The sequence below is a fragment of the Meles meles genome, chromosome 8 (genome assembly GCF_922984935.1).
Source record: "Meles meles chromosome 8, mMelMel3.1 paternal haplotype, whole genome shotgun sequence".
NCBI lineage: Eukaryota > Metazoa > Chordata > Mammalia > Carnivora > Mustelidae > Meles > Meles meles.
The window spans coordinates 4,130,528-4,198,034 of NC_060073.1; the positions used below are offsets into that span (position 1 = coordinate 4,130,528).

The window sequence follows — 67,507 nt, forward strand, 5'->3', positions numbered from 1 at the left end:
TCCCATGTGTAAAGGGAACTTGGTAAGTCAACAGGGAAAAGAAACCCTTTGATAAAAGGCAATACTTCTTCATGATTTAAAAAAAATAAACTCAACGCAAGAGAACCTCTTCACTTGACAAAGGGCATCTAGGACAACTTGGGGGATGTCACAGCGAGGCTGGCAGAGTTGGCGGGATGGGAGCCAGAAAAGCGGGGGACGGGCCAAGCCTTCTACTCATGTTTCTTATAAACAGAACCCGGGGGAAACCCCTGAAGCAGGACAGTCAGGGTGTGGGGCCCCAAGAAGTCCCTTGGGGCTCCAGCAACACAGAACCTCCAGCTGGTCCATATTCTTTCCACAGGATGGATGAGCCTATGCATTACCCAGCATTCACCAAAAGCTCCTTCCCGGAAAGCACACCGGACATCGCTCCCAAGGTGCTGAGCATCCTGGCCACGATCGTCTGCGTGTGCGGCATGATGGGCAATGGCCTGGTGGTCTGGCTGCTGAGCTGCCCAGGGCAGAGGACCCCGTTCTGCACGTACATCCTCCACCTGGCCGTGGCTGACTTCCTCTTCCTCCTCTGCACGGCAGTCACCCTCCATCTCGACCCCACCCTGCTGGCCTATGAGGTGATGGAGAGAGCGAGGTCCTTCACCTACACCACCAGCCTGACCCTCCTGACGGCCATCAGCACGCAGCGCTGCCTGTCTGTCCTCTTCCCCATCTGGTACAAGTGTCACCGGCCCCAGCACCTGTCAGCCGTGGTGTGTGCCCTGCTCTGGGTGCTGTCCCTCGTGATGAATGTGCTGGTCTCAGTCTTCTGCGGGAAGTTCTGGTTCAGCCTAAGGCAGTGTCACATGGTGGACTCCGTCTTCAGTTTCCTCATCATGGGGATCTTCACCCCAGTGATGACCCTGTCCAGCGTGACCCTCTTCGTGCAGGTGCGGAGGAGCTCGCGGCAGTGGGGGCGGCCGCAGCCCACGCGGCTGTACATGGTCATCCTGGCCTCCGTCACGATGTTCCTCATCTGCGCCCTGCCTCTCGGCATCAGCTGGTACTTCCTCTATTGGCTGGACCTGCCCCAGGACCGGAAGACTCTTTTCCACCACACGGCATGCCTCTCCTCGGCCCTGAGCAGCGGTGCCAATCCTGTCATCTACTTCGTGGTGGGCAGACAGGGACGCTGGTGCTTGTGCGAGCCCCTGGGGGCCACACTCCGCAGGGTGCTGAGGGAGGAGCCTGAAGGGGAGGGGAGGGAGACACCCTCCACCGGCACCAACGAGCTGGGGGCCTGAGAGCCTGGGCGCCCCGTGGATCTGCATGCCTTCCCTGCCCAGTGTCTGTCTGGCCTGCAGTTAACAGCCCCAAAGACTTGCCCCGCACCCTGCTGGGGTCTCTTTCTTCCATGCCAAAGCCCCCCATGCATCGATGTGGTCTGGCTCTCACAATGGGACTCAGCTGGGAAGACAAAATGCAATTTGCCCTGGGAGTCAGAGGGCTCTCCTTCACTGAGGCCTGGCCTGTGGAACCTGATTGCCCTCCCAGGCTCTGCGGGCGGGTCGCCTGCTTCCATTTGAATGGAGAAGCACATTCTCCCAGCCTTCTGCTCCCCTCCAAGGACATCTTTGTGCAGAGGCAGGGTGTGGTTCCTGTGACTTTGCCGCCTGATGCTGGTCCTTGGGCACGTGCTGGTGGCATCAGCTGACCGCCAGGGGGATGCCCATGGTCTGCCTTCCACCAGGTGTCCCGCTGACCCCTTCCATGACTGCAGTCCTTGGCCAGCCAACCGTGTCCATGACTGACCAAACTCACTGGCCATAAGCCAGGAGACAGCCTCATCCTCCACCTGGCCCAGGACAGCGCTTGACCCCTGGCCTTTGCCTTCGGGTCGCTGTGCAGCACCACACCTGACAACTACGGCAGGTCTGCTTGCTTTGCTCCGGGAGGCTGCCCTGGAACCAGGAGAGCCCCTGCTGGCCCCGTGGAGATGCACAACGGACCTTGACGGGACTGTGCCCAGGAGGCAGGGGCCAAAAAACTGGATAGGGGTCTTCCCAGAGTTGCTACTGGTCCTAAAAATGTGTAGGATGTTAGTGACATTACAGTGGGTTGTGACGGGTGCCGGGTGGCTCAGTCAGCTAAGCGTCTGCTTTCAGCTCAGGTCATGATCCCAGGGTCCTGGGATCGAGACCCATGTCAGGCTCCCTGCTCAGCGGGGAGTCTGCTCCTCCCTCTGCCTCAGCCCTTCCTCCCTGTCCATTGCTCACGCTCTCTTTCTTGCTCTCTCAATTAAATAAATAAAATCTTTGGAAAAAAAGAATGGGTTGTAAAGCTAAGTAATATCCTTAAACTATTTATAATACAACACAATTTTTGATCAACCATGCCAAAAAAAAAGATTGTATTAACCCTCCGTTCCCTTTATGGAAAATATTCAAAACTGTTACATATGAAAAAATGTCAAAGAGCGCGCAGCAAGAATGATAGAAAACATATTGCAGATGTTTTCCTGTATTTTGCATTATTTGGGGTATTTGTCACTTCTAAAAATCTACAGTTTGCTGTGATTTCTTGTCCTGTTCTAAATAAATGCTCGTTGTTGTATCTAACTTTGTATTTATGATTTTGTTTTCTTTTTCTTAAGGAGCATCCCTCTCTTGTTGATAAGCTTTGGTCCCCACAGAGTCTGTCCTTGGATGGAGGACAGAGGAATTACCAAACCCCAGGATGGTCAGCAGGACCCAAGGGGGTGACCACTGAGCTACTGTCATGGACATCCATGCATAGGAGGATCCCCAGGACCACAGGGCAGGGGGCTGCTTCCGATGGCCCGGGATACCTCATGTGAACTCAAAACTCTAATGTCTTGTTTTGAGGTTAGGACTGAAATTCAGGGACTCTCTGTGACACTGTGGAAAGAAATCTGTGGGTATTGAGTGTGTCTTCAGCACACAACCCACACCCTCCATGGCTGGTGCCAGCCACTAGTCTCCAGCTTGTTCACGGATCTGTGATATATTTTTTTTCTCCCTTCTATAGGGCAAACTCCCTGTGAGGAGGGCCTGGCTATTTTCAGCCTCATCCAAGGCTAATGGCAAAGACTGACATCTGTCAAAAAAAAATTTGACTTTCAGAATGAAAAACAAATCTGTGCACGAGCTGCCGCTTTGCTTTATCTATTTTGAGACTATGTTATTAGGAGCATACAAATTTAGGAGTGCTATATCATCCTGGGGAGTTGGAGCTTTGGTAACAAATTATGAAGTTACTGTCATTGGTCCTAGTCATGATAAGCCTTACAACCTGTCTTGTCTGATATTAACTTGGCTGCACCAGCTTTCTTTTGGACGGCACGTGCGTCTTCTTGCCTTCTTTGACCTTCAACCTTTTGGTATTCTTATCTGTTAGATCTATCACTTGTCAACAGTTGAGAATTGGGTTGAGTCGCACCTTTGGACATTAAACCCAACACTACGGTGAGCAGGCCTGCGGTCCTCCATCCCTCCCAGCTGTCAGTCCTGAAGAGCTGTACAGGTGAGCAGGTAGAAAAGCTCAGTCCTCACTAAGCTGTTTTAGTGATTAAGAAAAGGATGGGCTCTGGCTTTAATCCTGGCTCCATCACTACTGTCCTGGGTGCCTCTGGGCCCACCCTGCACCCTCTTTGAGCTGTCTTCTCATCTGTATATAGGGACAATCACCTCCCTCCTCTACCAATCTTCTATGTGGAAAGGACACACAGGTCCCACATCCATCCATCCATCACTGGGCACTGAGAAGCACTATCCCAAAGGTGGAACCCTGGGACTTTCCAGCAAGGGGCCCATGGTGGGTTAGAGATATATGGGCACAGCCCAGCCCTGTCTGAGCTTTCCCAGGCCACTCTATCCTATCCCAGGACCACCAGGGTCCATTAAAAGATGTCAGACCAAGGGGACTTGCAGGCTCCCAAAGGATGAACTCTCCTCTCAAAAAAGGCCGTGACTTATTTGGCTCTTGCGTCTCCTATGTTGCATTTTCTGTGGCAGGGCTGTACTCCGTCCTGCACTGGGGCATTCCGCTTCAAACTTGGAAAGCCCAGGGCCTACTCAGGGAGAGTAAACAGAGGGCAGTCAGGCTGGCCAGGGGCACTAGGATGACAAGATGACAGGGACAGGCAGGTTGACAGTACACAACCTCCCTTCCAGTCCACTCTGCTGCCAAGATCCCTCCCCCCAGAGGCTCCTCTCACCTCCCTTTTGTCAAAGGGAACATTTGCCTTTTCCAGACCTGGCTCCCTACAGTCTGTTTGGGGCAGAGGCAGGAGCATGCAGGAGAAGGAAACGCAGAGAGTAAAAAGAGAAATGGCCTGTCACCTCACTAAGCCTTCCTCCGTCCCCAGACTCCTCTCCCTTCTCAAGCATCCACGAGGGAGTCGGGAAGAGGGGAGAGAGCCCCGAGACCCTGCAGAAGGTGTAGAGAAGCATCTCCAGCCCCACGAGAGAGGCACGCAGGGTGCCGTGGCACAGTAACCGCCCTGCAGAGCGCTCAGCCCTCCGAGAGTGACCTGAAGCTGCCTGTCCTCTGGCCAGGCTGCTCATCCTGCACAAACAGAACCTGATCACCAGGACAGCGATACGAATCAGGACCCTGGGCACGCCGGCCCCTGCCATAGGGCACAGTCCTGGCTCCACCCAGACAAGCCCAAGCCCAGCCCCGGCTCCAGCAGGCCCCTCCATTTAAGCGATGCCCCAGGCGTCCCGGCCCCCACTCACACGTTCCGGCTCTGCCCACTGCAGGCCCCTCCCAGGCCGCGCCCGAGCCCCACCCCCAGTCCAGCTCGGCCCCGCAGGCTCCACAAGAACGCCCCGCCCACGCTCCCGCTGGGCCCCGCCCCCCACCCTCTGCCTCCTGAAAAGGATCCCCCCAGCAAGGGTGGGAGTGTCTTGCCTGGCTGAAGAGGAGCAGGCCTGCCTGGAGAAGGGGCAAGTACCAGGGAGCCCTGGAAGCTCCAGAGCCTCCTGCGAGGGCCCGTCCCGGGCACTCTGCCTCCAGCAGCCGCATCCCTACCCTGGAGTCCCCGCCCCCTGAGCTTGGATCGCAGGGGGGCCTGAGACAGCCTCCCCTTACCCAGCCTGGTCAGGGGAGGCCGTGTGCTAAGTAAAGGCCCCCTGCATGAAGACCACAGCCACCCCCTTCTCCATCCCCAGCTGCAACACTGACCCAGGACTTCCCATTCCAGGGGATTTCTCTAGGGAAAGAATTCACTGAATCAACCTTACAGGTTTGCAGTGAAGATGAAATGAGATGAAGCAGAGGAAGGACCGCATAAGGCCAGGCACACGATGCGGACTCGACACGTGATTATTAGCCAGTCACGACTTGCAGGCGGGCAGCCCTCGCTCCGGGCCAGGTGCCGCTCTTGACACTATACAGCCGTGAACTCTGCAGTCCCCCGCAGCACTGGGAGGGGCTTCTAACAGCACCTCCTTTTACAGCCGAGGCAGCTTAGGTGCTTAGGGCCGAGTGGCTCGTCGGAGAACCAGGAGGCAGCAGAAGTAGGCTCCGAGGCTAGGTATTCCGCTCTAGAGTCCCTGAGCTCAGCCCACGTGCTATCCTGCCTCTGGAGGGTGGGCGCCGGCGTGGGACAGTGCGTCGCCGTAGTCCACACCCTTCGGCAAAGGCCCAAATTCACACTGGTAAACACCAAGCAGATGACAAATGCTTAGTATTCTCCAAAGGAAAACAAACCAACCTCAGGTTTGAATCCGGCGACAAGACCAAGAACAGGAATGTGGCGCCGTTCTTAAAAGGAGACAAAAGTGAAAGCATATCCTGGTCAGAGCAGAGACACCCCCCCCCACCCCAGCTCCCTGGGCAGAAGGTGGGAGGGTCTTCACCGGGTGTGTTAGGATTCCTATGGCGGATGCGACAAATGACCACAAGCTTAGTGGCTTCAGACAACACAAACTTATAATCTTACGGTTTAGGAGCCCTGAAATCGAAAACAGATCAGCAGGGCCGAGTTCTTCCTGGGCGCTGTAGAAGGGAATCTGTTTCCTTGCCTTTGCCAGGTTCTGGAGGCCATCGCCCTCCTCCATCGTCAAAGCCAGTCAGCCATGACCTTCACACGGTTCGTTCTGCTCCACCCCATCACCTTTCTCTCACAGGCCTGCCTCCCTCTTTTAAGGATTTATTAAGTCCGCCCAGACAATCCAGAATCACCTCCCCATCTCAAGATCCTCAATTATATCAGCAAAGTCCCTTCACCATGAAGGTCACTCACATATACACAGGCCTCTGAGATGAGGACACAAACATCCTTGGGGACCATTCGTCTGTCTACCATCCTGCAAAATGGCCTATCCAAGAGATGAGACCTATACACTGTGTGTGTAGTGCTTTCTTACAGAAACCAGTGGTCCCTTCTCTATAAACTGATAGTGAAGCCAGTGATCAACTCACCCTGCCCCCCACCCACAGAAGTGTCCATCAGCTCTTGGTACCGTACTCTTAAATAAAAATAGAGTCGAAGATCTCCAGGGAAAGTTTAAATGTGAAAGACAAGATGCGAAAACAAAATGGAGAAAGAAACTCCAAGGAAACAGACCATGCAGGATGCTGAAGGAAGCAGCAGAAAATACTGCCTTCCAGCGTCAGGCTGAAAACGATCCTCAGCCTACAATCCAACCATCAACCCACGTCTGAGACTAGATAAAGAAAAGTCTTCAAAAAAAAAACAACAACAAAACTCTACCATTCCTTCACTCTCTGAAAGCCACTAATAGCAAAAAGCAAGAAAGAGGGGTTTTCAGTTTTATGAGAGTGTTTGAGGCTGTGCATAGAAAGTGCATAAAGGGGCGCCTGGGTGGCTCAGTGCGTTAAAGCCTCTGCCTTCAGCTCGGGTCATGATCCCAGGGTCTTGGAATCGAGCCCCACATCAGGCTCTCTGCTCAGCAGGGAGCCTGCTTCCTCCTCTCTCTCTCTCTCTCTCTGTCTGCCTCTCTGCCTACTTGTGATCTCTGTCAAATAAATAAAATAAAATCTTTTAAAAAGTGCATAAAATTTAAGCAAATGAGAAAAACAAGGCAATCAATAACTAGTAAAAACAAAGAGTTGTCCAAGAAAGGAAATGTAATCAGCATTTATCATATTTATTTCCTCCAACCTGCTTTGTCCTCCTGCATGGGCCCATCCAGTCCCATGGCCTATTAGCATTACAGAGTTGTGATACCCCCTCCCCCATTGTACCCCATCACCCACCTGCCTATTGAGCTTCCAACTTTCATAGCAACCCGGCTTAACAATCTCTCCTTGGGTGTCTAATACGCTCCCCAAACTTCACACATCACCAGAAAAGTCCTCACAGTCCTGTGTAAATCCCAGCTCCAAAACTCCGTTCATCTCCCAGTTGGCTCTGTCTCAGGAATTAATCCCCATCCACCCAGCCGCCTCAGCCAAAAACTGCGGAGGTGTCTTAACCCCGCTCTTCAGCCCCTCATCTCCCGCAGTCTCTCAGCAATCCTGTCGGTTCCAACCCCCAAAATATCCTGCATCCGCCCAATTCTCTCCATCAAACCTGCAATCTCTCTGTCCCTGCAGGCTGTTTTCTACAATCCTGGGGGTCTGCCACGGACCTCATACAGGGTGGCTCTAAGCAAAATCCAAGCTCCCTTCCATGGTCTCTGAGGTCCCACCCACTTGGACCCTCCAATCACTCTGTCCCACTCACACTCCTGCTGACTCCTCCACTGTGCCCATCGGGTTCCTGTGTCCACCGGCTGGACGGAGAACTACTTGACCTGCATCTCTATACAAGTTTAAGGTGTACAGCTTTAAGATTTGACTTACACACACGCGGAAATGATTACCCCGCTCGGTTCGGCTAGCATCGCGGTCAGTCCTGTCCATGCTCTTTGCCTGGCTTCCCCTTCTCAACGTCAGATCTCGGTCCCAGTACCCGCTCCGCGGTGTCACCTCTTCGGAGAGGACTTTCCCCTGGCCACTCTCTGAGATACTCTGACTTCACTGTCCCTCTCCCCACCCCACCCAGCATCACTTCCAGAACATTCCAGTCCCAAGGCCATCAGGAACCCTGATGCTTTGTTCACTCCACGCCCCACTGTACCCCAGGGTCGGACAGCACCTGCTAACTCACAATAGATTTTGAAGAAATAAAGAATCAAAAAAAAAAAAATTGTAAATGATCTTACTCAGGAGTGAGGAAACCTTTTTCCGTCCAGGACTGATAGGAAACATTGCAGTGTTTGAGGACGACGCAGTCCCCACACAGCCACCTGGCACCGCCATTTCGGTCCAAAGCAGCCACAGGTAAACAAACGGGCTGCACTGGAATCAAACTTTGCCAACAGACGCTGAAATTCGCATTTAATACCATTACTGTAGGTCTCCTTTTCACTCTTGTCTTCCCAACCATTTAAAAAAGTTAATCCCATGCTTAGCTTGGGGGCCAAACAAAAAAGGTGGTGGTGGGCCAGATTTTGGCCATTGGGCTCTACGTGCTGACTCATCTAAATAAGAAACACCAGGTGGAGTGGTTTACAAAATTATGGGGAGCCCCACGATGCAACACCAGGAGGCTATTTAAAATGACAGGTGTGGGGGCGCCTGGGTGGCTCAGCGGGTTAAAGCCTCTGCCTTCGGCTCAGGTCATGATCCCAGGGTCCTGGGATCGAGCCCCACATCGGGCTCTCTGCTCAGCAGGGAGCCTGCTTCCTCCTCTCTCTCTGCCTGCCTCTCTGCCTACTTGTGATCGCTCTCTCTCTCTCTCTCTCTCTGTCAAATAAATTAATAAAATCTTTTGTTAAAAAAGGAAAATAAAATGACAGTTGTGACAAATACAAACAATATGGGAAATGTTTGTGTCTCATTCGGTGAGAAATAGCGGAGCTCGCACGGGTCTGGACCGTTGGATGGCAACCAGGTTAATCTGCAAAACGTTAAAATAGCTGTGCTCAGTTAGTAGACCATGAGCAGTTTCTATCACGATTCCTTCACTTCTTTTTTTTTTTTCAAGGAGAACCAATATAACAAGGCACTGCTCCGGTCGCAAAAATAAGATTTCGGAGGCTGGGGGAAGCAGTGTAGCTGGTGATTAAAATCCTAACTTTGGGCTGGAAACGGATTTGAACCCAGCTCTGGTCCTAAAGCCTCCCGGGACCCTGACGTGGCTATGCCTCCGCTTCCCAACTGAGTGGATGACTAGGAATGGATCAAGGAAGTGGGGTCTGGCCATACGATGAAATCGTGTTCAGCCGTGAAGAGGAATGAAATCCTGAGCCGTGGGTGAGCCTTGAGATGACTCTGCTAAGTGAAAACAGCCAGACACAGAAGACCACGGGGCGTACGAGTCCGTATACGAGAAATGTCCAGATTGGGCAAATGCGTAGAGACAGAAGGCAGGCCTGCGGGGCCTGGGGGCACAAGGAGAGGTGACTGCTAACGGATTCGGGGCTTCCTTGTAGGATGGTGAGAATGTTCTGGAGCTACAGATAAGAGCTGTACATCCTTACAAAGCCCACCAGACCGCACACCTTGTAGCGGTTAGTTTTAGGTTTTGTGAATTTTACCTCCACAGAAAAAGCAGTGTCCAGGGAGCAGGCCTGGGGGTGGGGGCTGCCGAGAGCCAGGCCAGGTGTCCTAACCAGCCCCTCCCACAGACACACACACGCTCTGCCACCCAATAAACACGCACCGGCACCCCCGGGAGGCAGACCCTGGGTCAGCGAGGGGAAGAGCTCAGAGCTGTCCAGCCGGCTGGGGACCCTCTCCCAGAAGAGGACAAGGAGCTCCCAGGAAGCTCCACCGCCACCGAGACGCTGCGTCCTTCCCTGCCTGTCTGTCCCCGGCCCCGGGCCGCCCACAGTGAGCCCCAGAGGGACTCCTGAAGAACAGACTGCCGGCAGGTGCCCCGCGGCCCGACAGGACAGGAAAATCCAGAATTCCTCATACGCATACATCCCTGAGTCCGCAGAACCTCTGGGCAGCACGTGGGGATTAAAAGCGAAAGAAATAGGTTATTATTAACACGGGGGCGGCCCTTCCTCAACCACTCACGGGTCGCCTGGGCCAGAAACATGAAGATCTTCCCCACCCTTCACACCCACCGTGGGTCGGCCAGCGAGCTCTGATGACCAAAGCCGCGAACGTTCTGCAGTTGGGCCTCGCCGCCCTGCCCAGCACCCTGGCACACTCTTGCTGCCCTCATGCGATCCCCGCCCACCCCGGGCACCCACTCTTCATGGCCTCCCCACAGCCATCCTCCTACAACACAACTGGGGCCTGACTCCTCCTCCCCACCACCTGCCTTCCCCTCCTCCCACCCGTGTGAGACCCACAGCCACAGTCAATGGACCACACGGGGCCCCAGATGGTGCATGTGGACCCCAGACCCAGCAGGAATCCCGCCCGCCCTTGCCTGTGACCCATTCCACCGACGGCCGCAAAGCCGGCCAACGGGAGTCATTCCGTTCCAGCGACAAAGCCAGTACTCAGCACCGGGGGGAACCGAAGGAAGACAAGTACAAACAAGATAGTAAGAATCCCACCAAATCCCAAACGTGACAGACATTCACAATCTGGCCTTACGCCTTGTCACCTTCTTTTGTGCGTAGACGGGTGTTCCGAAAAAGCTGGCGACTGAATACAGAGTTTTACGTCCTACCGTTACCAGTAAACATTCCCGCTCGTGACTGTGTGTTGATAAAATGATTCTACCGGTTCACTTTACACAGTGTCTGCGAGAAGACGACTTTTCACGTCACAGAGGAGCTTCGGGGTACAGAGGACGGACTGAACCCCCACGTCGATGGAGGTTCGCGAAACAGACACCCACCACGTGCTCCCTGAAGGCTCGGGGATGGGGTCCCCGGGGGCCGGGGAGGCGGGGTGCGGTGGTGTGAAGAGGAGGGAGGACAGAAGTGGTCGGTGAGGCCCGTGTGCACGCCTGGAGTCCGGTCCCTCCCTGGGCACGAGCGCGTGACTACCGGGTATCTGGGGACAGTCCTCGTGCCGACGGGAGACAGAAGGAACATGGGACAAAACCGAGGCAGGAAGCAGCAGACCTCAAACAACACACCAACACCCCCAACACCAAAGAGAGGGCGCGACACAGAGGGACACAAGGAAATAGTTCTTCGACCGTAAAAACGTGGGCAAATGTCTGTTTACAACCTAATTAGAAGGGGCACCTGGGTGGCTCAGCCGGTTAAGCACCTGCCTACAGTTCAGGTCATGATCCCGGGTATTGGGATCGAGCCCCGAGTCGGGGGGGGGGGTCCCTGCTCAGTGGGGGGCCTGCTTCTCCCTCTGCCTCTCCCCATCCTCCCTCCCCCCAACCCTGCTTGTGGTCTCACTCTCTCTCTCAAATAAATAAAATCTTTTAAAAAAAAATTAAAAAGAGGAGAGGAATCAGCACAACGGTTGCAGAAAATGTTCCCGGACAGAAGCACGAAGAGACACCACCCTAGCTCCCGCCGGGGGGACCCGAGTGGCGCACCCGACAAGGGACACCTGGAAAGCTCCATGAGGTGGACGCTCCCACCCCAGCGTGCAGGTCACAGAAAGAGCCACGTGGGCACCGCGCGCAGACCCCTGCACGCAGGTCTCAGCCCACAGGGCTTCCCTGCACCACGTCTGTTCACTCTGATGGCCCTGCACACCTTCTAGTCCGTTCGTTTCACTCTTGGTCACCGCCTTGCCCACCGCCCAGCACGTGGACTTCACGGCCGGCCCCTGGAAAGACGAAAACCGAGCACGAATCTGGCGGTGCAGGCTGACACGTGCAGGCGGTTCCCATCAAGCTCCGCGTTCCGTCCGCCCGACTCTGGAGACCCGGCCTGCGTCCAGGATGGCCGCTCTGCCTGCCCGGCTGAGAATCAAGGCAGGAGGTTGGAAGGTCAGGGGATCCGCTGGGATCTGGTCAGGAACGAGGGAAGCCACAGCAGGCGCCTCGAACCAATCTAATCTGGGACACTGAGACTCACAGAGAGAATCACCACGGGAAGCAGCCACCCACCTTCAGCATGGGGAGGATGGGTGGGGACAGAGAGGGTGTCCAGAACTCAGGAGCTCACAGGACGGGCCCCACAGAACTCCAGAGGGACCGTGCGGCCTCTGAGGTCGGGCGAGAGGCTGCTTTGGGAAGCACCAGGAGAGGCCCTGGCAGGAGGTGGCTGCCACCGCTGGGGAGACACCAGGAAGGACAGGGAAGTGCAGGGTTGCAGTCCCCCCTCCCAGCTCCCAGTCCCCTCCAGAGCGTCAGCCCAGAGTCAGAGAGCAGAGGAGAAAGGGGGATCGGGAGCAGCAGCGTGTGGTGGGAACACCAGCGGCCCTGGGGTGATGGCGCTGCTGGGGTCCAGGGACAGGCAAGCACGTTTTGAAACCTGAGCGAAGAGGAGCGGCAGGCAGATCGGGGTGCAGGGCAGAGAGTTACATCGTGACCACAAGCCTCTGGGGGCCTGGAGGACGAGCCGCAGATCTGGAAGGTGTGTGACTGTCCCGGGGCAGCTGTGACAAATGACCACAAATGAGATGGCTGAAAGCAACAGAAAATTACTCGCTCGTGGTTTCTGGAAATCTGAAACAAAGGTGTGGGTGCGCTCCTTCCAAAGCTCTGCGGTGGGGGGCGGGGTCCTCCCTGCCTTTTCCAGCTTCCAGGGGCCCCAGGCGCTCCCTGGCCTCTGCCTTTGACCTCACACGGGCATCTCCTCCTCTCGTGTGTCTGTCCCCTGTGTGTCTCTCAGAAGGACACCTGTCATTGGATTCAGAGCCCACCGGCCCCCAGAACGAGCCCATCTCAAGATCCTTAACTACGTCTGCAGACCCTTTCTCCAAAGAAGGTCACCCACACAGGCTCTGGGTGTGAGGATGCAGACATCTCTCCTGGGGATCACGATTCAGCCCACGGCCGAGCGGCACAGCAGGCCACTCGGGTTCGGACGAGAGTCCGAGATGCCTCTTAGATACCTACGTGGGATGTGAGTAGGTGGTCACTCAGGGTCGGGGGAGGACAGCCCAGCAGACCACAGCCGGGGCCTTCAGTGAGCGCCGGGCACTTAGAGCCCAAGGTTGTGCGGAGGGGCTCAGGCCTGGTTTGCGGGATATGAGCCTGGGACCGGACTCCAGGAGAAGGAAGGACACAGAGTGGACTCAGGACAAGTCAGGAGAAGACATGGTCTTGGCTGGAGACCAGTGTCATCAGCGTGACCCCACGGCGGCTCTGCTTATCCCACAGGAGGCAAAGGGCTGGCCTCGGAAGTCTGCCCTGTCCGAGTTCCTGAGCCCCAGAACCCAGGAGCACGGGAAATGATTGTTCATACCACAGTTTTGGGTAAGCGTATCATGCAGCCATGGTAACGGGAACAGCCTTTCTCCTCTGATGAGTCAGGAAATCCTGCCCCAGCTTCGAGCTCCGGAGTGGGACCTGGGCTCTGAGCCCGCCTGAGAATCAGCCCTGTCTGTCCCTGTCACCCACAGGGAAGCACCTGGCAGGCCCACGGTGTCCACACCGCTGCCTGCCCTGCTGTTTCTGGAACGTGGAGATGTTTATCTTCTTTGGAATGTGGCTCCATGTTTTTAAAATTTTTCCATTTTGTGTGTCGCTGCTGAGTCTGAGTCAGGTCAGATGGGGGCGGAGGGGGGCCGTACCTCCCAGCATAAATTTGCCATGTCACCTTGACCTCCTACGAGGCAAGCTGCCCTCCATGCTGGGGGCTGGGGACACCCCCGTGGGGTGAGCCTCCTGCTGCCTCACCGCTCAGGAATGAAGACCACGAGAGTGTGACCATTGTCCCGAGCAGGCCGTGGCGGACGGCTGCCTGGCCTGGAAGACAGCTGCACGTGGGCTCGGTGGAAGGGAGAGGAAGGGTCATTCCCGGCTCTCGGGGCCCTCCCCGCTCAATGACCCGCGGGCCACCCACAGGAATGTGTTTTCCCGTACATTCGGAGACCTAGTTAGCGGGCTGGAGGGGCTTTGCTACGGCTCCGCCCCGAAGATCTCAGTGAGGAGGGCATAGAGGATGACAGGAGCCACGAGCTCTCTCCACTCTGTCCTCTCGGCTCGAGGGCCCAGTGTAAGGGACACCGGGACGCTCCTTCATCTGCTACGGAGGATGGAGCAGAAACTCCCTGCACGGGGTGGGCTGTGCAATCGTCCTCCCGCACCCCCTCCCAGCCCACAGCCAGGGCCACCAGCAGCCCCCGCAGCAGCGCTGAGCAAGCTGGAAGTCGGCATCCCTTCCTCCGAGTGGCCGCAGCCTGAGCGCATGACTCGATGGAGAACGGCAGCCCCAACTCGGCCCCAAGCCCCCCCTGCACGGCCAGACGCAGGGAAGGTGCGCGCTCGGGGCGAGGGCGAACACACGTGAGTTCCCACCGAGGATGGTCTGGGCACTGTGCCCAGTGGGGAACAAGGGGCACGAGAAACCCTTTGGGGTCTGTTTCTCGAAGTCCTAGAATCCCTGTCTCATTTGACAATAAGAACCCAAGCGCGGCTGTCCCACAGAAGGAGAGTCACTTCCGATTCGGAGCAGACCCCAAAACGACGGTTTCCAAATATGCCCGACCACAAAGCCTGTCAGTCACATGTACTTAAACACCATGACCGAGTGGGATTTATCCAGGAGTTCGAGGTTGGTTTAACATTCAAAAATCAATTAATGCGGGTACCTGGGTGGCTCAGTGGGTTCAGCCTCTGCCTTCGGCTCAGGTCATGATTCCAGGGTCCTGGGATTGAGCCCCGCATCAGGCTCTCTGCTCAGCAGGGAGTCTGCTTCTCCCAATAAATAAAAAAATAAATAAAATCTTTTAAAGAAAATCAATTAATGTCCTAGAGGCCATATTAACAGAATAAAGGACAAATCCCACATGGCCGTCTCAAAGGGCACAAAAAGCCTTTGATGAAGTCCTAAGTCTTATGCATGATTTAAAAAATAAAAAGTCTAATAAAACCTGTATAAACAAGTAAATGGGGGCGCCTGGGTGGCTCAGTCGTTAGGCGTCTGTCTTCGGCTCAGGTCATGGTCTCAGGGTCCTGGGATCGAGCCCCGCCTGGGGACTGATCAGCGGGGAGCCTGCTTCTCCCGCTCCCTCTGCCCTCCGACTTGTGCCATCTCAAAAAACTTAATTAAAAAAGTTTTTTTAAAGATTTTATTTATTTGACAGACAGAGATCACAAGTAGGCAGAGAGGCAGGCAGAGAGAGGGGGGAAGCATGCCCCCTGCTGAGCAGAGAGCCCGATGCGGGGTTCAATTCCAGGACCCTGAGACCATGACCTGAGCTGAAGGCAGACGCTTAACCCACTGAGCCACCCAGGCGCCCCTAAAAACGTCTTACAAAAACAAGAGAATAGGGGCACCTGGGTGGCTCAGTGGTTTAAGCCGCTACCTTCGGTTCAGGTCATGATCTCAGGGTCCTGGGATCGAGTCCCGCATCGGGCTCTCTGCTTAGCATGGAGCCTGCTTCCCTCTCACTCTCTCTGCCTGCCTCTCTGCCTACTTGTGATCTCTCTCTGTCAAATAAATAAATAAAATCTTTAAAAAAAAAAAAAAAACAAGAGAATAACTAAATGAATACATGAAGTGTCTGCAAAGCCAGGACGGCAGGGAACGTGCCGGCCTCACCGGCCTCATCCCCGCAGCCCCGTACGAGGGAGTGGGTGGGGCGGCGGCCGGCAGAGCCATCTGCGTCCCCCGCCGCCCACGGAGCCGCAGGCTTGCAGGGGTGGATTTATGATCTGGCCGCAGCACACCGGCCGTGAGGGCAGGGCTGAGAGCTGAGCGGCCAGGCAGCCACACGCAGGACAAGGGAGCAAAACAATCCTCACGCTGGACACGGTGTCCCGGCAGTCACGGATCCGCCCGCCCAGATGAGCCGTCTGCCTTCTCGTCCCCATTTTCCTCCAAGCGGAGAAGTTTCCAGACCAAATAAGGCTGCAGCTTTGCCATGCTCACAGCACACACCACAGCTCCCCTTAAGTGCCAGGTTATAACTCGGGCCTCAAACGTCCCAGAGCAGCACAGTGCCCTCCGGTCCCTCGGGTAACGGTCCAAACAACCCGGGTAAACACAGAGTGGGGCTGGCCCCGTTCTTGGCCCACCAGCAGGGGGTGAGGGTGAGCCCTGTTTTCCCCAAGGAAGCCAGGTGTGCCCACGCAGAGCGGACCGGCTCCTGGGGCCCCGGGCGCGCTCCCCAGGGCCCCAAGTGGGCAAGGCTATGGGTCAAACCCTCCCGAGGCACCTGCCCCTCCTGACGTCTGCAGCTTTGCGGACATTCCTGAGCATGGATGTGCCAGGCACGGTTTGGGGGGCCCTGGGACCTTAAAGCCTTTCACCTGCACAGCAACTGGGGGGGGGCAGGTCCTGTTTTTCACCCACTTTACAGATGGGGAAACAGAGGCAGGAGCCACACAGCCCATATGGGGTGAATCTTGAATGAACCCCCGGACTGACCCGGTCCACGCTGGGGCTCCATCCTGTGCCATGTTGCCCCCTCACCCCGAGAGGAGAGACAGGGCTCCCTGCTCAGCGCAGTGCTGGGCGGCTCCTCCAGAAGGGCTGTGGCCCGCAGGTTACCAGCAAGACCACTCTCACTGCCTGGGAAGATGTTTGGCTTGGCACTTTTTTTTTTTCCTTTTTTTGGGCTACCCTGTCCAGGCCAAATGTAGAACATTCTTCAAGCAACCAGCTACAAACATCATCCTAACAAGGTCTCCCTGGGATGAGAAACGGAAACTTTTTGTGTTGCAACGGTCAACTCTGACATTTTAACAATGCGTCAAAACCAGCCTGAATGGAGGTCGGCGGGGGAGGGCGAAGGCTCCGTGCAAGGGGCAGGTGGGCGTGGCGGCCACAGCAAACCCCGTGCCCGGCACTGCCACGGAACCTAACCCGGACCTAGGGCTTAGGACACACAACGCTGCCCACGGATCCTTCTGTGGATGTCTTGGCCCGGCTAGCGGTGAAGGCTGTTGTCAACCCCCTCACCGATGAGTGCAGGAGCTCAGGGAGGCGGGCACTTGCGGAAACCCACCCAGGGCCTTCTGATTCCCGAGGCCTCCTACCACCCAGCCCATGCTGTATTGCCTTCCTTCCCCTACTTCAGGCTCTTCCTGGGAAGAGCACGTGGCTAAAGGTGCAGGACCGCGTCCTCTCTAATGAACAGAGGTGTCCTGATTCGATACTGCCTCCGTGCTGGGACCGAGTATGCCCAGTGAGATGTACAGACAAAGGCAGGACTGGACCGGCAAAGATCGTGCTAGCTGCAAGTAACAGAAACCTAAGGCAGACCTTCTTCAGCTAAAAAGAGACACTAGCTCAGGACACTGGGAAGAATGGGGTGGAGGTCAGGTGTGGCTGGATCCAGGTGCTCACACCATGTGATTGTGTTATTTTCCTACCCGTTTACCTGTTTCTATGTTGGCCTCCTTCCCGCCTACACACGGGCTTCCTCTTTGCCAGCCACTCTCAGGAAAAAGAGCCAACATCTTTATTTCAGCATCCGCATGTGGACCCCAGGCTAGAACCCTGATGGGCCCTGTTTGGACTCTGGCCGGTCCCTGAACCAGGCCTTGCTGTGGCCAGAGGATCAGAGCTTATTACCACAAAGACAGGGAGAAAAAGCAAGCATCCTCAGCATGCGAGACAGGTGCCACTGTGTCCCTCGAGGACAGTGAAACACTGCTCTGTGTGCATAGATCTCACTTCCTCGAAATCTCATTTGTTTCTCACCAGCCACCGGCTGCTGGGGGCAGCGAGAACTCCAGCTAGCCATCTGCAACGCTCCACGTGGCTCCTGCAGGTGGCGGCACCCTGTGCTGACACAAATCACCCAGAGGACTTGTTTGGCCCTCACGCACACACACCCCACACACACACACACACACACACACACACACTCTGCTGTGGGTTCCCCCCCCTCCTGCACAATTCCGTCCTCACACACACACACCACACACACACATACTCTGCTGTGGGTTCCCCACTGCTTCCCCCTCCTGCACAATTCTGTCCTAAAGCCAGCTGACAGGAGCAAGGAAGGTGTCCACATAAGGAGGAGGTGGGGGGGCCACGGTCCACCCTGGGCAGGGAGAGAGTGTGTCCGCCCTAGGCAGGGGAACGGGCTGGCCCTTTTAGAGGGTGGCCCAGCACCTGCGAAAGCAGACAGTCCGAGTGTATGGCCCTGGGGCCAAAGACAGTCAGTAAACGAGCTGAATAAAGGGCACTTGGGGACCAGTGGCAGGACAAGACAGAGAAGGCTCCTAAGAACAACACAGACATCTTTTTTCTTTTTTAAGGATTTTTGTCAGAGAAACAGAGAGAGAGAGAGAAACCACTCATGAACAAGTGATGAGGGGAGGCAGAGAGAGAAGCAGGCTCCCCGCTGAGCAGGAGCCCGATGCGGGGCTCGATCCCAGGACCCCAGATCATGACCTGAGCTGAAGGCAGACACCTCACTGACTGAGCCACCCAGGCGCCCAGAACAACACAGACATCTTGAACGCTTGGTCAGGGAGGCTGAGGTCACAGGGACACGAATGGCATTTTGGGTCAGCAGATGCAAGTTCTGTGAGACCGGGTCTGGTGAGGGCAGGTGGGTCAGCCCTGGGCCCTGAGCCCCCAGGAAGGCACGGTCTCTGCCACCTGCCTTTCCTCCCTGGGGCGGCAGCCTCTCTCCTGCCATCTCGCCGCGGAGGCTGGCCTGGTTCAGACCAGTTACAACTCCAGCCTTCCCAACTTCAAACTTCGGTTCTGATCAAAATGCCAAGGATTTTTTCTCTCCCCTTTGTCATCCGGGAACGGGGACAAGGCCCCCACAGGAGCCCGGCATGGCCACCTCTGTGCTCCGGGTGCTGCCAGCGCCTTCCAGATGCCGAGCACTCGGAGCAAATGTGGGCTGGCCCTGAGCTCCGGGCCACTCCGGGAAAGGCACAAGGAGCGGAAAGGGGAAAGCACGTTCACCATAGACACATGACACGCACTGCGGGCGGTGTGCATAGATCTTTATTTTACTCTGAAATAATTTATGTCCCACTTAAACAAATAAAACTCTGAGACAAAGACATCACATCCGTCTGAGGCCGTCCTCCCTGGAGCAGCTGGTGAACACTGGGAGCACCTGTGGGAGGGCTCCTGCTTCGTGTCGGCCGCACGGCCACTCTGCGGAAGCTCTTTCCCGCGACCGCCACCCGCGGAGGGCTCACCCGGGCCACATGCCTCAGTGGGACCTCCAGACCTCGCAGGAGCAGGAGCAGTCTGAGCTGTGTCCGCTGGCCTGCACGAACAGGACAGGCCCCCAGAGCCGGCAGGGAACAGGACACAGACGGAAACGGGCCTCAGCGAAGTCAGCTACGTGGGGACGGCGGGAGAGGTGCCCGGTGTTCTCAGACGCATGATCTGACTTTTCAGGTGCGCTCCCTCCTTCTGGCGGCCTGAAAGCTGGCCAGCCCCGGACGGTGGGAATTTCCTTGTATGAAGATTGAGGGGGTATCAGTCCAGGGCTGGGGGACCCTCATGGCAGCACCCCAAGGTTCAGATGGTGGGATTTCTGTTCTGACTGGGAAGATACCGGGAAATGGTCCAGGCAAGAGAAGGGGAACGGGGGCACACCCGGGCCAAAACACACCAATCTCAGAGAGAGGGCCACCCGGCAATGACCACATGCCCTGGGCACCCTCCTCTGAGAGCTGTCGCGGGGAAGAGCTCATCTCCAGGGTCCAGAACCCCACGCTTCCTCCCAGACAGCATGCCCCACCTGGCTCCGGTACAGACAGGTAGGTCAGGTTGCACACTGTCACGGAGCAGCTATAGGGAAGAGAAAGCAGCCCTGCTTGCCCTCGCAGATGTTTTCAAAGACAGCGGCTCTGGGGCTGCCCGCGAAGAGCCTGCCCGTCACTGTTCCTTCTCCTTCCGTTTACTCTTCCTCTGGCCGCTCAGTTCATCCAGCTTCTTGTCCAGCCTCCTCTGCAGCTGGGCCCTCTTGGCGGGGTCCAGGGACCTGTCCTTGGTCCCACTGCCGGCGTAGAGGACTCCCTCCCGGCTGATCCTCTGCCGGGCGTGGGCACGAGCCCTCTCCCCACAGCCATGGATCTGGGGGGGGACACAGCAGTCAGCGCCGAGCCAAGTGGGAACGAAGGCCCTGCTATGTCGCCCATCGCAGGGTCCGGGGACCGTTAAGTCCCAGCACGAGGTCTCGGAGGGGCTCCCTCCTCTTCCTGCAGCCGGGCCCCTCCCCATCAGGCTGCCAGGGTGGGGGGCATGAGGGAGCACCCTCCACCCGCCCTCAGCTCAGCCCGAACCATCCTCTGAGCACACGCGGACGCACGGCCAGATCCGCACAAGCTCCCGACGGGGATGACGTGCACACAGGGCCCCCGGCAGCGGTGTTGCAACAGCAGACGCCAGCGCACCGTCGGTGCGTCCCTGCAGCCACGCTGCCCTTCCGTGAGCTCCAGCCCAAGTGCGACTGCTGTCCTCTCCAGGCCAAAGGCCGCACTCTTTAGTCTGTCCCCGGCGCCAGGCCTGAGGCAGGAGCCCCGGAACATGCCCGACCCCAGGAAGGGCCCCCGTTTCTGGGAAACTCTCACGTAGCTCCTCCTTTTGAAAGGAGAGGAAGGAAGACGAGGAAACCGTCCAAGCACATCCAGCGCCAGGCACGACAGCCCGCACGCAGGCCACGGAGCCTTCTAGAAAGCCCGTGCTTCCCCGCTGCACAGACCGAGGGTGTTCCCTTGGGAACTGCCGGGTGGGACCCAGTTTGGACCTCGCTCGTCGGCGCCCCCAGCCCTATGTCCGGCTAAGACCCCTGTGGCCCGCCACCCACGCAGCATCTGTCCCCCTCCCTCCCTCCCTCATGGGGTGTCCCCACCCCGCCCCTCCTGGGCAGCCCTGGGCCCATAGGCTGCCTACCACGGCTGTCCCAGAGACGGTCGCGTGGCGCCATGCCCTCCACGTGGCCCAGGACCCCACACGCAGTGTCCCCGCTCCTCGCCGCACCTCGGTCAGGGGGCAAGACCGAGGCACGGCGCGCACAGAACGTGTGGGGAGAGCGGCCCCGGGCTGAGGCAGAGTTCACTCGCCCAACGTCACAGAGGAAGCAGGCGACAGCTGGTGCTCGCGGCCCAGTCCCTGCCACCCAGCCCCGCGCCCTTTCCGCACAGCCTCATCCCACAGAACATCTCAGAGCAGGGGGACCCGTGGCCCTGCCCGCAGCCAGCATCTCGTCAGAGGGGACAGGGTGCCAGCGCTCCCCTCAACCCTGCCACCAGCCGCGCAGGGAGCGCGCGCTCTCCGGTCGGGCGCGGGAGCTGCCCAGGGCTGCCGCCTCTCACCGCCCTGCACAGAGACCCACACAGGCTGTGCCAGAAACGCGAGCTGGTCGCCCAAACTCGCACTGACAATCTCTAAACGTTCTAGATCAATGGATTCCTAACGCAGCACGCGCTCTGTCAACAGGCACAAATGCCCTGCACGCGTGCGTGCGTGCGCGTGAGAGCAAAGTGTGCGCGGACGGGCACGTGGAGGGGAAGGGGGGAGACCCTGCCCCAGGGGGACGCCCCGTCTAGGTTCCAAGGCCGCAGAGCTCCCTGTGGGTAGGCAGCTGCACCCCCTGACCCAGAGAGGGACCCCCTGGGCCCCCCGGCCCCCCGCACAGCTCATCTGGGACAGCGCCAGCCCAGGTGCCACATGCCCTCCCCACACCCGCCCCTCACCAGCCTCCAAGAGCCCCAGCGCCACCTCCCATCGGCCCGAAGCAGAAACCCAATGGCCCCTCTGGGTCCTCCTTCCTGTGCCGTCGTGACCCACCACCCATTCAGGGCCCAAGCCCACCGGCCCACGCTCTCCACGACCCACCCCCGGATGTCCCAGCCTCGCCCCAAGCCTCCGGGTGCTGCAGCCAGCGCTCCGGCAACACGGCGGGCCTCCAGTACCCCCGCGGCTCCCAGAACCAGGGCTCAGCTGCTCGGGGCAGAGGCTTCTCGGCCTCCACTCCGTCCCCCTGCCTCCCGCTCTGCTCGCGGCTGGAAAGGGCACCTCTCCCCGGGGCCTTGACCCGCGTCCTCCCCAGCCCAGCCCAGCCCAGCCCAGCCCCGCCCCCGCGGCCGGCACGTGGCACCAGGTGTGCTCTCACACCAGGTGCCCGCGGGTCCTCGCCCCTCGGGGCAGAGATGAAGCCTGCTCTGGCCCCAGCTCCCCAGGCCTGGCAGGGGCCAGTCCCATGCAAACAAGCTCAAGAAATGAATGAAAGAGCAGCCAGGCCGCCAGCCCATTCCGGACCCGAAGCCAGACACCCCACCTCCCCTAGCCTAAGCCACTGACGGACCCCAAAGACCCTGGAACAAAGTCCTCTCTGTCCAGAATTCCCACCAACTTTCTCGCAGTTTGGCAAGTGTGACATTTTACTTTCTCATACCCTGATGCGTTCAAAACAAAGCACAGGTCTACACCCATTCAGAAAAATGCAGCGCTCACCCCCGTCTCCCAGCTGTGCGTGGGGCACGTCTGCCCAGAGCCCTGGAGTCACAGCCGCCCGTCCCGCCGCCCGCCCCGCTGCCGTACCTCGGGCAGGTGGTGGCTGAGGCAGAACCGGCGGCCGCAGTGCGGACAGAGCTGGCCCAGGGTCGCCACGCTGGCCGCGCACTTCGCGAGGCCACAGGTGTTATCAGCCTTGATGGCAGCTGCGACCAGGGCCTCGAAGTCCTCCTTGCCGGGCAAATCTATGGCCGTGTTTCCTGGGGAAGAAAAGGGTCACTCAAGCAGGGAAGAACATGGGCGTCGGCCCCACGGCTGCCCCGAGCTGCCGCACGCAGCTCCCGCTCTCCGTTCACCGCCATCGGGCCGACGGCCTCGGTCAAGCCTGGTGTCCGTCCAGCCCAGAGCGGCCCTCCTTCTGGGCTAAGAACCGGCCCCTGCCAGGAGGCGCGGGCAGCACGCGGACTTCCTAGAAGGGGCTGGCGTGGAAAGTGCCCCAAAAGCCCATGCTCTTTAATCAAGAGAACTTCTAAGCACGAGGACGCTTCTCACAACGGGAACCGCACCAGGGAGCCCACAGCGTGTTTGGGTGAGTCCCGGCGTGCTCGCGGGTCCCAGCGGTAGGGGACCTCGGCGTTCCTGACCAAGTACACGGAAACCTTTGAAGTGAGTAGAAAATGCTCACAAGTGGAAAACAAACCCGAGACCGCATGTAAGTGTAGCTCCGTGAAACAGACACACGTAACCCAAACACGCGGGTGTGGACGGCCAGGGAATACCAGGAAGGCATCCACCAGGCGGCCGTCGCCAGTGACTGGGGGCACAGCACAGACGAGACGCTTCCCTGAGCGAATGCTTCATTCTCGGCTGGTACGCAGATCAGGACGGTCGGCCGCGGAGGGGACCTAGGGGAAACCGGGACCTCAGCGCCCCCAGCACCTCAGCCAGCCGTGGCCACACCAGTCCCTCCATACGGGTACAACTCTGCCACGGTCCCCAGCAAATGGAGAGGCGCCCACCTCCCCCAGACGGGCTGCGGAGTCCGGCTCTACCCCCCTCACAAGTGCCAAGCAGCCGGGCAGCAGAGAGCAGGGACGAGACAGACATGCTGAGGCCCAGGAGCAGCGGCAGGAAGCTTGGAGAAGGGCTGACGAGGTGCCCACTGCTCACCAGCATCTTCAGGAAACAGAGAAGACGCAGGGACCAGGCACAGAGTGTTCAGACCCCAAGCCAGAATGAGACCTCAGTGTTGCGACTGTTTCTCCCATGGGACCGAGCACCTGTCACTCCCCCGACCGCCCCGAGCAGCAGGCAGTCCCCGATGCGCTCAGCGGCACCCTTCCCGGGGGGGCCGCCGCCATGGCCCTAGGGGCCCGCTCAGACTGGCCTCTGCTTCTCAGCTGCGACGACCTTGGCAGAGCCTGGGGACCAACTGGACAGGGTCACGTTCTGCGCCTGAGGGGCAAGGTGAATTCTGAAGATGGCGGCCTGGAGAAACCCTTCAAGACTAAGCACAACTACCATCGCCTAAATGGGGCGGAGTCTCCCCAGGATACTGTCCTCCAGTGAGCACACCATACACCTCGCAGAGCGCAGACCAGGACCCCCATCACGTGTCCCAGCACCGGCCCTTCACGGCACGAACCATCTTCTCAGCGCAGCTTAGAGAAGCACTTAACGGGCGCCTCAGTGGCTCAGTCCTTAAGCGTGTGCCTTCAGCTCAGGTCAGGGTCCCAGGGTCCTGGGATCGAGGCCCACAACACGCTCCCTGCTCAGAGGGAAGCCTGCTTCTCCCTCTCTCAATCCCCCTGCTTGTGTTCCCTGTCTCTCTGTGTCTGCCAAATAAATAAACAAAATCTTTTTAAAAAAGAAAGAAAAGCAAAGCACTTAACGTTTCTTTCCTCTGTGCAACATTTCTTTCCTCCGTCCACAGAACGGATCGGCTACAGCCTCAAGCCCAAGGCTGCTTTCCAAGACCAAGAGTCACGCGTGCACAGCTTTGCTCATAGGAACTCCATGAAAGAAAGAAGAGCAGCTTCACGGTCGTGCTCGGAGCAGCTGGAGTAAAAGGCCACCCAGAGGCCTCAGAGCACCCCGGTCTTCCGAGCCCAGTGCCCGTGGATGCGCGACCACAGTGAGGCACAGAGGCAGCGGAGCAGAGCCCCAGGGGACACGCCAGCGTGCAGCCACCACAGTGCATGCGGGGCCGGGATGCAGACCAGCAGACTTGTGAGCCCGACCGGGTCCGGCAGAACAAAGCTGTCACCCGGCTCAGATTCTGACTGCCTGAAAGCTCCTGTCCACTGTCCTCGTCTCCTCCTCCAGGCTCTTCCCCTGAAGTGTGCGCACCCCGAGGCCCTCCTGCATTTCCGTGTACTTGGTCAGGAACACCGAGGTGCCCTACCGCTGGGACCCGCGAGCATGCCCGATTCACCCGAACACGAGTGTCAGCTCCCTGGTGCGGTTCCCGTCACGAGGAGCGTCCTCATGTTTAGATGTTTTCTTGATTAACGAGGAGACCAGGCCCTGCCTGAGGATCTGGGGACACGATGGTCACCGTAACCAATCACTGCCCCCAGAGAGCTCACATCAAACCAGTTAAAAACAAGTAACAAGATACAGAATCAGGGCCTTAGCACCCAGGGGAAGTCCTAAACCTTTCCGAGGGTGACGGGCGGGCTTCAAGTGGGGCAAACACCACAGTGAAGGGGACGCCAGGCTGGCACCATCCCCATCAGGTGAAACCACTCACCCTTTGCTTCTTTCTTCTTCTTCTTCTCTGGTAACGTGCGCAGCCCAGAGCGCGAGGCCTGCTGCCCATCCTTGGCGGCCCCGTCCTTGGCGGCCCCGTCCTTGGCAGGCCACTCCTGCTTGCTCTTTGCTCTCTGCAGCCTTTCCAAGTGCAGGGCCTTCAGATTCAGGGGGTCCTGGCCGCTCTGCCCCCCAGCAGGGGGCTCGGTCTGGGTGGGGCCAGGGGCCGTAGCACGCGCAGGGGTGTGGCTGCCGGCCCCTGCTGGAGGCGGTGGGGCTGGCGGGGCTCTCTTGCTCACGGTGATGAACCTCTTCTTCCCTTCCCCAGAGCTGTCGTGCCTCAGCCCGTGCTCTTCAGCTATCTGGTGGACCCACATCCTGTCGTGGGAGTTCAGAGAAGCAGGAAACTCCAGCTGACTTTTCTCACTCGCCACAAACTCGGCGATCTTGGCCCGGAAGTGCTCTGCACGGTCTCCGGTCGCCGCTCCCTCTGGGCTGCCTCCATTGAGGCTGGGCTGAGAAGGGACCTCAGGGCCCGAGGGTTTCCCACCTGGCCTCTTCCGCTCCAGCCCCGCGGCTGCTCTGGTCTCCCGGGTCCCCTCCCGCGGCCGGCCTCCAGGAGGCTTCCTGGCTGACACTACGGAGCCACGGGGCTTCGCCCCAGCTTGGCTGTGGCCCTGGGAACTCTCGTAGGAGTAGTTTTCAGGGACGATGTCGTCAAGATACTCAAAGGCCGTGCGCACCTCCCCGTGCTCCGTGAAGTGCCCCAGCAGGGTCTTCAGGAAGGCGTGGTTGCTGACCGTGCGAGAATCACACACGACCGCCACGTGGCGCCGAGCGCGGGTGACCGCAACGTTGATCCGCCGGTCCTCAGCGAGGAAGCCCACGTCGCCTAGGAGCAAGCCAGGGTGAGTGGCAGAGCGGACCCAAGACTAAGGAGCGGGAAGTGGACTCCTGCACCCGAGCAGCACAGGTCACCGAGGGGATCACCCAACACCCCTCCTCCACCGAGCACCGGCCCACCCCCACCTGGCAGCCTGCCCAGGTACCCTACTGCCCACCCAGGGCTCCCCAAGTCTGGCTCCCACCGCACGTGGCCTGGACGTGGCGGATACCAAACCGCTGTTTGTGTCCAAGCACGAACTCCTCCCTCAGCCCAGCTGGGGGGGTGACTGCAGCCGGCAGCAGGGACAGCACGAGGGGCTCCAGGACCTTAACTCCCCCAGCCTCCCCCACTCTTCCCGCCGTCCTCGGCTCTCTGCCGATGGTGCCTTACAAAGCCCAGACAAGCCGTTTCTGGGTGAACACCGAACGGAAGAGCCGCCAACTGCAGCGGCACAGAAGCCGGGCCCTGAGGCTAATGGCACCCTGAGGCCAAAACCCGAGCTCTGCGTTGCAGAGGCCTCCCTGCCCCAGGCACGGTGTCCAGGCGGCCCCGAGAGGGCACCCGCACACCCACGCTGCTGGCCTCACGCTCTGCTCCCTCTGCCGGGAGCACCAGGCCCCACTCCCACAGCGCCCCAGGGACCACGCCCACCTCCTGCAGCCCTGGCCCCCCGCGGGCTCTGGATGGGCCCCGCTGCCCCCCACTCCCTGCCTGCTCTCTCGCTGGGCCTAGCACGGCCCCCAGCGGAACCCCAGTCCGCCCTCTGTGCCACCCGAGGGACTCTGCTGAGCCCCACATACCTTTCCTATTGGATCTGACGAAGGACAGGACCACAGCCTCCTTCTCTCGGCCTTGGAAACCATCAACAGACTTAATTTCAAGCTCGGGGTACCTATGGGCAAGGCTCTGCCTGAGCAGGTCCACCTGGAACACAAGGAAGCCGCGTCCTCAGCTCAGCTCAGGCCCGGGCGACCTCGACACTCAGCGGAGGGCCTCCCCCTGCAGCGCGGTCCCCGCCGCTGTCTCACAGCGCAGCGAACACACACAGCAGCACACGGACAGGTCAGATGGGGCCCCGCACCCCAGCACGACATTGGCCCCGCAGAGCCACCGGCCTCAGATGCCCTGGTGGGTGGTGCCTGTGACCCAGGAGGGGTGGCGACCGAGCCACGGACCTCACGGTCTTTTGCTGCGGCTGCATTTTCCCACCAAGACAGACAGGCTTCGCTGATAAGCACACAGGCACCGAGAGAAAAAACGGGAGAAACGCTGGAAAGAAAGGAGCTGGCAGGTGCTCCCGCTGACCCAGACACGGCAAGGATCCTGCTCCAGCCACAGCAACCAGCTCAGGGGCAGGGGCTGGAGCCAGACGCCTAAGATTCTAAGCTGAGAGCCTGTGGGAGATGCCGTGGAGGGACTGGTGGTCCCGGGGCCGCCCTGGAAGGATGCCCGAGGCAGCCGGGGCCACCAGGGAGGTTGCCAGAAAACAAAGCCAACCAGGGCAGCAGGGGAGGGGCAGAGCAAGAACAAGGGGCGGGTGGGCGGACAGAGATGCTCGCCGACGTCACACGAGCCCCAGACCCAGTTGTGAGGCGGTTGATTCCACCTCGAGTTTACGGCCACAGATGCTAAGTGACCCGTCCTCAGGCACTTGGGGGTGACGGTGCCCACCGACACACAGACAAAGCGGCCCCCGCACCTGGAGGTTGTACGGCGTGATGACGGCGATTTCACTCGCTTGGACACCAGCGTCGACCAGGGCCTGGATGTGCAGACTGACGAGGCGCACTTCACCTGGGGGACAGCAAGCAGGGTGTTGGCCCAGGTCACCCCATGCCGTCCCGTCACCCGTGCTCGTTCCTTCGGCCCGCCGCCCACTTTGACGGCTCTCACACCGCGTCTAGGGTAACGCCCTGGGCCGCAGGGTTGCAGACCCAGCCGACGAAGATGCAGGCCATGCAGCTGAGCCTCAGTTTACCCAGCAACAGGGAGCGTGCAAGCCGGCAGGCTGGTACTGGGGTGAGCAAGGGTCTCGCCCAAGCCTGAGCAGGCAGAGCTCCCAGGCCTCCTGCTTCCCCGACCTAGTGCTGCCAGCCGAGAAGGGCGCTGAGAGGGCTCCTGTCTGCCTCGAACCCTCCAGCTCCTCGGGGACGGGCTCCCACCGCCCCACTCAGCTCCTCTGAGGTCAGCAGCTGCAGACACTGTGGCTTCTACAAAGAGGAGCCCAGGGTCCGTGTCAGCCAGAAAGCTGGCCCCGTCCGAGCAAGCTCACCAGGGTTCCCCTTAGACTGGTCGTCCTCCTCTTCCAGCTCAAACAGCCCGCAGCCGGCCGTGTCCACAAGCAGCAGCGGGACACTCGTCTCCTCCGTGGCAGCCACTCCCGGGAGGTCCCTGCACATAGCGGGAGACTGAGCGTGTGAGGCCAGGGCGATGAAGCGGGGCCTAGGTCCTGACCACAGAACTCGCGTCTCCCGTCACCCCCCGGGCCCGGGCTCTTCCCATGGCAGAACAGGGCTGCCCCACAGGGAACACGAGGGGACGTGAACAGTGTCCGAGACCAAGCACCCCAAGCCAGCTCTCCAGGGCAAAGCCCCTCTCCCCTCCTGAAGATCAGCCTCAGGGGTGACTTTGACTCTAAAATCCCTCCTGAACACGGTTCACGGGGCCCCAGGAGACGCAGGGCAGGCCGGGTGGGCAGAACCAGGCCACTCACCGCAAGAGGTGGCCCGCCACGGCAGGGTGGGCGGTGAGCTGCCCGCCGTAGAGGGCGTCCGAGGCCCAGCGCATGATGGCCTGGTGCATGCGGTACTGTACGGTGAGCGTCCGCACCACCTGTGTGCCGAGCTCTTCCGCCAGCCGCTCCATCAGGCTCCGCGACAGCCCCGCCAGCGCGGCCCTGCGCCAAGACAGCAACCAGGGAGAGAGGCCTGAGTGCCCGTGTCCAGCCTGAAAGCAAAGGCCAGGGAGGAAGGCAGGGCTAGAGCCTCAGAGCCCAACCCCCGCCACGTTCTGACCCAAAATTAAGGGTGTGGTCACCAGCGATGCCCGTGGCCTCACGCCAGGACCTGCGACCATGCGACCTGACGTGAAGCTGGGCCCAGTGGAATCATGGGCTCCTTCTAAGAGGAAGGCAGGAGGGTCAGGCTCAGGGCAGACGACGCGACCAAAATGAACCCTCCCCTGGAGCTTCCTGCCACCATCCTGACTGTGACCTACGGACGCAGAGTTTGGACTTCCGGCGTCCAGAGCCTGAGACAATTTTCCTCGCTTACGCGGGCGATCCGTTACGGCAGCAACAGCAAGCCGCTACAGACGGACTCTAAAGCGGCAACACACGCCAGCCTCAGCAGCCCCGCAGCAGGCCGAGCTCGTGGCGACTGCGCTCCCTTCGCGCTTCCTGGGAACACTCCCCCCTACTGACTCACCTGAGCCCCACAAAACCTCAGGAGATAGTTCCTGTCATGCTCCCCACTGTCCCAGGAGGGTAGCGAGAGACAGAGAGCTCGAGGGACCAGCCCAAGGCCGCCCCACCAGGGGGCTGCAGAGCCAGGAGCGACTCTTCTCCATGAAGGCACACCAGCTCCCTCCGAGCCAGGGAGGCCAAACCTGCGCGAGAGCTCCCGGTGCTTCAGGGGCTGGCTCCGTGAGCTTGTAAGACCTCATGGTCACCCTCTTCCCACACGGACGCCTGCTGAACACGAGTCGCGCCAAAGACACAGGCGAGGCGGCTGCCAGTCCCAACCACAGCGCAGGAATGGCCGGCACGCATCCCACCAGCAGGGGAGGGGGCGTCCCTGCTCTGTCATTTACATCCTAGCTGGGACGGCCAGGAACCCACAGACTGACTCGTGCCACCGCAAGGGAGCCGGGAGTGCTCAGGAACGCTGAGAGGCGCTGAGACAGGCGGTCACGTGGCGCCCCGGGGGGGGCTCACCTGAGAGACTACTGAACGGAGGAGGGCACAGCCACCCCGTGTCCGGGAAGGAGCCGTCCAGATGGGGAGAGCAAGGGCAGAGACAAGTGTGGCCAGAGCAGTGGGTGAGGGGAGCGGCGGGAACGAGGTGAGGAGGGGGCTGGGGGCGGCCAAGGTCACTCATGCCAGGGACCGCCACTGCGTCTACGGCACATGGGATTGGAGCTTACAGAGTCGCTCCCTGTGGCCTAGGTCACGGGATGTGCCTACAGGACAGGACTCGAAGACTCGATGCCAGGCCAGGGGCGGACCGACCCAGAGGCCAGTTGGCCGGTCCACAGAACCACCTCTCAGACCCCACCCGGCGGGAACGGGCACATCAACCTGCTGGCCGCGCCGGGGAAACTCCATTCAACTGGCCCAGACTGGGCACGGTGCCAGGAGCCAGGACTACAGAGACGCACACGGTGACTACAAACCCCGAGCTCGGGTGCACGCGGCCTGACCCACTGACACCTACACCCGCGCGCACAGTACAACGGGCAGGAGACCCGCAGGGGAGGGCATGTCAGGGCTTCTTGGTCACCACGCCCCAGGTCGCACCAAAGGGGTGGTGGGCAGGGCAGACAAGGGCTCCGTGGGCAGGGCCCTTACTTGTGAGAGACGGTGGTGGGGGGCAGCTGCTTGTGATCTCCAGCCAGGACGCACTTCCTGGCCTTCAGCAGCGGGATCCAGCAGCTGGCTTCCAGGGCCTGCGCGCACTCGTCGATGACCACCACGTCGAAGTGGCTGTCGGGCAGCAGCTTCAGAGGGCCGTCGGAAGAGGCACCTGGGGAAATCGGAACTGTGAGCCTTCACCGGAGGTGCTGGCTGCGTCCTACCGCCGCGACCTCACCGAAAGAGACACCACAGGCCAGCTGGCTCAGAACCCAGTCTGGCATTTGGAGTGTGTAAGAGGTGTGCATCTTGGAATAAACATCTGGGAAGAACATTAAGAACATCTGCTCCAGCCCACCTGTGTTTCAGTGTGGGGCAGTGCATCCCTAGGCAAGGGCCACCCCAACATTCCAAGCATCAGACTCCATCACCCCTTGGGGCTGGGACCAAGGCCTTGGAAGAGCATCTGATTTCTAAGTGTTATTTCGATACCATTTTCTAAATCTAAACCTTAATTAATTCCCCCATAAGATGTCCTCTTGGACACACAGAACAATTAACCGAGCAGCAGTCTGGCAGGGAAGGGAGGACCCCACCCCCCCGCCCCGTGTACTTGACAACAGCCCCAGCTCCTCCTTGAAAGCACCATGCCCTGGCAAGAGCTCATGTGTGAGCAAGACCCGGACCCCACGCAAGCCTCATACCCAGCAGGGGGCCCAGGCAGGCCACCCACCTGAGCCTGTTCCTCATCTACAGACATGGCACCACCTGAACTGCACAGGCCCGTTACGATGACCAAATCCTAACACGGCACACAGGCGCTAACACAAAGTACATAAGGTGCCTGCCGCAAGCTGGGGGGTTTCAACAACGACTCTGAGACTCAGACGCACGTCCTGATGAACCCCGCAGGCTGGGATTTGCAGGGATGGCTGGAGAAGCTGCTGGAAGAGGCAGAACTTGGTGGGTTCAGAGTATGGACACGACTTCACGGTGCGAAGAGAAGCACGTGCAGGAGACCCAGTCCAGCTTCCCTCCCAACAGGACGGGAGAACTTAAGAGGTCACAAGCTGACCTTGCCGAGTTGGCGGGGGGAAGGCTGCACTGTGATTTCCAGGAAGCACCATATTTAAAGATTTGGTCTGGTGGAGAAGGACCTCTGGAAACCCTCTCCCTCCACTAAAGCGAGAACACTGGCAGCATTGCCGGAATCCACTTTCTCCGAACTCTAGAGAGAGAAGCTAATGGCTTGCGGCAACCCAGGGAGTGTTTGCTTTAGAAGACGCGGCTCTCAGGGCGCCTGGGTGGCTGAGTCGGTTAAGCCTCTGCCTTCGGCTCAGGTCACGATCTCAGGGTCCTGGGACTGAGTCCCACATCAGACTCGCCGCTCAGCAAGGGAGTCTGCTTCTCCCTCTCTGTGCACTCTCTCGCTAATAAATAAAATCTTAAAAAAAAAAAAAAAAAAAAAAAAAAGCCGTGGCTCAGTCTGGGCCAGAACAGCGAGCTCTGCAGTGTTCCTACGGGAAAAGCCCTGCCTGTGCCCCGACTTCTGGGGGAGCCTTGAAGCCAAGGGCCAGTGATCATAGGGAAAAGCCCACAGCGAGGAGGCAGAAACTCCCTCGAAGTCCCATTCCCCGAGAAACGCCACAGCTGGGGCCGTCCACCGGCTCCCCGGGCGATCCCACTCCCAGGACTGTCTTTTTTTCCCCCAACTCAGAGCTGCCCCGAGGCAAACAGCCCTTCCTCTGGGCAGTTGCCCAAAACCATCCCTCTCTGAGGCAACGCGGAACAGCTGGAGAGAGCAAGAGGTAACCAGAAAGTTCCCAAGGAAGAGTGGGGGAGCGAGAAAAGCTCCAGCCTGTCCTGGGGATCGGGGCCACGCACGCGTCAGGCTGCAGGCACGCACACGCGAGATGCGGGGAGGCCCCCAGCGCTCGCAGCTGGCTCAGCCCGGCTCCGCGCCAACAGACGGTGAGGCCTAAGGGTCGTAAAACGTGCGCCCCAACACGCACACTGAGCCCCTCGGCCAAGCCCAGCAAACGTGGACTCCTCACGCTCCTTCCTGCCCAAGCCGGCGGCTTCAGTGGCCGCATGGGACGACACAGGCCTTTCAGAGTCAGCGCTGCAAAGTCACTGAACACGGAGCACAGCAAGCCCTGGGGAGGAGGGAACCCGATTTCCAAACCAGTGACGTCGTTACAGACCGCACAGATGTCCTTACACCTAGGAGATGACACGAATAGCTTCAGACCCGCGCATTCGATCGGTGAGATTCCGAACAAATTCCTCGGAGACAGCAGCTCGCTCAAGAAGAGGACACCTGTTCCCGTATCGCTACCACAACTTCCTCACCGCGACAGCTCACCGGCGGGCCCTTCCCACCGTCTCCAGACAACTCTACACCACTCCAGCCCGCCCCAGGAAACAGGAGCGCCCTCGGGGCCACAGCCGGCCCGGCCCGGCGCCCCTCACCTGTGTTTGTGGCCAGCACCACCGCCGCCGACCTGAGACTCTCCAGCATCGCGGCCTCCTCCCTCTCCTTCAGCTCCTTCCTCAACAGCTTGATTTCACTCCAAACGCCGCTCTTCTCTCTCTTCTCCTGGGTCTGCCTGTTCTTCGCCTGTGAAGGAAAGCCAAGAACACGCACATATGTGCGCCGACTCTGCCCCTACTTAGCTCTTTCACGCTCAGGAAGCGACTGCGTTCATGCCCAGCTGGTCCACTTCAAGAAGCTTCTCGAGAGGCACTGAAATGTCCAAAACCCGTCTTGAAGGAGCAACAGACCCACACAGGTGAGCAAGTGCCCGGCACCGCGTGTGGCCCGCCAGCCGGTGTCACCCGCACAGGGACAGGCAGAGGGGCGGAGTCCAGGCCCTCAGCCCGCACGGCGTTTTGAGCCTAACTCAGATGAAACCAGAAACCGGGCCTCATGCTTGGGTGCGCAGTCCCCGCACAGGCTCTGCGCAGGAAGGGCCCCTGCCGTCCGGATCTGGGTTCCCGCTGCTTGCCGCTGAGGCCGCCCTTCCGCGGGGATTGCCGAGGGAACAACAAATCTTTAGCCTATAAAATGCTTACCTGAGCCTCGACTTTCTGTCATACTAAAAAGGACACCCTTCCTACGTGTGACTTCCGCTGTGGACGACAGAGTGTGGCCAGGTCGGCCCGAAGGGTCTTCCTGCGTCACCCTCCCGGAAAAGACCCTCGGTCAACGGGACAAGAGGTAGAGTCCTCCGCACTGGGGCGGAGGCAACATCACCCATGCGCACCGCTAACCCCTCGACCCTCGCGTGACACGCCTCAACCTGTCCCCACCTCTGCTGGGCCCACACGGGCATCTGGAGCGCCACCCCGCCACTCTGCGCCCATGGGGCCCAGGACCCGGAGGGGCACCACCGTGAGGCCATGAGACCAGCTGACAGCGAGCACACGGAGGGGACGTGAGACTCAGAACCAGCGAGCTCCTGAGTACTGGACTGCAAGATAAAACATGTCTCCAAGGAACCTGTCACTGTTGCGTCTGTCCCGCAGGGAGAGTGTAAAATGGACCAAAAATTGGGAAGATGAGCTTTTGAATTTTCACTTTCAGGCTGCTGGGGTTTTTCTTGCTGACGTTACCCAGCCGTGACCAGACCCAGGGGATGCTTAGAGAGATGCCTTCCTGAAGACGACCCCTCACCTTCTCACCAAACTACTCAGAAAAGAGTCAAGTCCCTATTACATGCTGAGTACAAGTTTCTATCAAAAGTGGACAGTCGGTATCGAGCCCCACATCGGGCTCTCTGCTCGGCGGGAAGCCTACTTCCTCCCTCTCTCTCTGCCTGCCTCTCTGCCTACTTGTGATCTCTCTCTCTGTCAAATAAATAAAATTTTTAAAAAAAAATTTAAAAAAAAAAAGTGGACAGTCGGGCGCCTGGGTGGCTCAGTGGGTTAAAGCCTCTGCCTTTGGCTCGGGTCATGAACCCAAGGTCCTGGGATCGAGCCTCGCGTCAGGCTCTCTGCTCAGAGGGGACCCTGCTTCCTCCTCTCTCTCTCCCTGACTGCCTCTCTGCCTACTTGTGATCTCCGTCAAATAAATAAATAAAATCTTTAAAAAAAAAAAAAGTGGACAGTCCTTTATTTCTTAATAGAACTGGGGGAAACTTCTTTTTAACGAGCAGTCCTGAAGTCTGAAATTCTTTTTTTTTTTGAAGTAGACTCCATGCCCAGTGCGAACCCCAACATGGGGCTTGAACTCATGACCCTGAGACCAAAACCTGAGCTGATCAAGAGCCAGACACTTAAGAGACCGAGCCTCCCTGACATTTGAAATCCTTAAAAGAATTGAGAGAGACCAAAAAAAGCGAGAGGAACACAGACAGAAGTGACTCCTAGGAAAGACTGTGGGTCTCCACGCAGAGCGGTAGGAGGTACGTACGAAGGCCTGATCGATGTCCTTCCTGATGTCTGCGACAATCTGGGCGCTGTCACTGCGCGCTAACACCGCGTCCAGGGAATGCTGCTGAATGGAGTCCAGCAGGCGGGCGGGGTGCCCGAGGCGCACGATCCTCTGCTTGCTGCGGGCCAGACGCTCCACCAGGTTGTCCACGGCGATGTTGGAGGGAGCACAGCACAGAACCTGGGGGAGCACAGCTCGACTTCACTACTTAAGCTCACAAGAAAACAGTGAGACAGCCTGGAAGGCAGAGAGGAGGCCAGAGTGTGCACAAGTGGTCAGAACGCAAACACGGGGCTGGCGGGAAGGGTGGACGCGGCCTACAGGACTCGGACCGCCGCAGACTCTGGCGGAGCTGGAACGTGGGTCTGAGAACTAGTCACCGAAGCACCAGAAGCTTAAATAATCTGTGACCAGGGAAGAAAGGCCTCGAAGTTGAGAGCAGGCCCTGAAGGGACCGGGTCCAGCGACCAGCGCACCAGCAGTGAAATCACCTCATCACCTGACAAAGTGGAAAGAGGGAAAACCTTTCTGGTGGGCTCAGTCGTGCTCCTAAAACTATTTTCTGCGGTCATTTCAATCAGGAGAGAAAAGCCTCAAGTGCCACTAAGAGGAGCATGGGACAGCCGGCAGGGCGGCGGGGAGGAGCCCCCGCGCACAAGAGCCTCAGAAGCAGCAGCCGCGGCCATCCCCCGCCCAGGGCCTGAGCGGGGAACAGGGGTGTGTCCTGTCTGCCTGTGCAAACAGAGGCCACCCAGTCACACCTGCAGACACGCTTCCTACCAGTGAGTCCTCACTTCCAGTTTTCAAATGCCTCCACCAAGTCACTCGTTCGTACGAAACTACCGGACAGCTCCGTGACCAAGCGCCAGACCCCCCTTCACCCCGGAGCAGCAGCGGTTCTGCCTGCAGAGGAGCGTGGGGCTCGGAGCCGGGGCCCTGGAGAGCATCGGCCTGAGCGCACACCCGGCCTTGCCACCCGCTGCTCGGGACTGGGGCGTGTGCCGAGCTCTGTGTCCTCTGGAAACGGGGGGCACCGGCAGTCCCCAGCACCCGGGGTTTCTGTGAGGATCACCTGACGGCACTCAGAAGGGGACTGTTGCGTAAAAACACCCAGTGAAATGCTGACATTATTCTGATTCTTACCGTGATCCTACACCTATAAACAAGACAGATTTTCTAAAAGTTTCGCCCGTGCTCAGAATCCATGATGACTCATGCTGACGCGCGCGGAGAAACCCCCCTTCCCAGCCAACAAAAACGTAAGTGAACGGTGACATGCTACACTCGCCTCGGAAGGTCGGACAGCCGCGCGCAGCACACGGGCAGGCGCGGTCCTGACCAGGCTGGGACCCGCGAGCCCGGCACGGGAGCTCACGCGTGTTCACGGGGCCCACCTTTAAGCCCTGCTTCACAGCCTGAAGAATGATCTCGACCACGGTGGTGGTCTTCCCGGTGCCGGGAGGCCCATGGATGATGGCAAGCTCCTTTTGGGACAGCGCGAAGGAGACGGCTTCCTTCTGGGAGGCATCCAGGCAAGGGTTACAGAACGGCAGCGGCTCTGCGGGAGAGGACAGCGTTAGGCTCTGGCTCGGCGAGCCTGGCGACTCCTCCCGGCAGACGGAGCTGGTGGAAGGAAGAGCCGCCCGCGGGGCTCAGAACCTCCCAGGAGCCAGCAGCCAACACAGGAGCAACCTGCCTGGTCTCCCAAGGGTTTCTCCCAGGACAGGAAGTGGCAGACCACGGGCCGCAGGCCCAACGCAGCCGGCCGCCCGCTTCCGTTGAGTGCAGCTTTCGGGGGGCCCAGCCACGCCCGTTCGCTGGCCCGCGGTCTTTGGCTGCCACAGCGCCCACAAAGCTTAAAATATGTACAATCCATCCCTTTATTTGAAAAGTTTGCCAACTCAGGCTCCACGGTAACAGAACTTCCTGAAGTAAATGTTTCTTGGAACCTATTTCTAGCGCTTGGGTGGCTCAGTCATTTAAGCATTGGACTCTTGACTTCGGTTCAGGTCATGATCTCCAGGTCATGAGACAGATGGGCCCCGTGTGAGGCTCCATGCTCAGCAGGGAGCCTGCTTAGGATTCTCTCTCCTCTCTGCCCCTGCCCTCCACGTGCGCCCACTCCAGCTCACTCTCTCAAAACATCAAAAGAAAATTTAAAAAAAACAAGAAAAATTAAAATAAGTTATTTATTCTACCACGTTGCCCCTTTTTAAGTGCCCATAAAATGACAAAAAAGAATTAGAAGCAAATTTTGGAATCATGTTTCTCCACTGAATCCTCCACGATGAAGACCAGGTATCTGCCTCCTGCGCTCGATGCTCTGAGAGTAGCTACTGCGTGTCCAGGTTTGCAGGGCCCCTGTACGTGGAGACACAGGACCCGCGAGTGAGCAGAACTCCCCGGCACATCGCCCTCTTTCGGGCTGGCCAGATGGACACAAAGCTGAAAAGCAGCAGCAGACCTGACCCAAAGTCCCAGCATGTCCCACTCCGCACTGCTTCCCTTTTCCTTAGACGCCCACCTAACCACGACGTGCCGTGCTCCCTAAAACACAGTATATAAATTTCTAATTCACCTTCCACTGCACAGTAGCCTCTCAATAAATATTTGACAGAATAAAACACTGAAACGCGAGTGCCTTCAGAACCTGGACAGGGACCACCCAGCAGCCCTGTGTTTAAAGCCAACACGACCCTGCGTGGTTGGCACAGGCACGACATCACGTGGGCGCAGGATGACCCCCGTCCCCCCAGGCAGCAGGAGACTGAAGGCTTCACTGAGACCGTGCTGGGAAAGTGGCAAAGTCACAATGTGGAGGACTGGCAATTCACGGCAGCCGCTTGAGGAGACAACATGCCCCCCTCGAAACTGGAGTTCTTCGGGGCGCCTGGGTGGCTCAGTGGGTTAAAGCCTCTGCCTTCAGCTCAGGTCATGATCTCGGGGTCCTGGGATCGAGCCCCGCATCGGGCTCTCTGCTCGGCGGGGAGCCTGCTTCCTCCTCTCTCTCTGCCTGCCTCTCCGCCTACATGTGGTCTCTGTCTGTCGAATAAATAAAATCTTTTAAAAAAAAAAAAGAAGAAACTGGAGTTCTTCAAGACCACAGAGGGCTGGGAGAAAGCGCAGCGACAAGGAAGGGGTGCGTGCGAGCACGTGTGTGCACACGTGTCAGTACGAGAAAGACCCGGTGTTCCACGTGGAAAAGACCAGACTACACACAAACACAGGGAGGTTAACTCCAGGTGGCAGCTTCGCAAGGGTTCTGTTTCCCTCGTTAACACAGGTCTTTATTTCCAAATATTCCGTAATTAACACCTATCACAATACTCTTCTCATCAGAAAGAAGCGATTTCAATCTGAAGGACGCCGAGAAACAATCAAATGCCTTTAGAATCTGAACTTCTCAAACAAACACAAAAACACTATTAAGCATAGACTGTGCTCAGCCATCCTATTTCCACAGACCACTGCGCTCGAACATCCTTACATCCTAAATGAACAGAGTCATTCGAGAGGACGTTGTAAAGTCAACAGAACGAGCTGCTTCCCTGCACCGAATATGTGAGAGTCTAGTCCACATGAGTCACTCAGATTTATAGAAGACACAAAGACAGATGCCGTCTAACCACGCGTCCTCGAACTCTTGCCCCAGCACCCGAGGCCCTGCTGTTGTCAGGGCTTCCACAGTGGCTCTGAGCAGAAAAGAAAGCACAGAGGTTCTTACGGATCTCACTGGCAGGACTGGGGGCGGAGCCACCAAAGAGAACGTCTATGAGTGAGCACGCGGGGCCAGAATGGTACTTCTTCAGTGTGATCAGAGCCCTGCCAAGGGAGAAAACTAGAATTAGGAGCTTGGTGAAAACCAGACATAGATTCCCTGCCCGAGCCCCTGCCCAGCACGGCCGCGGCCGCCAGGGACTCTGCACTCAGCGCAACAGCTCTCTTGTGTCCAGCAGGACAAGTGGTCAGGGTGAGCGATGTCTGAGGAAGAGGAACATGTGATTCCCAGTCACACACACACCCTTACTTTTTCAGTCGCTTGTAAGTGACATCATTGGCCAGTTTTAACAGTCTGTAGGTCTGCTCCCTGTCCAAGCTCAGCTGGAAGTCATGGGACTCGTCAAAGGCCACCGTGACTGATCTCTGCGTGATCCGGGTCAGGATCCCCGTGGCCAGCTGACTCCCTTCGTCGTACAGACCCACTATATCGCCTGTAGAAACACAGATTCACGTCACACGAACACTGAGCAGACTTAAGTCGTGGATTATTTTATGTAATAAATTCCAACATATTTCAAATATCCCATCTCTACTGCTCTCTTTAGAAACAAAATCAGTAGCGGTAAAGTCTTTTAACCTCAATTAAACATGAAAACCAACTTGAGATCAATGAACTATTTAAGACAAACACACTGGTCAACAGAACACTTCCAGGGCCTGCTCGCTGTGCCATACACCACTCTAGGCATGGGTCTGATTGGGAACAGGACACAGACATCCGCACCAGAGGTTTTAAGGAAAGATGAAGCCCAGGAGGCGATGGGGAGAGACATTTTAGAAACAGGGTATGGCAAGGGCCCCTCTGAGTGGTGAGAGGTAAGCAGGAGGGCCCTGAACAAAGTGGGGGCCACAAGCACATCTCGGGAGGAACATTCCAAGCAGAATGGGAACAAGTGAAGGAGGGAGGGAGATCCTTTGCTGCCCTCTCAGCACGGAGCTCCCCACTTCCCACGGTAACTGTTGGGTGATTCACTCATCGGCCAGGTGACCCTGACACCAGGGAAGGAACACGCAACCTACGCCTGAGCCAGTCCCAGCGTCCCATATCCCCGGCCACGGTGACTGTTCGGGGATGAGCACGGGACCAAACCTGCCCGAGCTGCAGTGAGATTTGGGCTGGCACCTGGGAAGAGGCCCTCCGCCTGTCCAGCCGGAGCAGCAACCTGCGGGCATGTCGGGGCCAGAAGTGCTACCGTGTGTCACTGAGAAGGAAGCCACCCCAGAAGAGGGCAAATCCAAGAAATGGAGAGAAATTAAGTCCAAGCGACCTCCCGTGAGCCCTGAAGTCAACTTTCTAGTATCGCAACCAATGCAATCCTTCTTCCCCAAGTCAATTTGGCTTGGCTTTTAAAAAAAAATTTTTTAAAGATTTTTATGTATTTATCTGTCAGAGAAAGAGAAGGAGCACGAGCAGGAGGAGCGGCTGGTGGAAGGGGAAGCAGGCTGTCCGCTGAGCAGGGAGCCCGATGCGGGGCTCGATCCCAGGACTCTCAGATCATGACCTGAGCCAAAGGCAGACACTTCACCGACTGAGCCACCCCGGCGTCCCTGGCTTGGCTTTTCATCACCTGGAACAGAAGGCAGTTCTGACCAAAACAGACTCCACTCTGAGATACAGCCAGAGCTACTCACAGCCCCCCCCCCCTGCTTATTCCACATCAGAAAGCGAGCACCACAGGTCAACCAGGCACCAGACGCGCTCCCAGCCCAGGCTGTTTTCCGCCAGGCGATGAGTTTCGTCTGCACCTTGAACCTCTCTCGGGCTCCTTCCCAACTGTATGGAGACAAGCAGCAGGCGGCAGCAGGGAACCAGGAACCTGCTCCTGGGCAGGGTCTGGTTCTGTGTGCGGGGCCCACTACGGGGCTGAGCACAGACCCCACGCCTGCTGGGACCTCCCCACCAGCGCCCTGCAAGGGTCCATGTTTCTAGGCCGAGCCCGCAAACTGCTGTTCAGAGGATGAAAAGGTGACAACCCACCTCGATCTGACCCACAGTCGCAGTGACACACCAGAGCTCCACAGAGACGCCACTTCCTCGGCATCCCTATGTGAACCCCTCAGCCGCCTCTGCGGTCTCAGTGCACGGTGCGGGCCGCTGCACCCACTACTGAACGTGCGTCCACTCTCGGACCGCAGACTGCACGCCCCCCGCCCCCGCTTCACATGGACATTCCACCCTGGCGGCGAATCGGAAAGTGCCCCGGTACGGCCCACAGCCCCACCTGCCAATGCGGGCGGCGAGGAGCTCTAGCTCAGTTAACGAGAACGTGGAAGACCGGACTCCAACCAGCGGCCCCCTCCACCCCGTCTCCGGATCCAGCCAGAACTCCTACAACTTTGCGCAAGAGTTTGGGAAATCAGAACAGGAAATGAGAAACCCCCGTCGCCACCAAAACAAGATGGAGAGTTTTCTAGAGCCAAGTACAGCGGTGGCCAGGCTGCCATCTCCCCGTCTGAGAGCGACACCAGGCACCCCCGCTGAGGGGTTCGGCAGCTTCTCGCAGCTGCTGCTCCTCTCCAGCACGGATGGCACGAGCGGCCCGCGGGCGTGCTGGGCTCAGGAAGCCGGGGAAGACAGAGCTGCGCACTGCACAACGGCGGTCCGAGACAAATGGGACGGCAGTCGCATGGAGCTCTGCACTTTCTAGGAGCGCGATAAAAAAATTTAAGGGGCGCCTGTGTGGCTCAGCCAGTGAAGCATCTGCCTTCAGCATGACCTCAGGGTCCTGGGATCGAGCCGTGTTGGGGTCCCTGCTCTGCGGGGGGCCTGCTTCTCCCTCTACCCTTCGCCCGCGTTCATGCTCTACCAAATATAATAAAATCTTTTAAAAAATTCTTTCTTAAAGACACAAGTGAATTGATTTTAATAACAACACGTTTTAACTCAACATAGGAGAGATAGCATTTCAACACGCATCAGAAATGACTCGAGACAGTCTGAATTGTTCTGTACTCGGGTTTCAAAAGCCCACGAGCACACACGGCACTCACGTCCGCAGTCCGAGCGCCCGAACCACCTGCGGCTCGCGCTGCCGTCCTGGACACGCTGACCGACTACCAAGAAGCCACGGGAGAGGTGAACTTCTCTAAGGGTTCTTCACTGTCACGCATTAACTCTCCCGCTAGCCCGTGCGAGCCGGAGTACCAGGCGCAGCCCGGAGGCCAGCGGGTGCCGCACGCGCCTCCGCCGCAAACACACAGACCTGACGTAAAGCTGTTGCTGGGAAGCGCCGCGGCCGCCACACATCTCCTGGGCTCCAAGGTGACCAGCAGCCGCCCGTACAGCCCCGTCCGCTGGCTGGACACCTGCAGCTTCAGCAAACACACGCCTCGGCTCTGGAGTTCTTTCGGGGAGATGTTTTCCTGCCAGGACCTGGAAGACACCCAACGCTGAGGGTTCAATATTTACACCGCACCAGCTTTTACTTCCACCCACCCGGGATGAATGTAAAAGGGAGAGGAAAACAGACAAAGATCTGTGCCCAGGCTCTAAATAAAACCCCAACGAGCTTCTGGTGTCCTGCCCCTCCCCATCCTGTCCTGCTGGTCCAGCTGGTCTCTTCACCTGCTCTACTCGCACTCTGCACCCCGGTTCCCCCGTGTCACTAAGCCCATCGGTGCCCCCCCACCCCACCACCTGCCATCTGTACCCGCACGAAGCCACTCTGCCTCTCATCCTCACTACCAGACCCCTGCTTCAAGCCACACCCCTCATCGTCTGGACCAGACAGAGCCTCCTGCCTCCTAACTGGCTGACCTCGGGGGCTTGCCCCGACCAGTCACAAGCAGCAGCGCCCACGCGATCCACCTAAAATACAAATCTATCTGCTCCCCTTTGGAAGTTAATAGAGGGAAACCTCACCAAAGTGGAGGGGGAGACCAGGAGGAGGAGCAGCACCGTCCCGTCAGTTACAGACCCTGACCGGGCAGAACCCTCCGTCACGCGACAGGGAGAGATGCACTCGGCACGCCCTACAAGAAACCCGCCACCCCTGCAACTCAGCCAGTGAGCGACAGTCACCAACGTGAACTCCTGCCTTTCCGGAACGGGCTTCCGTTCAGAACCAGCCCTCCCACGCCCTCCTTCTCCATGAAATGAAGGTCCTCTCCTTCACCTGCTACGCTAGCCCGGAGCGTGTGCCCCAGCTCGTTCGGCCGGAACTGCAATTCTCTGCTATGACGGATAAGCCCATCTTGCTGGTAAAACAAATGGCTGTTTTATTTCTAAGGTTAACGCCCCCCCCACCCCCCGGCACTTAGCCCCACAGAGACCCATCCTCCGGGCACAGCCCACGAGGCCCTGCTCAATCTGAGCGCTGCCGACCTCTCCTGGGGCGCTCACGGCTCTGGGTACTGAGCGGAGTGCCTGACCGCAGCCCGTCCTGCGCTCACCCCACACCTGCGGGGCGGGAACAGTCCCATTTTGCAGGCGACCTGGCTGCGGCTCGGGGATGTGCCCTGCGAGGTCCCACGGCCACACGTGGAGCTGCGGTTCTCCGCAGGTCGTCACCACCACGAAAGCTCTGAACCCTCGGACGAAGCCTCGCGCACGAACCCCTGCACGTCTGCAGTGCAGCGACTCACTGCCAGGCCCAGAATCAGACGGCCTCAGCTCCAACCCCGACTCCACCCGCCACCCTGGCCAAGTCACCGAAGCACCCGCGGCCACACCTCTTAGGGGACAAAATAACAGAACACCGAGTGACAGGAGCACGCGCAGGGCTCGGTCAGTGCCCGCGGCCACGACTTCGGCCAAGTGAACGCTCACGTTCAGAAGCAAGCAGAGCTCTCTCCCGAGCCGTGTCCCCGCACCTCCTCCAGGAAGCCTCCCCCTCCACCCACCGCACCCATTTTTCTGGGAGCCTCGCACCATCTGTCCCCGAAGCCAGCCTCAGCCTCACCCCCCGGGTCTGGTCTTGCCCCAGTGCTCTGCCCGGTCCGCGTGGCGCGCGGCGGGGGCACCCCGGGCCGGAAGCACCGTTCACAAGGACCCGCGCCCACCCCCGGCCCAGATCCGCTGTCCACCCCTGCCAGGGACCCTTGCCAGGCCCAACCCCTCTGCCCAGGTCCCCCGGCCGGGCCCAAGCCCGCCCCCGCCCCGCCCCGGCCCAGGCCGCGTCCTCGCGTCCTCCCACCCGCCCGCACCGGAGGAGGGAAAGGGGCTGAGGACGCGCTCAGGACAGAGTTAAGACCCAGGGCGGAAAGGTCGGGAGTGGGGGCTCCAGGCCGAAAAGGAAAGGCTTCTCAAGAGCCCCGAAACGGGACGGGCCGCCCGGGAGGCGACCGTCCCAGCTCCAGCGGCGGCCGAAACCCCCAGCGCTGCGGGCCGGGCTCAGGGCGGGCGGGAAAGTCTCTGCCCGAGGCCGGCCGCGCTGGGGAACTGCCGACGGCCCCGCACCTGCGCTCCTCGACCTCCGCGTCTCTCTCGAGCTCCAGCAGGTCCAACTGCTTGGTCACGAAGCTCTCCACAGCCGCCGAGGCCATGGCCGCCGCCCGGCCGGGGCTCGGGGGAACCGAGGTCCGGCTGCCGCGCGGGGCGGAGTTCCCGGGCCGGACCCGTGCGTCGACGCACAAGGTTCGAGCCGAAGCCGTTTCCGCTTCCGGCCGAAGCTGCGGGAAGATGGCGGCGGCCGTAGCAACGCGGGCCCGGACGGTCGCCTTCGGGCGGCTGGTGTCCGCGTGCAGCCGCGGCGTCCTGAGAGCGTCAGGGCCCGGGGCAGGTGAGACCCTGGTGGCGGGGTGAGAAGAGGGAACGGGGCGTGCGGGTTCGTGCCCGCCGCGATGCCTTCGGTGTTGACCCCTTTTTCTGGTGCGCGAGTACAGTACTCGCTTTGCCGCTGGGGAAACCCGGGTTCGGATGCTGCTTCCTTTCGTTGGCGGCTTCGCCGCTGACGTCAGCCCTTCAGCTCGCTTCGGTGCCTGTGTTGCCGGGGGGGCAGACTGAGGCTCGGTTCGGACAGCGGAGGCGACCTGCCCAGGGCCACACGGCTGGGCGGTGGGACGAGAGGGTTCGTGATTCAGACGGGTCTGTCGGGCTGCGAGCTGTGCTGGACCGTGGCCCCGGCCTCCAGCCGCTCTGTGGACCCTCCGTCGGCCTCTGCAGGCCGGTGCTGAACGCCCTTGCCAAATCTTAACCCATTCGTCAGAAGCAGCCGCCTCGTTTTTATGAAGTTCAGAAAAGCTGGGTTCGTCCAAAACGGTCTTTTTGCTTGAAAGGATTGGCGCGTGTATTTGTGTGTAGAAGTGTTTAATTGTGTTTTAAAATTCGGCCCAAATGTATGTTTGATGTTAAAGACTTGTCCTCTTTTTTAGATGTGATAACGGCGCCTCCCTTGTGTGTATTTTCTAGTGCGGATATTTACTTTTGATAGACGTATGCTGGCGTCTTTGCTGATTTAGCAATATACCTCTGATTTACTTGAAAATAATTGCAAAGTTGGGCCAGAGACAGTGTGAATCAAAAATATCGGCCGTGAGTTGATGATACCTGTTGAGTCGGCCGCTGGAGGGCTCGAGGCCGACGGTTCTGTTCTCTTTACTTTTGTGCGCTTGACGTTTTCCATCGGTGAAACTTGGGTTTAGGGAGGGAGGGATGTTTTCACAAAAGCAGTGGAAGTTGCTGCAGCCTTCCGACGTACCACGACGTCTGGAATGCTGTGCTGGCTTCCAGACCCCCACTTTCGGAAACACAAATAGCGTGGAGTACAGAGAAGGTGACCGAAGTGATAGGCAGATGGGACCTTGAAGAGTGAGGGAGGGAAACAGGATGGAAGACACCACAGTCCTTAGAGAGCTAAAGGATGACCCCCACGGGAGAGGGAGGGCACATTTGTTCCTTCTGGGGTCCAGGGCTGAGGCAGGGCCGTAGCTCAGAGTTACAGGCAAGCATATCAGGTGCAGAAACTTGGCAGCTGAGCCTTCCGCAGTGGGGCGGCCGCCAGGAGAGGCACTGAGTCCCCGGTCGGAGCATATTCCGCCCGGGCTTCATGTGCTGAGTCAGCAGGGTGGGCTTCCCTCGTTCTCCCACCATTTATTGAGCACCTTCTATGGGTCAAGCTGGGGTGGGGGAGGGGTGGAATACAGGAGTAATAAACATAAATAAGCTCTGCTTTAATGGAACTGGCATTTTGGTGGGGGAGGGGTGTTTTGGTGGGCAAGACAGGCTGTGTTTATTTTTTTGTTTATTTTTTTATAAGGTATCTACTTTTTTTTTTAAGATTATTTATTTCTTTATTGGACAGACAGAGATCACAAGCAGGCAGAGAGGCAGGCAGAGGGAGAGGGGGAAGCAGGCCTCCCACTGAGCAGAGAGCCTGATGTGGGGCTCGATCCCAGGACCCTGAGATCATGACCTGAGGTGAAGGCAGAGCCCCCCAGGTGCCCCAGACAGGCAGTATTTAAAAATAAGTTACATGGTGTGTAGAAGCCGTTAAGTCTTATACGGAAAAATAAAGCATGAAGTGAGAGAGAGGCGGTCAATTTTAAATGGGACAGTCAGGGAAGGCCTCTCTACTGAGACGGTGTTTGAGTGGACACAAAGAGAAGATGGGGGAGGGAGGCCAGAGGAGCAGCAGTCAAGGCACCCAGGCTTCAAGGCAGGCGCGTGCCTGGCACGGTATGGGAATGGCCAGGAAGCTGGAGTGGCAGGCGCAGAAGGAACAAGAGGTAGGGCAGGAGAGACGGGCCCGGGGCGGGGCGCATCATGCTGCCCATGCCCTGTAGGCCACTGGAAGGGCTTTGGCTTTTTCTCTGAATTAAATAGAAAGTTCTTGGAGAGTTTCAGCAAAATAGTGACAGGATCTGACCTGAGTTTTCACAGGATCGCTCTAGCGGCTGCAGAGAAAGGAGGTAATGGGGAGACGAGGACATTAGTAACCGTTTGGGCGAGAGGTGGTGGTGGCTTGGAGGATGTAGGTGGGCAGAGCCCGGATCTCTTGAAGACAGAGCCAGGAGGATCTGCTGATAGCTCTGAGGGTGTGAGAGAGAAAAGGGTCAAGAGTGACTGAGATTTCTGGCCTGCACACTGGAAGGATGAAGATGCCGTGGTGTGAGGTGGGGTGAAGAGGCAGGCATGGGGGGGGGGGCTCTGGAGCCTTCGGAGATTTTGAGATGCCTGCTCGACTTGGGAGTGGTGAGAGCAAGTACACAAGTGGACCGTCAAATCCAGGCTGCGGGTGTAAACCCGGGAGTCGCCAGCGCAGACGGGATATTTAAAGTCATTCCTCTGGGTGCAGTCAGCACAGGAATGGTCACAGAAAAAGAAGAGACAAGGCCGAAGGTCTAAACCCCAGGCATGACGAGGTAGTAGAGGAGAAACCAGCCCGAGACACCGATAATTGGGAACATTTGCTAACCGGGAACTATAGAAAGGTGACTTTCAGGAAATGTAAATCACAGCTCAATAAAAAAAAAAAAGCATCAGTCAATGCAAGAAATAGTTGACAAAAGTCAACATCCATTCATAACAAAAACTCAGATACAGATGAAACTTTTTTTTTTTTTAATTTAAGTTGGCTCCATGCCCAACATGGGGCTCAAACAACCCTGAGATCAAGGGCCACGTGCTCTACCAACCGAGCCAGCCAGGAGCCCCCACGAAGGAGACTCAGGAACAGGACGTCTTCAGATGAATGAATAAGTAACCCTCGACAGTTCCTGAGTTGCCGTCCTCGAAGCTCTCACTTCTGAGCTCTGCGTTTCATTTCTGGGCTCTTCGCTGGGTAGACCGTGATCGCCTTTGTCCCTTGGCATACTCGTCGTCTGTCGCTGCAGAACAAGAGTTACCCCAAAACTCAGCAGCTTGAGATGACCAGCGTTTGTCCTGTGCACCATTTCCAGTGGTCAGGAGTTCGGGGGCCGCTTAGCTGGATGCTTCTAGAACTCTCGTCAGCTGGGGCTGGACTTTTTGTTTCCAAGCTCACACCTTGGCCATGGGCAGGAGGCCTCCGTTCCAGTCTTAGAATTTAATCTCAGAAATGCCATGCCCTTGGGGCGCCTGGGTGGCTCAGTCGGTTAAGCCTCTGCCTTCAGCTCAGGTCGTGATCTCAGGGTCCTGGGGTCGAGCCCCGCATCGGGCTCCCTGGTCTATGGAGAGCCTGCTTCCTCCTCTCCCTGTCCCCTTGCCTGCCGCTCTGCCTATTTGTGCCCTCTCTCTATCTCTCTGTCAAATAAATAAATAAAATCTTTAAAAAAGAAGGAAAAAGTGCCGTGCCCTTCCTTCTGCCACATGCCATTGGCCACAGAAACCAGCTCCGTTCAGGAGGTGGGCTCTGCAGGCTGTCTTGTAGGGGACAGAGCTGGGTCTGAACCCACAGGCATGTGGCGGTCAAGGAACAGATCCGTGGGTGAGCGGTTCTGGTTTTAGGCGCTTTCCGATGGCGTGATGGACACATCTCGGCACACACAAGCAGTAACCGTGAGCGCTGCCGTTCCAGCGTTCCTGACCCTGGTCTTCCCGACGCACTGACACGGGCACCCACAGAAGCAGTACTTGTGTCTTCTGCTTTCTGAAGAGCGGTGGCATGTCTTACCAGTGACGATCGCTGTTCTTGTTCCCTCAGCTTCCCTGGGGTCCGCTTCCCGAAGGTTCGGTTCGCAGAGCACCGCAGTTCCAGAAAGGTAATACCGAGATGTGGGTGTGGGTGACATGTCCTTTGTAGGACTGTCTTTCTAAAGTCAAAACAGCAGATGCGTGGGTTTTCGAGAACGTCTAAATTTTCTCTTGACTTTTTGATAGTGTTTTTTTAAAAACCCTTGACGTAAACGTAGACAGGACATCAAGTGTCCAGACAGACGTGCTGCTGGCCTTATGCAGCTGATTTTGTTAAGGAAAGGTCGTGGCTCCTAATTAGAGACTTCTGAGAAGATGGAATCCCAGGAAGGTTGGATCAGAATGTTTAGGGAGAACTTAAATATCATTTGGAAGAAAAATCACACCCACTAGCAGGAACATCCAGGAGCAGTGGAGGACAGCAGTGAAGAATTAGGAAGCTCCCGGGCCCTCTCCCGGCCCCGCCCCTTGCAGGCTAGGGTCCTTGAGCTTCCTTTCCTCTCCTGCCAGACGGAGATGTTGTTAGCATCTCTCTCCGTAGGGCTCTGTGCACCTGCCGTAGATTTCTGCATTTGAAGAGCTTGGGACAGCGCCTGGCAGTGACTTGTCAAGAGTGTTGGCTGGTCCTGCATTACAGGCTCAGAAGTGGGGAGATTCAGGAGGCTCTTACGTTTCTCAAAAAACAGAATCATGTTATAGAAAGAGATCCTAAGGGGGGATGTTCGTTACTTTGCCCTTTCTTTCTCTTTGCCATGGAGTTCCGGGTTTCCAGCATCCATTCTTTCGCCATCTGTAGCAGGGGATGGCCAGGCCCTACAAGGAGGCCGGGACTCCTCTGTCAGACCCCGTTCCTCCTTGTCCATCAGAGGTCCCCGGGCAGCAGCTCAGGAGCATGTTTCCAGGCGCTCTGAGCTAAGCACAGTGGACGAGCTGTTTCATTTCCCTGGCCGGTTGATGCCACGGCGCCCAGAGCTCCGGTGTGGTGAGCAGCTGCCGGCTGCCCGCAGCGGCACAGGGGCCTGGGGCCGGTTGCGGAAGCGGCTCCTCTCCGGCGAGCTGCCTTTGTGCCCTGCAGGAGCTCTGCTGCAGAAAGACTGACCTCTCCCTCTGGTGGCAAACAGCAGCAAAAGCTTTAAACTGGTTCTGAGTAACTGAATTTGATGTGGGTTCTCTCGAGCTCGCCCCTCTTTGTAGTCTTCAGAAATTCAAGGCCAAATGAGGGCAGGAAGTGAGACAGACCTTGCCTCCTCCTTTTGCCCGTGGGCTGCCCTCCATGCACAGCCGACCCCGCTGCTCCAGCACAGGACAGACAGACGACTGACGGCAGTGCCGTGGCCCCTGAGCAAGGGCACGTCCCCATACCACCCAGTCCTTCGGGTGCAGCATGCCCCTGACCCGCGCGGCCCTGGGGGCAGGTGCTTTTATGCCCATTTGCTCCGTGAAAGAAACTGGAGCGCGGAGTCATGAGGTGCTTGCCAAGGTCATGTTCACCTGGTGGCCGAGGCGGGGTTCAGTCCCGGGGCTCCCGTCTGGGTATGAAGGCCGAGTGCGCACCTTCCTGGTAGGAGTCAGGGGTCAGGGCGGACCGGCTTGGGGCAGAGCAGGGGAAGTGTTCCTGTTGTGGGAGCCCTGGAATGTCGGGGTGACGCACAGCAGCCCAGCTGGGAGGCAGAGAACTCATTGCCTGGCGGGGGGGCGGGGGTGTTGGATGGCCCAGGGGATAGTTATTCCCAGGAGGGACTCTTCTGGAATGAAATGGCTGGGATTCCCGTTTTGATTACTGAGGGATAGGTGGGTGTTTCTTGAAACACGGGGCCATGTGGGAGCAGTCCCCTGTGCCACCAGGGGGCAGGTCTGTACCAAAGAGTCCCATGTCGGCAGGGCAGTGACGGCCCTCCGGCCCGAGCACAGCCATTTCTGACAGATTCTGAACCGTCTTCTCCCACGGACGGGCCCCACATGTGTCTCCTGTGTTTTACAGACGCTACGTTCCTAAAACGTCGCTGAGTTCACCACCTTGGCCAGAAGTTGTCCTGCCGGACCCCGCGGAGGAGACCAGACGCCATGCAGGTAACAGGCCGAAGCTGGAGGGAGGGGCGGGGAGGAGGGCCTGTCCCCGGCCACAGAACCGGATCTCATGTCTTCACGTGTCCTGAGACCCAGCGTGGTGTGAGCGCTTAGGCTCATTTTTGCCACTGGACATGAAAATTGAAACCCTCATTCCCTTCGCAGATACTCCGGAGCGCCCACCGAGGTTCAGGTGGGCAGCGTGCACGAGGGAGCGGCCCTTGGTCCCTCTCCGTCTCCCTGCTGTTGGCAGGATGCGGGCAAGGAAAGATTTCTCCACAGTCAGGAGAGCAGTGGGTGCGGGTGCTGCCCCGGGGGCTGGAGAAAGGGTCAGGGTGCTGGGACACGAGGAGGGACGGGGTGGCCGGCCACCACTGCCGTGAGCGAGTGCAGGGTCCCGTTTTCCTCACAAGGCTGGAGGTGCAGGTCCGCGTGGGGCATCGTCCAGTTTTGTTTTTGAAAGATTTTACTTATTTATTTGTTAGAGAAAGACAGCGAGAGAGGGGACACAAGCAGGGGGAGTGCGAGAGGGAGAAGCAGACTTTCCACTGAGCAGGGAGCCCGATGTGGGGCTCGATCCCAGGACCCCAGGATCATGACCAGAGCCGAAGGCAGCTGCTTAACGACTGAGCCCCCCAGGCGCCCCCCATCTCCCAGGTTTAAAGTACCATTTGAGATGCGGCGCGAGATCCACGGTGTTCTGCCCCTTCTCTAGCCGCGGCTCTGGCCTGACTCTGCTTCGGGGACGAGAAGTGTGTGTTCCTCTCCAAGCGCCCAGCCCCAGGCCCGGTGGGGTGGGTCAGGGCTCATAGACGCTTACCGGGGTAAGACGGTGACCGGGGCGGGAGAGAGCGGGTTATGAGCTGAGGTGAGGCCGTGGGAGCCCAGAGCTGTGCAGGCAGCAGCTTGAAGGTAGAATCTCGCACCGGGGGGTTCATTCTAGCTTCTTCTGGTTTGCAGAAAGGCCTCTCCTTCACTTGGCCAATCTCTGGCTTTTTCTTAATAAAGACCGGGAATCCCGCAGGGTGACGGTCTCCCCTCTCCCCGCCCGGTCAGAGAGACGGAGCCAGGCATACTGAGTGCTCAGGCCAGAGAACACAGGCGGCCGTGGGGCATTCCGTGAGGTCTGGGGGACACGGGTCCTTAGGTGCCCCCCGTGCTGAGGAGCCCGTGCTCCTGCGAAGGGCAGGTTGAGCCCCAGCCGTGGGCAGAGGCACGGTGACAGCTGTCACACCCACCCCGCTGCCCCTGGAGCTTGCCGTCCCGCTGAGGGGGAGCAGGGGGCACGGGGCCTCATATGACCATCGCTGCGGGCCTGGGCTGCATGGGGCCGCGTGGCTGCCATGCCCGGTGTGAGTGGCCGACCGGCCCGCCACCAACCTGGCTTTCTCCCCCACAGAGGTCGTGGGGAAGGTGAACGAGCTGATCGCCGCAGGCCAGTTCGGCCGGCTCTTCGCCGTGGTCCACTTCGCCAGCCAGCAGTGGAAAGTGACCCCTGAGGACCTGATTTTAATCAACAACAAGTTAGACATCGCGTGTGGGGAAAGGATACGCCTGGAGAAGGTGAGACTGTCCGTGTCTCGGGGCGCAGTTACCAAATGTACCCTCCTGCCCCCGGGTTCATCCCCGGGAGGCTTTCTCGGGTCGGCGGGCGAAGGCGAGCAGAGCCAAGGGCAAGAGCGCAGGTGTCCCCCCGGGTGTGGGCAGCGGAGCGCGGGGAGGTGCGGGCCGCCGGCCCCCACCCGGGAGACTTCGTGGAGGCAAATACGTGTGCTGAGGTCTCACGTCTCGGGAACGTTCTCCTGGAGAAAAGGACGAACATCCCAGGTACGGGCAGAGGGTTTTCAACCGCCTGGCCGTGGAGAGTGTCTCGGGAGCGCTGCGCTGGCGTCGGATTGACGGCGGCTGCTCCCGAGGCGTCTGGCTGGCACTGATGGGCCCTACCGGCCTTTCCACGCCCTTGGCCTGCGTGTCTAGCGTTTCCGCCCACCACTTAAGATGCTTCCTGCTGGGCGCCTGGGTGGCTCCGTGGGTTAAGCCGCTGCCTTCAGCTCAGGTCATGATCTCGGGGTCCTGGGATCGAGTCCCGCATCGGGCTCTCTGCTCAGCGGGGAGCCTGCTTCCCTTCCTCTCTCTCTGCCTGCCTCTCTTGTGATTTCTCTCTGTCAAATAAATAAATCTTAAAAAAAAAAAAAAAGATGCTTCCTGCTGTCTCGGGCGGCCTTTGTTTTCCTCTTACTCTGTTTATAAAAGCGTATAAAGTCTAAGTTCTCAGGGGTGCCTGGGACACGCAGTCAGCTGAGTGTCCAATTCTTGGTTTTGGCTCATTTCATGGTCTCAGGGTCGCGGGATCAAGCCCCGCCTTGGGCTCCCCACTTGGCACAGGGTCTGCTTGGGAGTCCTCCGTCCATGCACTCGCTCGAGCTCACTCTGTCTCTCTCAAATAAACAAATCTTAAAATATATATTTACCCAAGTGTTCTGCACTAGCTTTCTATACCTTTATTCCTTTGTGACTGCAGACTTTCTGTGTTTGTACACCAAGGGGAGCATTAAACGCTGTTTTGTTTTGTTTAAAGATTTTATTTACTTGTCAGAGCGCGCACAAGCAGGCAGAGCGGCAGGCAGAGAGAGAGAGAAGCAGGCTTCCCGCTGAGCAGGGAGCCCGATACGGGGCTCGATCCCAGGTTCCTGAGACCATGACCTGAGCCGAAGGCAGCAGCTTAACCGGCTGAGCCACCCAGGCGCCCCTAAACTCTGTTTCTAAGACGGTGTCCTCCCAGCCTGCGGCCTGAGCTCCGAGCCGCACTGGCTGACCGTATGACTGCAAGAACCACCAGAGCTCCCTTCTCCCGAATGCCACGGGGCTCTGTCGTGAGCTCCTCAGCATGGGCTCGTTTGACGTCTAAAGTAGGAGGGGGGGGTTCTGGGAGGCTCAGTTGTTAAGCGGCTGCCTTCAGCTCAGGTCATGGTCCCAGTTCTGGGATCCAGCCCCGCATCGGGCTCGCTGCTCAGCAGGAAGCCTGCTTCTCCCTCTCCCACAACCCCTGTTCATGTTCCTCTCTCGCTGTGTCTCTTTCTGTCAAATAAATAAAATCTTTAAAAATAAAATAAGTAGGAGACTCGAGGAGTGTATCTGAGAAGATTTCTAAAAAGACGTCTTTTTTTTTTTTATTTTTTTAAGTTTGCTTTTTTTACTAATCCGTACACCCCATGTGGGGCTTGAACTCACGGCCCCAAGATCCGGAGTCACACATTCCACCAATCGAGCCGACAGACGCCCCCGAAAAAGATACTGTTTTGAACACTGTCACATGAACAAAAGCATTCTCGAAAGGACCACGTGATCCCGATTGCTTTTCCTCACTTAGGAGGTTGAGTAGCAGAGAACGCGTCAGCCCGAAAGTCACTGTGAGACGGTGTCTCGGTTATTTGTCGTCAGAGTCCGCTGATGTCGCTGTAAAGTCTGCTTCGTCTGTCCGTGTTTGGGTTTTATACGATTTGGTATTTTTCTTTTTTCTTTTTTTTTCTTTCTTTTTTGTTGTTGAATATTTTATTTACTTGAGAGCAAGGGAACCCACTGAGCCCCCCGGGCGCCCTGATGGGGTATTTTCTTATGAGTAAAATTTAAGGGGGCCTTCCAACATCTGCTAAAAACACCGCTGCCCTCGCAACGCAAAGATGTCTTCACCTGAGGCCACACTTGGCCACGCCTGGCCGTGCTGAGGACGGTTTCTGGAACGTCCACATGGACTTTCCCAGTCTTTAAAAGAACACACCTGAGCCTCAGTCTCGGCGGGGTCAGCAGTCATGAACTGCCACAGAAAGCGCCACAGTGTGGCTTTCCCGCACACATTGTAACTTCCAATAAAAGGTTAAAAAAAAAGCCATCGTTGTTTGCACGGGACGGTTGACACGGTCCTCTGGGCGGGCGATCAGCATGTCAGGTGCTCAGGGACAGCGGTCCCGGCTCTGCCATCGTGCTATCGGGCCGGCACAGGAAGGTAGACCCGGCACGGGGCCCGGGGCCGGCCTGCCTCCCCACCAGTTCGAATCCCGGGGAACGACGAGGTGGCGGGTACCTTCTTCCTGCTCCGGGGTTTGCGCCACTGACTTTCCTGGCACTTGGTGACACGCCCGCTTCGTTCGCAGGTCCTGCTGGTCGGAGCTGACAACTTCACGTTACTCGGCAAGCCGCTCCTCGGGTAACGGGCGCACTCGTGGGGGGCTTTGTCTGGGGCTCGCGTGGGCTGCGGGAAGCCAGACAGAGGACGCCCGGGCCCAACTAGTGCTGCTGATTTATTGCTGTGGGGGCGTGTAAGATTTGTTGACAGACTACCCTGTTCTTTTTTTTTTTTTAATATTTTATTTGACAGAGAGAAATCACAACTACAGAGAGGCAGACAGAGAGAGAGGAGGAAGCAGGCTCCTCACAGAGCAGAGAGCCCAATGTGGGGCTCGATCCCAGGACCCTGGATCATGACCTCAGCCGAAGGCAGAGGCTTTAACCCACTGAGCCACCCAGGCGCCCTACCCTGTTCTTTTTTTGTTCTTTTTTTTTTTTTAAGTAAATACTACCTCCCCCACGTGGGGCTCGAACTCACAATCCCAGAATCAAGTCGTGTGCTCTTCCAACCGAGAGAGCCAAGGGCCCGTGTGCTGTTTTTTTGTGTTTTTTTTTTTAAAGATTTTATTTATTTGACAGAGATCACAAATAGGCAGAAAGAGAGGAAGAAGCAGGCTCCCCGCTGAGCAGAGAGCCTGATGCGGGACTCGATCCCAGGACCCTGAGATCATGACCTGAGCCGAAGGCAGAGGCTTTAACCCACTGAGCCCCCAGGCACCCCTGTTTTTTTGTTATTATTATTAAATTACAGCTCATATACAATATCATGTCCGTTCTCTGTACCTTACTATGTGCAGACGTCCATCGGCCTAGTTACCCTCTGTCCCCTCCCAAAGTGATTACAGTCTGATCGACCGGATTCCCCGAGCCAAGTCACATCCCCATGACTGATTTATTTCGTGACCAGAAGTTCACACCCTTTGACCCCCATCCCCTCAGCCTTCGCCCCTTCCTTCTACACTGGGCTTGGTCATGCTTCTTGGTGGTTTTCAAAATATCTGCGGGGAGGACGTGTTACTTTTATAATCCGTGAAAAAGAAAGTAAAAGCTTTGTTTTGGAAATTCTTACATAAAGCGTTAGTAAGATCGAAAAATAATCGGGAAGGTATATCATTGATTATCTTTCTCCCTTCTAGAAAGGATCTCGTTCGTGTAGAGGCCACAGTCATTGAAAAGACAGAATCATGGCCAAAAATCAATATGAAATTTAAGAAAAGGAAAAACTACAAGAGGAAAAAAGGTAAGTTCGAGAAAGCGTGGCAGGTGCCATGTGCCCGCCCTGCTCCGTCGGATGGTCCTGCGGCTGCTGGGGCCTGGGGCCACTAGGATGCAGACGTGGGGGAGAGAGCTCTGCCCCAGGACTCTGGGTCCGGTGGGGAGGGGCAGAGGGAGAGGGCCCCGCGAGCTTCAGGCCCTCGCCACAGCCTGACGCAGCGGGCCCGGGGAGACACGGACACCAGAGACGGCAGTCACGTCCCACACACAGACTGGACAGAGAAACGGGACGTGGCAGTTGGCAGGGGTCCTCTCAGCACAACGTCAGCCAGCAGTGTGCTGGGCGAGCCGCCCCTCCGCCCGAGAACAGGAACGAATCTTGGAGCAACACCCGACCTTGTGCCTCCGGGCACATATGTCCGTCCACACACGCTTGTACCCACACGTGTGTGTGACGGAACATGGGAGGGCGAGGAGAGGGAGTCCGTCTGCAGAGCCTCCGGGGGAGCAGGGAGGCCGGAAGATGGGGGCTGTTGGTTGACAGAGAAGGGAGAGCCAGAGGTGCCTGGGGGGGGCGGGGGCGTGGGCTCGGCGCGCCCACCGTGGGGGACGCCTCAGACGGGAGGACCGTCTGCAGGGCCGTCCCCACAGGAGCTTCTGCTGGACGTCACCTTGTGGGGGCTGCTCAAGGCCGGGCTCGTGGGCTGCGGCAGCCTGTCTGGGGAAACCCGCAGCCCTCACAGTCCTTGGTCGCCACGGGAGCTGCTGGCCTGAACTAGCAGTAGTGGAGAGTTAGTAAAACACCCTGTCGCCGCGGGGTGGCCTTTCCCACAGGTCAGGTCCACGGGAGCCTTTCGTCCGCCGTCTGTCGCCCCCAGGCAGCCCGCAGGTCTCACCGCACTCCGGGGGAAGGAGGGCTGGGCTGCTCCCGGCCTCCGAGGCCCCGGGTCTTACAGCCTGTGCTGCTTCTGATGGGGGCTCACGGAGCACGGGGGTCCCTCAGGAGGCTCTCGTGGCACGTGGCTGGCAGGGCCCACACGGGGTCTGGGTGCCACCGGGGGAGGGCTGGTGCCAGGCTGACGCGCACTCGCTCGCAAAGAGCAGGTGGTCCAGCAGCGGGGTGTCACCGTGGCTCGTGAGCACGCCGGATGCGGCCAAGCTGTGACCCCGCTCTCTCTGTCTCCCAGTGATCGTGAACCCACAGACTGTTCTCCGGATAAACACCATCGAGATCGCTCCACGTTTGTGCTGACCGCGAAAGCCATGTTTACGGAATGTAAAAATAAACTCCTGTCTTCTGGAGACCGTGTTTCTGAGTTCGATACAAAAAGCTTTGCATTCCTTTGGCCGGTTGTTCGAACCTGAGCACCGGGTCTGTGAGCTTCGTTCCGTAAGCCACAGGCTCCCCGAGCCGGAGAAGCTGGAATTTGGGAAGACTGACAAGCACGGCCCTCCCAGGGCTGCAGACCGGAGGCCTGCTCCGGAGACAAGGTCATGTTCTTGGCGGCCCTCCACCCCACCGAAGGCAGCAGGGCCCAAGGGCGTGGTGCGGGGGGGGGCACAGCTGGGACTCAGGAGCTAAGGCCAAGAGAAACACAGTCTGGATTCCGCTTCTGGTGGGGTGCGCAAAGCCTGAGCGAACCCCGTCTCCGCGCGGACTGGTTGCTAGTGTTCTGCCCTTTTAAGAAGCTTGAATTCCGACCAGTCTGGGCCCAGAGCTCTTATTGTCCTTTGCTCTTGGTCCAGCAGGGAAGGAGGGTCACAGTGCAGGGGGCTGGTGCTCCGACCAGGACGCAGAAGGACGGGCAGCGGGGGGCTGTGGGGGTGGAGAGCCCCTGCTGCGTGACATGTTCTGGGAGCCAGGGTGGAGGGACAGTGGCAGAGACAGCCGAGGGGCCGGAGGCGTTGCGGGGATGGATCCAAAAAAGCCACCTGTCTTGGGAGGCTTTGGGGTGGCCCAGATCTGTGTGGGGTCCATCAGGCAAGGAGGGACAGCAGATCCTGAACCCCGAGTGGCTGCGGGAACAGGGGGGCGGGTAGGGACGAGGGGCTCTTTGACGGCCAGGCCCTCTGAGCTGTGTCATTCCCAGAGGCAGGGCCTTCCTCCCAGAGGACAGCCGGGGCTTGCGAGCCACACAGAGGACCTTCTGTGGAACTGTAGTGGATTTTTTTTTCTGCAGGAGTCCTCGGAGAGTCCCGTGGGGGTCAGGGGCCCTCCCTGCCACGTGGACATGATGGCCGCAGAGCTGGTGTCCCCTGGAGACACTCCCCCTGTAGCACCCTCCGTGGACGACAGGGGGCGCAGTCCCGCAGGACGAGGAGGCCCAAGGGGGCTGGTGGGGGCTGTGATGCTGGGTTGTGAGGGGTGGCGGGACCCAGCCCCCAGACCAGGACTGCTGTCCCCCAAGGCCGCGCTGCAGACTTCTGCGGATGTCCCCACACTGACAGGAATCACCTTCCACACTCTTCGTCTCTGGTGCATCCACATGCTGGAAGCATCGAGTAGGTTCCAGAAAGCCTGCTCCGGCCAGCAGTATAGCTCTGGGGCTGCAGCGTGGTTCTGGAGCCACACGGCTGGGGTGTGAGCCCCAGACCCGTGCACCCTGGGCCTCAACTGCCTCCCCGTCCGGTGGGGGAGATGGCAGTACGCGCTTCACTCGACCCCGCGGGGACGCCGGGTGATGGAAGCGCTGGGTCGGTGTTCACTACCCGGAGCGAGACTCGGCCGCTGCTCTGGGAAACGGGGGATGGGCCTCCTGGGCATCAGGAGGGCTGTCGAGCTCGTGAACACTCACTGCTTTTACACGCTGGGCTGGGGTTGGGGTGACTGGGGGGCTCAGTTAAGCTCCGACTCTTGATTTCGGTTCAGATCATGATCTCGGGGTCATGGGTTCGAGGCCCGCGTCTGCTTGTTCCTCACTCTCTGCTCCCTGACTCTTGTGTATGCACGCCCACTCTTTCTCCCTCAAATAAATAAATAAACCTAAAAAAAACCACACAAAAAGTTGGACTAGGCTTGTTCACAGCAGCCAAAGTGCGGACAGAACTCCAGGGTCAACGGGTGGAGAGACGTAGGTGTCCCCTCGTTCAGCCACAACGATGACGAAGCCCCAAGCGGCAGCCGCGTGGACCTTGAGTGACCCTGAGTGAAAGAGGCGGGTCACAAAAGGACACGTATTGTGTGATTGCACTTGAATGAAACACCTAGGATTTGCAAATCCGCAGAGAAAGCAGGAGAGAGGCTCCCAGGGGCTGTAAGCCCGGGGCAAGAGGGAGTTACGGCTCGATGGTTAAGGTCACGGCAAAGTCTGCAAGCAGATGGGGGTGGAGGTTACACTACACTGGGGATGTCATTAATGCCACTGAATTGTCACTTTAAAATGGTTGGGGAGGGGCGCCTGGGTGGCTCAGTGGATTAAGCCTCTGCCTTCGGCTCGGGTCATGATCTCAGGGTCCTGGGATCGAGCCCCGCACAGGCTCCTCGCTCAGCGCGCGGGGTCTGCTTGAGGTCCTCTCTCCCTCTGCTTCCTTTCCTCCCTCTTCCCACCTTCTCTCTCTCCCGAAAAAATGGTTAAGATGGTAAATTCTATGTGATGTAGATTATACCACAATAAAAAAAAAGAAAATTGGACTATAGGTTAATGACAGCCGTTGACTTAAAAAAAAAAAAAATGACCCACGTCTGTATTTTTGCAGAGTATGAACATGACCTCGTGGGTTTTTGCGACACAGCAGTTCTGTTCTGGCAGCGGAGGGTGGACGGGCGCCCCAGGGTTGGCAGGGCACCCTGGCCCTGGCCCTGCTCTGTCCCCATCCCACTGCCCCCAGCTCCCTCAGGCCCGCTTTCTGCGTGCTGCTCCGTGAGAATGCCTTGCAGCTCTGGGAACGGCCTGGGCTTCACCCTGGGCCTCCAAGCACCTGCCTGACCTGTTAGCCCAGCCCCGCTGCACAGCGGCACCCACCTCGGCCTGACCCTCTCTGACCACTGCCCCTTGACCTGGCGCCCCAGTGTGCTCCCCTGGCCTGCAGAGCGTGCTCACCCTCTCCAGGCCACCGCGAGACCTCCTGGCCGATCCCAGCATGTCGCAAGAACACAGGGGGGCATCAGGTGCTGTAAGGAGACCGTGGAAGGGGCCAGTGGGAGGCAGGACAGCCCCGAGGTTAGGCACAAGGGCTAGGGGTCCCCTCCACCACTAACCCGCACGCCTGGCTGCTGTGAATACGAGTCGCCAGCTCGGATGGGGCCACCTCAGGAGGACCCTTCCCGGGGTCACTGTCTAACCCCCCCCTTCTTCCTGGGGTCAGTGCACGTGTATTCATTCGCCCCCAGATTCCCCGCTGGCCTCCCTCCTCCCCTCCCCGGATGGCCAGCCCCAGGACGAGGATGACTCTGCCTGGCCCTCTAGCGAGGCTGATGACCCAGGGGTCTCGTGGGAGAGATGAGCCGTGTCTTCCGGAACCACGCTCGGACCGAGCTCTAGAAGCGCCGGAGATGGAAGCTGCGCAGGTCCAGGAGGAACTCAGCGATGGAGGGAGGCTCAGGGCTCCCGGGAGCCCGCAGGAAAGGCTGCACATGGCCGCCGCGCTGACCTTTCCTCCCGACACCCCCCCACCCCGGGCCTCGGACTGCAGGGGCCAAGGGCCACTTCCGTCAAGGCGGGGCACAGCCCGTGGCTCTAGGGGATCGGCGCCACACCTGGAAGGCTCGGTGCGCTCCGACCCACTTCCTGTGTGGCGACGCTGTGGGGACTGAGGACACGTTAACTGGGGACACCTAACGTCCCCTCAAGATGGCCTCTGGGTTTCTTCTCTCTTCGCTCCTGCTCCTGCTGCCGGGCGATGCAGCGCCCCCTTGTCAGCCCGGCCAAGAGTTCGAGGTCCACGTGAGAACAGAATGGCGAGGTGGGGGTCTTGCCCTGCCCCCCGAGCTTCTAACCAAACTTCAGGGCCGGCAGAGTCTACAGATTGTCTCCGGGAATGATCTCTGAGGGACAGAGCACATCGGCAAGGATTCTTTCTTTTCTTTGCTTTTCTTTTTAATTAACATATAATGTATCATTGGTATCAGAGGTGGAGGTCAGTAATTCATCAGTTGCATGTAACACCCAGTGCTCATGACATCACGTGCCTCCTTCATGCCCATCACCCCGTCACCCCACCCCCACTCCCCTCCCCTCCAGCAACCCTCAGTTTGTTTCCTATGAGTAAGTCTCTTACGGTGTGTCTCCCTCTCCGGTTTCATCTTGTTGTTTTTTTCACTCTTACCCTATGATCCTCTGTTTTGTTTCTGGAATTCCACACATCAGTGAGATCACACGATAATTGTCTTTTCGAGGGGGGTTTCTGAATCGTTCAAAGTGGAGGGTCTGTCGGCCGGGGACGTCGGCCTCCGTGCCCCGAGTGGGCCCAGGAGACTCCTCGGTTTCCTGTCTGTGCCGGGGGGACAGGGGCAGCGCCTGCCTAGCCCCGCACCAGCGCCTGTGCTGGGGGGAACGTCCTCGTTGTCACGGGGGTGGCTGACGGCGGACGCACGTGGTGCGCCCCGTGTCTGGCCTTCCAGAAAAGTTCCCCAGGGATGACGCCGTGCATGCAAATGGGCACACCTGGTATGTCCGCCCCTTCCGGGGGGTCTCCACTGAAACTGCCAAGTCCGGGCTTTGTAAAGAAAGTGGTATTTCCACTGGTAAGGGATGTTTTCCTTGAGAAAACCATCTAAGTCTCTGAAGGCGCCAAAGGGAACCTGTTCCCTTGACCAGCCTGAGGCTGGACGTGGGAGCCAAGTGTGTCTTCTGATGTCCCCCCTTCCGTAAACAGCCCCGGGCCCTGCCCCCATCTGCTTCCCAGAACTTTCTGGAGCTCTGCTGAGGCTTGCAGAGTTCTCTCTCCTGGGATGTTTGGACTGGGATAAAATGTCCTAGGATGGCTCCGGCGGTTAGGCGTCCCACTCTTGATCTCCGCTCAGGTCATGATCTCAGGGTCACAAGTTCGAAGCCCCTCTGGGCTACAGAGCCTACCTTTGTTTGTTTTTAAAAAACAAAACAAAACAAAAAGAAAAACAAAAAAAACTAGGATGCTCAGAGAAGGTTCTCGAAGCAGGACCATTTCAAGGGGCAGGATTTGAGGTCTGGGCTCAGACCCCTCTATCACCCCCAGAAAATCCCCTCCCCTCACTGCACCTTTGCCTCCGGCTAACGCCCCCCTGTTCCTGTGCCCTCCCCGGTGACCACAGTGTTAATGTTACCGTATGAAGGGGCGCCTGGGTGGCTCAGTGGGTTAAAGCCTCTGCTTTCAGCTCAGGTCATGATCCCAGGGTCCTGGGATCGAGCCCCGCATCGGGCTCTCGGCTCAGCAGGGAGCCTGCTTCCTCTCTCTCTCTGCCTGCCTCTCTGCCTACTTCTGATCTCTGTCTGTCAAATAAATAAATAAAATCTGTTAAAAGAAAAAAAAAAAGTTACCGTATGAGCACGTAGCCTTGCTGAGCCTGCCGTGCTCATGACGCAGGGTCTGGGCGGGGTTCTCTTGGTGGGATCCCTTCACCAGCTCAGGACAGGCGGCCCTGTAAGAGTCCCGGTTTTCACGGGTGAACACTTTCTCCTCCTGAGCCATCAGTCTTAGTCTCCAGAAGGACACGTGAGCCTTTCTCTGGCCGTTCAGTCCACCTGGCCAGGATCTCCGGGCACGTGCCCAGTGGTCACCTGGGCGAGCCTCTCCTCCTGGCTGGCAGGGAGGTGCAGCTCTCTGCTTTGTTTTATTTTATTTTATTCTATTTTATTCTATTTGGCATATGGTTTAAGTCTTTGATAACTGATTTTGTTAAATTATGCATCACACTCTCTGGCAACAAAATATGCAGAGTGGGGTTCTACGGAGTAAAAACCATTCTTCGAGGCGGTCTCTTCTCTGTCTTTAGTTGTGGGGCTTGTTCTGTCCAGCTTCAGGTCAGTTTCTGGATATTCAGGATGATCTGATAATTACCTCGTCGCGCTCAGGGGACAAGACAAGCCTAGGGTCCCCCTAGCTGTCACCACCCTCCTCCCCTCTTCTGCATCCCACTGTTTCCAAAAATAGGGCTCTTTTCTTTAGGATTTATTTATCTATCTATTTATTTAAGAGTGAGCCCAAGTAGGGGGGAGGGGCAGAGTTAGAGGGAGACGCAGACTCCCCGCTGAGCAGGGAGCCTGACTTAGAACTTGATCCCAGGACCCTGGGATCATGACCGGAGTCAAAGGCAGACGCTTCACCGACGGAGCCCCCCCGGACTCATTACCGGTGAGGTACAGCGAGGCCGGCAGAGCGGGAGTCTGCTGTCCTTGGAAAGACTGTGTGCTGCTCACAGATCCCGAGAGGCGGGGGCGCACTGCCCCGGGGACGCCAGGGTGGGTCAGAAGGCAGAGGGAGACGGGAGCTGTGGGCAGGAGCCTTCCCTGCGGTTTCTGCAGGACAAACGGGCGGCGGCAGAATAAACAGGCTGAGGCTTGGCTAGTCTGGATAATTTCAGGGCATCTGGGACCCAGGGGCCGTCCCTGGCTGTCTGGACCTGCCGTGGGCTCCTCAGGGTGGGAGACAGAGGCCCCGAGCGTGAGAGCCCAGTAAGACAGGCGGGGGGGGTGACGGCTCTACGTGGGCTTCTTGGCATTGGAAAGTCGCCCTCTCAGGCTAGTTATTTGCTGTCTCTAGGAATCGCTAAGCCTGGAGGCGCCGTCCCCCCGGAGTCAGCACGGCCCCCAGCGCCAGAGCTTCAGAAACACAGAAGATAAAAGACGCGTTGACGCGCGCAGGCCAACGGCACGGAAAATCTGTGAGCCTCTAGTCCGCGCACACGCATCAGAGCAAACAGCCCCCTCGCCCACTGGGGCCAAGTCCAAAACGGCCACGTGCCTGGTGCCTCCCAGCACGTGGCCAAGCCCTGTCCACGGCGCCTTTCTCCCGGGACAGCCCCCTCGTGCTCACACACACGCATGCACACGCACGCGTGCACACAGTAGCCGGGGGACTCCCTCGTCCCTCGAGTCCTCGCTGAGACCCTGCGTCGTGCAGGAGGCCAGGCTGGGGACGCCGCAGTCAGCTGGGCCACAGGCCGACCCGTCGACCGACAAGGAAGGAGCAGCGTGGGGCCGGGAGAGGACCCCCCAGCAGGACTCTGCCCGTGATGCCACGCAGAGGAAATACAGAGCACCAATGCCCCGGAGGAAGGAAAGAGCTCGAAGGTTCTGGGAATTGTCCATCTGGCGGTCACTACGGAGGAGAGGAAGAGGGTGCGAGAGGCCAAGAGACGCCATTCCGAAAAGCTGGACTGGACAGAATAAATCCCTTTGTGGCGACAGGAAATGCGGGCGAGCACCTGGGTGGCCCCAGTCGATTGAGCCTCTGCCTTCAGCTCTGGTCATGGTCCCAGGGTCCTGGGGTCGAGCCCCATGTCAGGCCCCGCAGGGAGCCCGCTTCGGCCTCTGCCTCTGCTGCTCTCTCTTCGGCTAACCCTCGCTCTCAAATAGAGAAAATCTTTTTTTTTTTTTTTTTAAGAGTAACTGCCGGCTTGGATGCAAGTGCATTTCGATGCGTCTCATGCTGTTTCTCTGCTTCAGAAAGCAGCTGAGCCACATTCTGGGCCCCGTGTCAAACTAATTGCCACCCGGGGCCAGTTTCCCGGCGCGGAGGTGCCCGGGCGTCCAAGTGGCTCACAGAAGCCTCCGGCTGCTGGCGAAGTCTGAGCCGGCACGCGGCGGACCCTCGGTGAGTACCTGTTGGGTAACCCGGGCCTTGGGCGTCAGCAGAGATTAAAGAACCTCTGGCTTTTCTTGGCTGCTCATGGGGCAGGAGCGGCCGTGGCGTGTCGGTGTCCCGTCGGAGTCTCCTGATCTCGGCTCCCAGCCACGCGGGAGGAAGACCACCCTCATGTACAGGAGCTTCTGCTCCTGAGGGGCTCAGGCATCCCATCGTCACCCAGAAGCCAAGTCCAGGGCCTCTGGGCACTCAAGGGAAGCCCAAGTCCAAGCTCAAGCAGCCTCGGGGCAGCAAGACACGGCACAGCCCAGCCCTGAGCGCGCACAGGTGCGTACCGCCGCCAGGGCCGACGCGGAACAGGGAGGCAGCCGCACCAGAGGGTCCTGCTGGGTTGAACTGTGTCCCCTCAAAATTCCTATGTTCGATCTCCTACCCCCGGCACGGCAGAATGTGACCTTATTTAGACACACTGTCATTGCAGATGTGACCCGTTCAGATGAGTCGCACTGGACTAGGGTGGGTCCTGATCCCTTGCGACCTGTGTCTTTAGGGAAAGGGGAAAAGTGGACACGCACACTAGGAGGACACCCTGTGACGTCGGGAGCGACACGGCCACAAGCCGCATCAGAGGGAGAGGCCTGGGACTGCCCCTCCTGGCACCTGCCGCGGAGCCTCGCCCTGCCCACCCCGTGATCCCAGACTGCCGGCTTCCTGCACCATCTCCTGGCCTCCTGCACCACGTGACCACAGACACCCGCTGCGTGAGCCCCTGGGTCTGCGGGACCTTCATCCAGCAGCCCCAGGAAAGGAAGACAACGGTGAAGACGGGGGAGGAGCGGCGAACACACCCTTGAGCCTGGAACTCCGATTCCCACCGTCTGACGTCCCACTTGGCTCCCCGCGTCTAGCCCTGGGCTTGATCCACATGTGTTCTTCGTTTTCCTTCAAAAGCCAAGCCAGCTCGCAGAGACCTGGCTCTTCCTCGCTCTGGTGGCCGGTGTCCCTCCAGGGACTGCCCAGCCTGAGCTGGCTAGAGTCACAGACAAGCAAACCCATCAGTCCCAAAGACGCACCTGCCCGCTGGTCGGCTCTTCACATCGACAGGGTGTGGCCCCGACCAGCCCAAGCCGCTAAGACGTACCCCAAACCACCTCGCGTCAGACCTCCTAGGGGCCGCTAAGAGCAAAGACTCCAGTCCCAGCCACTTTTCCTTCCTTCTGACTCCCATCCCTGCTGATCCCTTAACCCCGAAGGCAGCCACGGACCCCAGGGGTGTCCCGAACGGAACCCAGGCTGTGTGTGCTTGAATCCACTCTAGTCCACCCTTGGTAAGAAAGGTCACCTTTCAAATGTAGGGACCCGGGGCCAGGGCAGGGGGTTGTGTAAGGAGATCAGGAGCTCTTTCAGAAGTCATTCTAGGACCATGGCCCGGGCCCCCAGCCATGTACTTTTCCAGCAACCGGGCCAGGACCCGGCGCACCCCTCCTCCTCCTGCTTGGACCAGCTGGTCACGTGCCCTGCCACTCACTCGACCCTTCACAGCGGTGCTTGGATGGTTCCTCCTGGACCTGTTTCCTTTGGCAGCACAGCGGCGAGCTCATGCCTGAGCACTGTGAGAGCCTCCGGCCCAGTCTTCCTGCCCCCGTGTTTGTCCTTCTCTGCAGAAGCAGCCACAGCCCACGCACTCGGTCTCCAAGTCTGGTTCTTTGTCCCCCGGGGAGGCTGAGCCACCAGCGGACGAGGACAACATAATCATAGCTTCGGCGTCCTTCGGAAAGCCTGGCCGGGCGCCCCACCCTGGTGACAAACTGTTGGCCAACCCGGGCAGGTGGAGCCCACTGTTGTCTGTCGTCACAGGCCGCGGAGCCTACCTGCGGGGTCAGCACCCCAGCTCTGCCCTCGTAAGCCGTGGGAGCTGGGGCAAAGCGGCTTAACCTGTCTCTGGCTAGATTTTTGTCTGCAAAATGCGCAAAATAACTGTGGGTAAAGCACTATACATTTATTTATTTATTTATTTCTAAGTAGACTCCACACGCAATATAGGGCTGGAACCTATGTCCCTAATATCAGAGTCTCATGCTCTTTTTTTTTTTTTTTTAAGATTTTATTTACTTATTTGACAGAGTGAGAGCACAAGCGGGCAGAGCAGCAGACGGAGGGAGAAGCAGGCTCTTCGCTGAGCAGAGAACCCGATGTGGGGCTCGATCCCAGGACCCCAAGATCATGACCTGAGCCGAAGGCAGAGGCTTTAACCCACTGAGCCACCCAGGCACCCCAGAACATCCAACTCTTAATCTCAGGGTCCTGAGTTCAAGCCCCACATTGGGTATGGAGACTACTTAAAATAAAAAGTTAAAAATATATTCATGTAAAGTCTGTGTAAATAAATGGCAGAATGAGCGACTGAACAACGGATGCATGCTGGGAGAGAGAGTCCTGGCCAGCTGATTTCTCAGTCCAGTTACGTTCATGGAAAATATTCGCACACAGACGCGACCAAACTCCCGGGTAGGGTCCCCGCCGTGCAACCACGGAGATGCAGGGAGGCAGGGCGGGGATGCCCTCTGAGAACAAAGCTAATCGTGCTGGTTGGTTGTTTTGTTTCTTGTTTGAACATTTTATTTATTTATTTTAGAGAGACGGAGAGAAAGAGAGAGTGCACCTGCTCACAGGCTGGGTTGGGGGGAGGCAGGGGCAGACAGAGAGGGAGAGAGAGAATCCCAAGCAGACTCCCCGCTGAGCAAGAACCCAACACAGAGCTCCATCTCACAACCCTGTAATCATGACCTGAGCCAAAGATGTCAAGAGTCGGATGCTGGACCAACGGAGATCCCCCAGGGTCCTCGTTCTGGTTGTTTCCATTGCCACAGACAGACATGGGATATTTGGGAACAAAGCCAAACTTGAGGAGAGGGCCTGTCTTGATGTCTCTCATTGCCGAAGACCGTGTCTGTGATGG

General features: G+C 58.3%; 2 protein-coding genes across 3 annotated transcripts; one reads left to right on the top strand and one right to left on the bottom strand.

Moving 5' to 3' along the window:
• Positions 1–18,962: 18,962 nt before the first annotated feature.
• Positions 18,963–44,398, bottom strand: IGHMBP2 (immunoglobulin mu DNA binding protein 2). Of its 2 annotated transcripts, XR_006819943.1 has the most exons (16): positions 44,269–44,398; positions 42,074–42,243; positions 39,118–39,301; positions 38,815–38,912; positions 36,485–36,648; positions 35,070–35,270; positions 33,128–33,275; positions 30,653–30,827; positions 28,799–28,981; positions 28,358–28,476; positions 27,785–27,879; positions 26,886–27,009; positions 25,201–26,091; positions 22,536–22,708; positions 19,732–20,066; positions 18,963–19,443 (listed from the first exon to the last, which is right to left on the bottom strand). XR_006819943.1 is itself a non-coding variant. In XM_046014961.1 (15 exons), exons 1-15 carry the CDS (start codon positions 44,352–44,354, stop codon positions 19,869–19,871), a joined length of 3,009 nt encoding a protein of 1,002 aa, XP_045870917.1. In that variant the 5' UTR covers positions 44,355–44,398; the 3' UTR covers positions 18,963–19,868. The 2 variants fall into 2 exon arrangements, 1 of the variants encoding a protein (XP_045870917.1); XM_046014961.1 differs by having other exon boundaries at positions 18,963–20,066.
• MRPL21 (mitochondrial ribosomal protein L21) lies at positions 44,353–57,129 on the top strand. Its single transcript, XM_046014962.1, has 7 exons — positions 44,353–44,590; positions 48,431–48,488; positions 50,402–50,490; positions 51,887–52,050; positions 54,639–54,691; positions 55,749–55,852; positions 57,015–57,129. Exons 1-7 carry the CDS (start codon positions 44,353–44,355, stop codon positions 57,077–57,079), a joined length of 771 nt encoding a protein of 256 aa, XP_045870918.1. The 3' UTR covers positions 57,080–57,129.
• Positions 57,130–67,507: the final 10,378 nt, after the last annotated feature.

Excerpts from the sequence above, each read along its gene's own strand:
- MRPL21 (XM_046014962.1), top strand. The coding sequence starts at position 44,353 with ATGGCCGCCGCCCGGCCGGGGCTCGGGGGAACCGAGGTCCGGCTGCCG. Across the intron at positions 50,491-51,886 it reads GGAGACCAGACGCCATGCAG|AGGTCGTGGGGAAGGTGAAC; the intron begins GTAACAGGCCGA and ends TCTCCCCCACAG. Across the intron at positions 55,853-57,014 it reads AAACTACAAGAGGAAAAAAG|TGATCGTGAACCCACAGACT; the intron begins GTAAGTTCGAGA and ends TCTGTCTCCCAG.
- IGHMBP2 (XM_046014961.1), bottom strand. The coding sequence starts at position 44,354 with ATGGCCTCGGCGGCTGTGGAGAGCTTCGTGACCAAGCAGTTGGACCTG. Across the intron at positions 36,649-38,814 it reads CAGTCCTGCCAGTGAGATCC|AGCCGCTGCCGTTCTGTAAC; the intron begins GTAAGAACCTCT and ends CCTCTCCCGCAG. Across the intron at positions 28,477-28,798 it reads GTGGCGGGCCACCTCTTGCG|GGACCTCCCGGGAGTGGCTG; the intron begins GTGAGTGGCCTG and ends CGCTATGTGCAG.